This window comes from Pistacia vera, unplaced genomic scaffold (genome assembly GCF_008641045.1).
Source record: "Pistacia vera cultivar Batoury unplaced genomic scaffold, PisVer_v2 Contig100, whole genome shotgun sequence".
Taxonomy (NCBI): Eukaryota; Viridiplantae; Streptophyta; class Magnoliopsida; order Sapindales; family Anacardiaceae; genus Pistacia; species Pistacia vera.
In genome coordinates, this window is record NW_022195028.1 from 769,007 (window position 1) to 841,095 (window position 72,089).

Consider the following 72,089-nt stretch of genomic DNA (forward strand, 5'->3'; position numbering starts at 1 on the left):
GTAGAGGTTTGCCCCTCTATTGTTCCATTTTACTTCATTTTAGTATGTGAGAAGTGGCCAATAGCAAATTACAGCGTGCAAACTTTAATTGAAGATGAGGTATCAAAGATAGGTTCATTCCATCTTATATTAGCTTATCAAAGTCGTTACAATCACTGTTTGTGTTAATAAGTTGGCTCCACCATTGCTTTTGTCAACGCCTTCATTCCCGTTACCATTATGAAAAACCTCCACAAGACCACAAAAGTTGTCATTCTTTGGCATTCATGGTGAAAGATCAGCTACCTCCATCCTTAAGACAACTTTCAACAATAGATTGTGAGAAATTGCAGTTTTTGTTTGGAAATACAAGAGGATAATTGTAGTGCCTCTGCATCTCTTCTTGAGGACTTGTATATCAAAGAATGTTCATCTCTCACGTGCTTATCACCAAGAGGCCAGTTACCCATCACGCTCACACATGTTGATATTCTGTTTTACTCAAAGCTAGAGTCGATAGCAGAGAGGTTCCATAGTAACATGTCTCTTGGGACAATAACTATCGCAGGATATGAACCTCTTGATTCTTTACCTGACGGCCAATGAACATTTCTCAAACCTTGTTTCCTTCCCAGAAGGAGGGCTTCCCAACACTAGTTTATATTTGTTTGTCTGAATGCAAGACACTTAGAGACCTGCCACAATCTCAACGGTCTCCAGGGTTTCTCAATTTGGAGTTGTCCAAGTATCTAATCGTTTCCAGTAGAAGGTTTCCCTACCAGCCTAAGATCTCTTTCAGTTACCAATAATCAAGAAATCTATAAGCCACTGAAGGAGTGGGGATTGCACAAGTTCACTTGCTCTGTAAGTCTGGATATAGGTGGATGTCCAGAGGCGGTGTCTTTTCTAGAGAATAAGATGGGAATGATGGTGCCCACCACTCTAACTTATCTGGCCATTTCAGAATTGCCTAAATTGGAAAACTTATCTTCCAAAGGCTTTCGTGATCCAACCTCTCTTGAATATCTGAGGATTCATGATTGCCCAAAGCTTACAACTTTTCCAGAGGATGGTCTGCCATCTTCACTTCTGGAATTATACGTTAATAACTGTCCTCTTTTGAAAAAACAATGCAAAAAGTGTAAAGGTCGAGAATGGCCTAAGATAGCCGACATCCCTTATGTTAAAATAGATAGAAGATTCATCTATGATCCAGAGGAGGAAGAATGAGTTATATTTAATCTCAGAAGCTCTGTCAAATTTACAATTCAATACCGAAAATTTCAATCCTTAGTTTAATTATTGGTAACTCGTTCTCTACCTTCAATGAAAAGTATCAGTAATTTATCTGAGATTTTTATAATTACAGAGTTTGTTAATTATATGGAGGACTGAAATCTGAATGTAATCCATCAATACTGCAGTTGCAATGGTGAGTTTCCAAGATTTACACCAAATTCTTTGTCATAAATAGTGTGTTTCCTTATATGATATTCCCACATCATTCATCCCATAATCTCATTGTTTACATATGTCAATGTCACATAGATGATACTAACCTATAATTAATAAGATGGTGTGAAAAACTATTATTGTTTAATTAGGAGCCATTCTTTTAGCAATTGATTTTTTATAACTTATCCAAAAAAGGTTGAGAAATTTATGGTTGGAATGAGATTCTTCCTCTGTAGTTATGTGCCTTCTCAACCAAAGTTATGCCTCTCCTGGTTGAATTGTTGTTACAGGTTTAAGCTGTGGACCTCTATACCTTGGCTCTGCTTTTTCTTCACTTCATTGGTGGGATTCTCTTCATTCAGCTATAACTGCATTTCTTTTGTCAGATTCTTGGGGTCACCCTTTTTATTTGATTCTGTTTATGTATGCATTTAGCTTTTAGGCATGCATAGCTTTTTCAGTTCTTTTATGTTTTCATTGCAGCAGATTATACCAGTATTGATGGTTGATGAAGCAATTATCCTTCATGTATCAAGTCTGCAAGTGCAATGCTTTCAAGATCAATCATGCAAAGTTCAAAGTAAAAGAAGATGGTGATATTCTTCAGAGCACCCCTTCATTTGATTGTTGTCTTTGTACTGAATAAGGGTAGTTTTCTTTTTTCATCAATGAAGTGCTTCAAGATGAATTTTTTCATGTAATATTTAAAGATTTTACTTTGGAATCTTTCCAAGAGAACTGACAAGTCATTCACTTATGCTTTTTACAAAAGACAACCATGCTTAATATAAGAGAGTTTGAATTTGTAGTATGATTCAAAATTATGTCCGTTTAAAGTTGAATTAGTATCCTCATCTGATCTAAGTTCTAAAATTTTAAATTGTCACTATTGAAAAAGAAGTATACCTCAATGCAAAGGGTGTGTCGGAGTAGACATGACCTACAGTCTATGTTGAATCTAACCGTGATGTCTCAAGTCTAAGGATCAGTGGTACACTAGCATGATCCTACGATGTATCATTGACCATATCCATGTGATTCATTGTAATTGGTCATATTCGATAAACAGTTCACTAACCGTTTATCCATGTTAATGCCTTAGTGGCGTACCTCTTATAATCACCCACACTAATACCATCACATGATATCCAATGGAGACATTCAGCATGGCTACTATGCAATGTTATTGCCCAATTAACATTACTTGCGTAGAGAATTCTTTAATGATTTGATCTTCTGAAGATCTGTATCATTTGGACATTTCACACGCAATATTAAATATAATATAATATAAATGAAGTAGAAAATCAACATGTGAAATAAGAACACTTTCTTTTATTCATAATACATTTATAAGATATAATGTCTTGAAACCGACAACACGATTAGTTCCTAGGGCATATACTAACAATACCCCCATTCGAAATTCGTTCGATAAGCACAAAGGGGTGTTCGAAATCGTGTTCGAACTCGAACGAACACAGAATGGCTGTTCGAGTTTGTTCGATTAACCAAACAAGCAGTTCGTGATCGTTCAATTAATCGTTCGAATAACTTGTAAATATCTGTTCGAATAACTTAGGGTTGTGCGAGTTCGTTCGATTAACTCGTTCGAATAACTTGTAGATATTTGTTTGAATAACTCGTTCGAATAACTTAGGGTTGTTCGAGTTCGTTCGATTAACCAAATTAGGGTTGTGATTGAATTGGATTTGGATTTTGGGCTAGGCAAGGGAAAATGTGGAATTGGGTTTGGATTTTTGTTTTAAAATTTGGGTTGGACCAGCTTAGTTTGTTGGTTATTGGGTTTTATATATATATATATAATGTGTAATTATGTATATATAAAATTATTATCATACATATATTAATCATAAATTAAATATGTTTAATATGTTATTAAATTATCAAAATTATAGGTTATCATATATATATTATTATTACTGTTTACATATATATTTTGTATCAACACCCATAAATTTATAGTGGTACGAGGGTCTATTGTAATATATGATCAATACAAATATGTGATTAATTTAGGTTTAATTAAGCTATTATGTTATTAAATTTATCATGCTATATATCACTTGATTATACAATATGTTATGTTCATAAATTTGTCATACTACATTTAATTAAGCTATTATATTATTAATTTTTTCATGTTATTTATCACTTGATTATACAATATGTTGTGTTCATCAATTTATCATACTATATTTAACTAAGCTATTATGTTATTAAATTTATCATGCTATATATCACTTGATTATACAATATGTTATGCTCATCAATTTACCATACTATATTTATTATTTATTAATTAAAATGCTATCTCATAATATTTAATTATTGATTACATTTGGAAAAATATGAAGCTATTATGTTATTAGATTTGCTATGTTATATATCAGTTGATTATACAATCTATTATGTTATTAAATTTATCATGATATGTATCATAGTAATTTATTATTATTTTTAATTAAAATGCTATATACTTATATATTTAATTATTGATGACATTTAAAAAAAAAAATTCCAAATATATTATATATATAAGAAAAACAAAAGCATCATAATATTTTATTATTGATTACCATTAAAAAAAATTCATCCAAACTAAGCCAAATATAATATAAAAATATATAAAATTAATATATAATAATGTATACCATTTTTTCGAACATAAACGAATGAATAATCGAACAAATTGTTTGCGAACGAATGAATCAGTCGAACGCAATATGTTCGCGAACATAATCGAACGAACATCGAACTGTTTGCGAACAGTTTATTATCGAGTTGAATCAAACAGTTATCGAACGAACATCGAGCTGTTCGCAAACAGTTTGATTCGTTTGCATCCTTATTTGTGACGAGAGGATCAAAACTCACACAGGTTTAAGTTACAATTTGACCCTTCTGACGAGGATTCCTACACGATATCATAACCAATTAACCATATCATTCCAAGGAGATATCACGGCATGGAACTCATTCAATATAAGAAACTCTATGTGAGCATTAACTTTTTTTTTTTTTTTTTTAAGAAATTGTAAACTTTATTAAAGAAAATTAATGAATGAATAAGGTACAGTAGATTAAATATGGACAAAGAGATAAAAAAAAAAAACCAAGGGGAAATAAATCTATAAGAAAATACAGATAAGTCTTGTCTATGTTAATCTTACCTTTCCTATTCTTGCAAGTTCTTTTATATCACAATTGTTATACGAACAACTAACATGACCTGATACATACAAAAGAACGAAAGCAATAACTTATTAAGAGAGTGATAGTAACACAAAAAGTGACGAAATTCGACTATAATATTTTCTCGTAGAACAGTATGCTACATGTACAAAGTTGGATCCCAACTTTGGACTCTTGACTTTTAACTTATGTGGTTGTCGCAGTGGCCGAATCACATTAAATATAGAATGATAGGGATGAGTATGTTACTTTCTTATAATCACTATACTGTTGACATATAAGTAGCTACGTCAGTTTGGATCCTGACATTCAAAGTGTAGCATTAGTTTTCAAAAAAAAAGTCATTCCTTTAAAACTCTCTCACTGTAAATCTTGTGTTGTACCTATATTTGTTAGATCAAACACAAATTTCGAAAGAGTTGTTAGAGTAGGTGCCCTAGAGCCAATCAATTATTGTAAAATTAACTCTGTAATAAATATTTATTTATCAATAAAAGGCATATTCTTCTATATCATGTATGTAATGATATATGTCCTTAGGATGATAGAACCATGACGAGGGTGTCAAGTGTTTCAAATCTTGATAGTGAGAACCCTATGATTACATATGGTGGCCATTCTGGAAACGTCCGTAGTCCCAGTATTATTCTGACCAAGGACACAGATAATATGGTAAGATTATCATAGTGTTGAACGACCCTGTAGAAAGGCAGTGACTGATCTCACTTGTCAAGGTTGTTTGTTGATAACCTGGTGCAACGTATGGGTGCTTGCTAGAGGCAAGTTCACTAGGCAGACCCACCAGATGATTCCATATGAATGGTAACTCCAGTATCTATGGAATAAATCCTCTCACGGATGGTGGTCCATGTTATCCTTAGACTTGAGATCACCGGAGCGCCTTGTGCACCAATTGGTGTAGTTTGACACTAGCCTAACATAATTCTATTCAGAGCTATCAATACGGTAGTGATTGGCTACATTGAGAAGTGTATCGAGACTATGGTAGATCGACAAAGGATTCATCACTCTTGGGTACGGGAGAAGTTACCTCACCAGGTTTTTCAGTAAATGGCACTATTCAGAGCTATCAATACGGTAGTGATTGGCTACATTGAGAAGTGTATCGAGACTATGGTGGATTGACAAATAATTCATCACTCTTGGGTACGGGAGAAGTTATCTCACTGGGTAATTCAGTAAATGGCAATGACACTAAATATTTGGTCACAGTGGGATTGAGTTGTTGCTCAATCCAATTTATTATTCCGGTCATTGGTCTAGTAACTGAATACAAAGATATCAAAGATAACTGAGGTTGGCACTATTTATGTACCTCAGTCTAGATGAGATAACTAATGATGAAAGGATTGGATTGCACGGTAACCATATCATTGACACGTAGTTGTTTCGCTGAATCTGAATCTATCGGGTGGCCATGATGCCTTGCTAGGGGCCAAATCTTGGTCTGTGAGTAGTGAGATGATTAATTGGTGTTGATCGCAATACTACGCACCGCCAATATGATAAGGAGCCTACGGGTCACACACTTAGAAGATAATTTAAGAATCGTTCTTTTTTTTTTTTTTTGTGAAAGGAGTATTTTCGTCTTTTAGAACGAAAGGATATTTTGGTAATCTCATAGTGCAATTAAATTTGCTAAGGTTGTTGCTTGTATTTAATTTTAATATTAAAATTAAAATTAGTGAGATTATATTTATATTTAAATATATGTGCGCATATATTTAAATGGATTATTATTAATAGTTAAATATTAATATATATTAATTGATTTTAATTATATTAATAATCAATTAAAATTAAAATACCATAAAGGGTGTTTTTGGTTGCAAGGATAGATTAACTTAAGAGTCCATGGCTATTCCTATTGGGATTAGGGTTTTTAATTAAGTGACACTATATAAGTGAAACTTAATTAAAATATAAATGACAATTTTTTCATTCATTCATTGAAGAGAAAACCCTAGCCACCTTTTCTTCTCTCTCTCTCTCTCTCATGTTTTCATAGTGAGTGAATCAAAGAATTTTTTATTCACTTAATTCTTGAAGCCTTCTATTAGTTCTAGCAAAACTTTAGTAGGTTTTGCGGATTATCTTCGTGTGGACGAAGTTTGTACGATTCTCTTCTTGAATCGGCATACGAAATCAAAGTATTAAAGGAGCCTCCAAACGTTAGTAATGTGTTCTTAATCATTGTATGAATTATTTACTATGATTTATATTGTACAGATTTTTTCTATTTATTAACATGTAAGCAATTTGATCTATACCCAGATCTTGACGGAGAAAGTGATTGTTTTTTTTATTTTTTTTTTAATTTGTATTTTTCCGCTGCCTTTTCGAGATCAATCACTTATAAGAGTGAGCAACAAATGCTGGATGATAATTGAGGCATACAACCAGTACAAGAATCTGACAAAAGTTTATCAAAATGGTCAGTAAGTGTTTAGAGGTATCCGCAACTTTTGCTCTGAAGATGTCCAAGGTCCCATAAAGAATCAAGTGTTTGTATGCAGATAACAAATTTTGACGCAAACAAGACAAAGTTTTCTTCAACTGACAAAATCAAATCTCACAGAGTAAGAAACATTACGCATCTTACCTGACAATTGGAATTGAGAAAAATTTCATCATCTTCACGACAAAATAAACCAATAGCCCGTACATCAACAAGGCTTCCCAAGTCCCTGATTATTTATATCACTTGATGCCGAAGATTTGGCAGGGAATTGTTTACTTATGTTAAACAACTATTCATATAAACGATTTAATGATTAAGAGTATTATATCGGATATTCTTCTTCATGAGAACTTTCAATTTATGGTTTAACAACAGATTAATAAAGTAAGCTTTCAGTTCCAGATATTATGAAGAGTAATTGTGCCAAGTCAATAATAATTCATTCCAAATGATCCCATATAAGCTATCAGATATTTCTTTTAATGTGTGGTCGATGACTATAAGGAGAAGTGGGAAAAAAATGTTTAGTAGAATCATATTCGAACTCATGGACAAACAAGACTAGTCTTGATGATTTAATGGTGTTCTTGGTGTCTTCAAAATTAAATTTTTATCCTTTTGACAAGTATTGCAAGGTGATATCATAACCACATCATTCGGAACCCGAAGTAAATTTAGAAATGAATAAGGTAAATTTTTCTATGTTCAATCAGCCCGTAGAAACTTACTTGTAGTACAATGATGATGAAGTTGAATAGTGAACACAAACATGCATGCGGCTGAAGACAGAATTCATATACATCTTACCTGAGAGATAGGTGAAAAAACTCTCAAACCTCCGGGCTTTTGGAGGAAGATCCTGAGCTAAATTCTTCCTTACATGAAAACGACAGCCATGTTGGTCTATTAACAATCAAATCCGAGGAAATTTAACTCGTCAAACATCCCAAGTTTGAATTTTAAAAAAAAATGACCCTGAAAAAAGTTTGCATTTTTTTTTTAACTTTAAAAATTTGATGTGGCACACATAAGTATAACTAAACATGCAAAAAGGGGCTAGCGTGAAAAGATTGAAATGTATATGAGTAATAGTCAAATTAATGGAAATCTGTTTAAATTTTGAAAATTAAAAAAGACCCCCCTCACATTCAAAATCGCTTAATCGAGGAGTCCACCCAAAAAATGACCGACGAAAACACCCCATCTCTCTGCAATTTCTGACGATTAAAGTTCTGATTTCTGGCCAATATTTGATCTTAAATATTCGTATTGCTGTTAGTTACACAAAAATCATGGTTGATATTAACAAAGAGGAGGAAAATCCAACCCCACTCCAAATCCTAGAGTCCGGCGGCAGTGGTTGTTCAAATGTTGTCGAAGAAGACGCTCCAGTGGACCATCCGATGAGTGAAGGTGGTCCAATGGCAGAGGACACAATGGTGGCACAAGAATAGAATGGAAAATCCAAAAATGGTTCTGAAGAGGAGGACGCCAGCGAGAATTCAGGCAAGAAGGAGGATGTCGATGAACAAAAGGTACATTTTTTACCATTTGATGAAAAAATTTATTGGTTTGTTTGAATTTGGGGGATATGTAGTTGGTTTTGATTGTTATGGTGGTTGTGACATTTTGTCGAGCAGTTGGTGGGCATTGGGGGAAGGCGAGGGAGGTTGTAGGGAAGTTGTTTGTACGAGGTTAGTGGGTTGGGGATGGTAAGAAGGGGCGGAATAAAGGGGTTCGCGCATGCTGCCTGTGGCCAACCCTGCAATATGCAAGGCAGCCCCCATCCGCCCCCTATTCCACCCCCTCCTACCATCCTCAGCCATCTCTAGTCATCGAACCTACCACAACAGCCTCTGGAGGGCCTGCATTGGCTTCCCTGGTCCTTTCGAAGCCAAAAACACCCCCTCCCCAATGCCCTCGAAGCCCATATCCCCCAAATTGGCAGCCTATTGGTTTTTTTGGTTTCTTATTTTGTTGATATTTAGTTTATATCGATTGTGCAGATTTTCCAAAGCGTAACTTATAAAGACTATAAGTTGGAGGTTGTAATCGATAAGATACCATACTTCCTTACAAGGGTAAAGGTTAGGTTGAGTTGGAAAGTGTTTACGAGAATAAAGGATATTTTAGGTGAACAAAAGAGGGGTATAGACTGATTCAAAGATAGTTTTTTTAATCATTTTGTGGACATAGAAGACAATTGGAATAAGACAGTATGGGGGCAGATAGCACATTATATTTGCTACACTCAGTTAAAAGCAAAAAGCAAAATAAAAAAAATAAATGAATGTGGTTTGTGGTGTATGAGAAGCCACTAGGTTTTGGGATGATGGAATTTGCCTTGATGACAAGCCTAAGATGTGGGGCATTTCCAGAAGCGGAAGAGCAAGAGAGAGTAAAAAAGAGTAGGGTAGCCTAAAACTTTGTTAGAAAGGTTTTGGTAGGGCAGGCATCTATTACGGGACATGATTTAGAGCAGAGGTTAGGAGAAGATGGGTATACCTCTTCGAAGAAATTTAAGATGTGCCTAGTATGGTTTGTGCATTCCATCCTAATGGCTTGTGACTCAACAAAAACCATTAATGTGGATTGGGTGCGATTTACAAACAACCTGAAGTTCTTTAATGCTTATCTATGGGAAAGGTTATCATTTCAACTAATCATTGAGTCCCTACGTGGAAAAGACATGGCGTTAAAGCACTGCCAATATGTTGAGAAGGACATACCAAGCACTTACAATTTGTTTGGCTTCCGATAGGCAACGTAGGTAAATATTAATAGCTTTTTGTTATATTTTCTGTATTATATATGTTTTAATTATGATATGGATTATTTTTTTACAATGTAGGTTTAGATGTATGAGACTGTCCCTGTCCTGGCTAAGGCGGGTAGGGGGGGCAGAAGAAGACTTTGGATGAGCTACCGCAATTTCCTAGGATGTTGCGGTAGCACACCGAGAAGTGTACCCATTGGGACTATGAAAAAATATAAATGGAAAATCAAGAGAATCGAGTAAGATTAAAGAATTAATCTTTTGAATATGCACTTGCTTTTAAATATGGCTTAAATTTGATTGATTTTTTTTTCTTATCGCAAAGAGTCGTCCGTCCCTTCCTCACCCCTACTAGGGGTGAATTGGGAGAGGAGTATGTTACATCATTTGCACACTAGACGGTGTAACAGATGAGGGGATAGATCGCCTAATGTGGGACCTAGAAGGGGTCAAGCATGTGAGTGCAGTTGCAAGGCCACTACTTGAGCATGTGTTTGAGGTCGAGGAGGATGAAGCTCTAGTCGGCAAGAGGGAGGAGGAGGAAGAGGATGAAAAGGTTTGTACATCTCCACCCAATTAGCAAACTGGTATAACAAGTGCTAATTTGTTAAGGCGTCAGCATCGAGAGAATGAGAGGTTTGAGAAGATGGAAGACTGGATGAAAAGGGTGGAGGAGAAAGTTGATAGGGTGGCAGAGAAAGTTGATAGGGTAGAGGAGGAAGTTGATGGGGTATTGAAAATGGTTGAAGTGCAACCTTAGCATAGAAGAGAGAGCCAAAAGAGTAAGCACGTAAAATCTCCTTACACGAGAGTAATGTATGGAAAGAAGAGGAGAATGAAGAAAAAAATGAGGAAGTTCGTGACAGTGGAGAAGCAAAAATGGATGAGGGTGAGGAGGAAGGCGGAAGAAGTAGGGAAGTGAAAATGGAGGAGGGTGAGGAAGGCAGAGAAAGTGGGGAAGTGAAAACGGATAAGTTAAAGGTCGATTTGTATAAGCCAATAGATGAGGAGAAGAAAAAACTATTCTATGCCTATTACAATGAGAAAGAAAGTGATGGTTGTGTGAAGTGCAAAACCGGGGATTATCCCCGAGAGTGGTTTGGAAAGATGTTGATAATAGGCAGGTGACTCGACGACTCGGTAAGTTATTTTCCCTTATTTTTTCTTATGTTTTCCATGAGGCATTGTATACTGAATTGCCTAAGCGATCTCTTAAAACAAAACAAATTGCCTAAGGAAAAATCGTTCTACGGTGTTTGAATAGACACTTATCATGTTGTTTTATTTGATGCAACATATTGATGAGGTGTTGGCACTTATGAGGTTGCGACAAAGCAGTAATGGTGATATTTTGTATCTACACTATGTCATTATTGATATGGCCTTTGGCCAAAGCCTGGTAAGTACATACGACACGTTGATGAGAAAGGCCAATGGTGGAGATGCAACAAGGGGAGGCAAGCAAAAAAGAATGGCCATAGAGGACTTCGACGGTGTCTTTGTTGATTTTTGGTTTGATGAGAGGATGATGCAATATGTACGGGAGAAAGGCCCAAATATGGTAACAGTTGGCCAAACGTGAAAAAAGTATACTGCATCAAAAACACCAATGATATGCATTGTATAACCGTCATTTGGCTACTAGAGGAGGGTTTGCTGCAGATCCTTGATTGCAACCCGAGTATTTGTCAGGAGAGGTAGTTGGACACGGAGATGTAGTCGCTGTGTAAATTGTTCCCGCGACTGTTACTAGACAATGGGATGTTTCAGCACTTGGGTGATGAACTACAAATGGGAAAGTGGCCACACAAGTGTATTCCCGTCCCGAAAAATGACGCAATGTAAATTTTGTATAAAACTTACATAATACAATTGTTTTATAAGCTGATTCTAATGCTAATGTCTTCCTCCTGTTATAGTACTAATTACGGGGCATATGCAGAGTTTAACATGACCAACACCCTAATGGACAGCTTGAATGATGATACAATGAGCAACTTTCAGGAGCACTTGGTTGTTGAGTGCTTCCATGGGCATATGGATCCCTTTTGACTGACCAAAACCCATTCCAAGTCATTGTTGATGCTGTCATCAAAAGGTATGGAAGTTGGACTTAGAGTTTAATAGTTTATGTGAAATGAATTTCTTATTGGCTTGTCTTGAATAATTGGATTGTTTTGAATTGGATTAGCTGGAGTTGTTAGGCGTCAGGCTGTTGATAATTAGGTTGTGGTGTTATGTATGCTTTATTGCCAAGACCAAGGCTAGATAATGTTGGAAGGTGTGTTGTAGAAGAAGATGAAGAAGCTGCTACTGCTGAAGGTGTGCTGCATAATTTTGGAGGATGAGGAAGTGGCTGAAGACAATGATGAAGGAGGATAGAGGCTGCCGATGCTGCTATTATTTTAGGTGTATATAGGACATTTATTTCTTGTTTATAATGTTGTATTTTTGTTTAATTGACACATTTTAGATTTATAGAAGAGCAATTCAATATTTCTTTCCCTCTTTTGACTTTGAGTTTATTTAATAATCTTGTCAAATGGAATTTGTATGTGTTGATGCAAATAGGTTGTCAAATTAAGGAGAAAATATGGAATTAATGTGTTCATGCAATTAGGTTGTCAAATTGAAGAGAAAAGATGAAATTAATATGTGTTGCCCATGATTGCTTAAGTGACATTGGATATCGCTTAAGCGATCAAAGGTTATCCTTACTAGATCGCTTAAGCGATACCTGGAATCGCTTAACCAATCGTACACTTGGGATGATCTTAATTCTGCCTTTGATTAGATCACTTAAGTGACGAATGGTATCACTTAAGCGACCAATACTAGACATACTGGATCGCTTAAGCGAGACCTAGAATCGCTTAAGCGATCATGCACTTAGGATGATCTTAATTCTGCCTTTGACTAGATCGCTTAAGCGATACCATACATCGCTTAAGCGACCAAGGTTAAACATACTGGATCGCTTAAGCGAGACCTGGAATTGCTTAAGCGATCATGCACTTGGGATGATCTTGATTCTACCTTTGATTAGATCACTTAATCGATACCATGTATCACTTAAGTAACCAAGGCTAAACATGCTGGATCGCTTAAGCGAGACATGGAATCGCTTAAGCGATTGTGCACTTGTGATGATCTTGATTCTGCTTTTGACTATATCGCTTAAGCGACGTATCGCTTAAGCAATACCATACGTCGCTTAAGTGACCAAAGCTAAATATACTGGATCGCTTAAGCGATACCAGGAATCGCTTAAGTGATCGTGCACTTGGGGATGATTTTGACCATAATTGGCCTCGGTCGCTTAAGCGATGAATGCTTATATACACTGGATCACTTAAGCGATAACTGCATCGCTTCAACGATCCGTTTTTTTTTTTTTTTTTTTTTTTTTTGAATATTTGACAACCCCATATTAAGTAATGTTAATGTTAACTTCGAACGTTCACAACATCACAAGATTATTAGCGTTAATGTTAAGCGACATCGGTTATTAACACATATTAAGGCCAATTAAGAAGGATTATTTGCAACCTAATTCTATCAACACATATTAAGCCATGTAAGAAGATTATTAACATTAAATTAAACCTCGGGCGTTCACAACATCAAAATATAACAACTACGATATGTGACATACAACCGTATGATATATGGATGAATGTCATAGCACACTAGTGTGACACGTTAGTAGAAAAAGTACCTCATTTCACAAATATGGATGGTTATGATTGAATATAGAGCTAACCCACAATACGGAATATAATTTCTCACTCAAACGTGTACAATATCAAAAGATTGGGGAGATAAGAAGCAAATTGGCCTTGGTCGCTTAAACGACGTTGGCTATCACTTACGCGATCACGACTTATCTATACTAGATTGCTTAAATGATATCGGAAATCACTTAAGCGATGGTGTATTTGAGAATGATTATTCTAAGTATTAAAGTAAATTAGTCTTGATTACTTAAGCAATGTCATCTCTAACCTAAGCGATCATGTACAGATAAGTCATGATCGCTTAAGCGATATACGACATCGCTTAAGCAACCAAGGCAATTTTCTTTGTACTTCACTGTTCCTTCTCAAATTCAAGATTGCTTAAGGGGTGTCAGCTCTCGCTTAAGCGATCATGTACAAATAAGCCGTAATCGCTTAAGCGATGATGACGTCGCTTAAGCAACCAAGGCCATTTTGCTTCTTTTCACCTCAATCTTTTGATATTGTGCACGTTTGAGTGAGAAATTATATTTTGTATTATGGGTCAGTTTTATATTCAATCATAACCGTCCATATTTGTGAGATGAGGTACGTTTTTACTAACGTGTCACACTCGTGACTAATTCAATAAATTGATTGATTTGACACGACAATTATGTTGATAATATTTATTTTGTCTGTCTTACTTTTTTGGGCAGCAGTCAATGCCTTACAAATGTAATATGAGAAATTTTACTTAAACCTTTTTTAAATTAGATGAAAATGAAAAATAATTAATTTTATTTAATAAAATATAAAAGATGATTTATTCAAGGTAACAATTAAATTGAAAACATAAAAAATTGAAAACAACAAGTCTTCAACGGTCGGCCTTGACAACTCTCTCGATTCATTAATAGGTTTTCAACGTTGGCCTTGGCAACTCTCTCGAATTCATCATTTTTCTTGATGGCATAGTTGAAAATACAAGGACATAAAATCAGTTTAATGCACCACAAAAGATTGGCATACAGCTAAGAGAAACATAATAAGTTCATCAGATCACTTAAGTGATCTTCTGTCGCTTAAGCGATCTAGTGTTCACCAGATCGCTTAAACGACCAATTGTTGCTTAAGTGATCTGGTGTTCACCAGATTTGATCTGAGTAGAAGATTGCTTATGTCGCTTAAGGGATCTATTGTTGAGAGCTGCAGATATGAGCAAATCGCTTAAGCAACCGATGATCACTTAAGTGATCTGCTGTTCAAATCTACAGATAACAGTCGATTGCTTAAGCGATCTGCTCTTATTTATAGATCTTACGGCAGGTTGCTTGCTTCTGATAGATTCGAACCTAATTTTCTTGATCTGCATGTGATCGATTCTAGCAACAACTTTCCTCATGGCCAGGTTACTTGCAGATTAAGCATTTATTCATCCTCCGAGGAACCTCACAGGCTGATGGAATACGCTTAACTCTTTTTCTGTCTTCTTGAATGAGGGATGAATGATAATGTCAACTAAACTTGGCGACACCACCTACTGCTCTTCTAGAGGAACTAGATATATCATTTTTAAATAAGCCAGCATGTAGTGGTTTTCCATATAAAGAGGGGAGCAAAGTTCTGTGTAAATTCTTGAACCAAAATCCAGCTTGTGTTGGTGTTTCATTGTTGCTAATGCATGAGGACAAGGTAAACGTTGAATGTCAAACACTTTACAGTAGCAACTTTTACTAAGAAGGTTAACTAGTGCATCTGGACCATAGCCATGCATGGTGAACTCTTGAGCATTGAGAGGATAGGCAAACAGTGCATTTGACAATTTCATGGTTCTCGTAATAATTTTTCAACCAACGGAACAAAGGTTGTGGTAAAATTATCTGACTCTGCACAATGCTCATGGAACCACCATGACAATGTCCTCTGGATTGCATAGAAAAGGCAACAATTGAGAACTCTCTTTCTATTAACAACTTCAAATTTATGGGCTCGGCTATGTTCATGGTCATGACATCGAACCTTCTTCCAAGAAAGTAAGTTCTACTCCATCGCTTGAAACCAACGTCATGCTCAAGATACTTAGCAATTCTATCATCCTTGATTTAGATTTGCCGAAAGTGCTCCTTGAACTCATCAACTCGATAAGCTTTTGCTACCATGTAGTATGTCTGAAGGAGGCTAACACACTTAAACTTTTGTTTTATGTTCTCGCCAAGGTGCCTTATACAGAATCTGTGATGTGCTAGAGGGTAAATAATGGCAATCCTTTTCTTTATAGAGTTGTGCCTATTGGATATTATGCACAACTCATCACTGTCAAGCACTATTGTAAGTAATTGCTGAAAAAACCAAGTCCACGACTTGTCGTTCTATGAGTCAACCACACACCATGCAACAAGATATGCGTGATTCTCGTTATCTTGTGTAGTGGCCACCAACAATGTACCTCCATGTTTTCCCATCAAAAAGCAACCATCAACAGCCAACACCTTTCTCATGTTCATAAAACCCCTTATAGTAGCACCATAAGTAACAAAAAAATATTTAAACCTTATATTCTTGTCCCACTTCAAAGTCGTCTTGCTACCTTGGTTTGTCAACTCAAGCATATAATGGTACACTTCTAATACTGCGTACCTATGCTCTTTTGTGCATGTTGTCTCCCTTTCCAGCATTTCTAATAACTAATATCGCATCCCAACTCTGTGTGCACAAGTCTCTGAATGTCCTTAGGAGATAGACCTTTCCCTTCAACAAACTGACTTTTGACAAATTGTCCAATAACATCAGCGGAGGCTTGTCGATGCTCGCATGAAATATGTCTCAACCCATATGTGTGCTCATGGGTATATGTGCTAACAATAAATTTTTCGGACTCCGTCAACCTTCTACAATAAACCCGCCACTTGCACTTTCGGTCACGACATGCAACCGTCACTACCGATGAATTAGACTTTTTGATGATGAACTCAAAATTACCTCTCATCGCAACAAGTTTTAGCTTCCTCACCACTTCCTTCTTGTTGTCAAATAAATACCCTACGCGCAAGCTTGATCCATCAGTAAAAACATGAGGTGATTCACTAGTACCCACAATTGTCGCCTCTGAACCTATATAAAGGACCATAATGTTCTCTTCCTCACAAACTACACCTTCTGCATAATATGTATTTATAGGAATCTCTACATCTGCAGAAACATGTATGGGGTCCTCCTCGTCCACATTTTCATTCTGCCCCACATGACCAACCTCTTCTACAGTGTCCTTCTCACCACCCAAATCAACGCATACTCTTGATTTTTCAATAAAGAAATCAATGCCCTCGTAGTTAAAATTAAAACCAGCATTCTCCCCACCCAAATCACTGCTAACTCTTGAACCAACTTCCAAAGCTTTATCCACAACCGAAACCGTTAAAATCGGCCTCAAACCATTATTGCCCACATCAAGCATATATAACTTCACATCTTTATTAGACATTAATACAACAGGGGGTACCTTAAAATTTATAGGAACTCTGCTTAAAACATACTTCACAACTATATCACTACGTGAGCAACTCAACCCACATTTTCTAGTGATTTCATCAATCAACTCATTAAAACTAACTTCTGTACTCACAATAATTGCTTTAACTTGTTTGCTCTTACCAATCCACTTCCAACAACTTTCTTCCTCCACACACTCACCAAAATAATCAACATCCAAAATAACTTGTCACATGTCTAATAATAGCCAAGTACCTATAATGCAAGAAAACAAGAATTATTAATCGATATATTAAGGGTTGACAGATTTTAAAAAGCATCTACAAAGTCACTTAAGTGATGTGGTGTATCGCTTAAGAGATCTAGTATATCGCTTACTGGATAGCTTAAGCGATCTGGTATAAATAAGTCTGATCGCTTAAGCGATCTTCTACCATATATCAGACTTATAGCAGATCGCTTAAGCAATCTTTTGCCATATACCTAATCGCTTAAGCGATCTGTTACATTATACCAAACATACTAGCTCGCTTAAACAATCCATCAGATCTAGAACACATTTTTAGTCATCTCCATCTACAATCGATGCTACCACCTTAGCTGTCCACAATGCAAAAAAAATATTCAACAAATTTCACTCATTTCAACTTGCATTACATCAAACACAACCCAAAAACCTAAGCAACTAAATCAAAATCATAACCCAAACCCAAACCCAATCCATCATTAAGTTTTTGTAAATCAAAATATAAAATGCAAAGAAGAGATACACATACCTGGATGAAATGTCAGGAGGAGGAGGAGGAGGCGGATCTTTGACAGAGAAGATGTTAACGGTGGAGGAAGAAGAAAATGTTAATGGTGGAGGAAGAAGAAGATGTAGACGAAGAAGAAGATGTAGACAAAGAAGAAGATGAAGATGTAGTCGAAGAAGAAGATGAAGATGTAGATGAAGCTAAGAAGAAACAACAACTAGGGGAGGGATACGTTAATGGCGGGAGGAAGAAAAAGAAGGTGTTTGGGTTTGTTTGCAAGAATTTCAAGTTTTTGGGGACATAGTATAACTTTTAAAAGATTACACAATACTTTATTAATCCTAATTAACCACTAATCATGTTTAATTACCTTTACTCAATAATAAAGCTATTTAATTAATACTTTAAAACTTCATGGTTCTTTAATTGAATTTGAACTTAAACGTGGTCTTTTAATAAAATGCGCCCTATCGTAACACTAAAACATGAACTCATCCTGTTATAAATTTTAACTGTGAGACTTTGTTATTATATGAAAGCCCAATAAAAAATGATGTGAGTGAATTTTATCAATGGGCTTTTTGAGAAATGGGCTTTGAGCCCAATATTTCAGTAAACAAGAAGTCAAGATTCTTGTCGTCGTCTTCATCTCGATGCTGAGCTGCGCAAAGTCTTACAGAACCCAAAAACAAGAGAAACAACAATGGCGAAATGGTGGAAAATAGGATTGATAGTAGCCGTAATAGCAATTTTAAGGCAATTAAGCAAGCAATACGGATGGGACAAAGACGCCACCATCAAATTTCTGGGCGAGTGGTCCGATCAACTCGGCGTTTGGGCGATGCCAGCTTTTGTTGGACTTCACACTCTCACTATCGCCCTTTGTTTGCCTTACGCCGTCTTCTTTGAGGCAGCTGCTTCTCTTCTTTTCGGGTTCTTCCCAGCTGTGCTTTGTGTCTTCTCAGCTAAGCTTCTTGGAGCTTCTCTCTCATTCTGGATCGGCAGGTTCTTTTCTTTTACCTTTCTTGATTTTTAATGTTATTTTGTGTTTTTATTTTACCCATATTGGTTATTAGGAGATTGCAGGTGAATTTTTTTTGTTTAGATGTTTGATTTATTGTTTGAGAGTGTTTTGGCATTTTAGAAGATGGATTGATTTAATATACTTTAACAATATGTATGCAAAGTTCGGAACTTCGGATCACAACTTTGGATCAGTATCATATTTGCAGAAAAGTAACGCACTCAGTCAGTGCTATATTAAGAATAATTAATGTGGCGTTGTTACTTCAAGATTCAAGCTTTTTAAGTCTAGCATTACTCAATGAAAACTACTTGTGGCTTTGTGTAATTGCATGTGTTTGTTTGGTTTATTGTTGAAAAGTTCATGAGAATCCGAGGTCGTTGAAGTTGTCTTATTTTCTCGAGTTGGTTTTAATTGGTTTGCTTATGCACCTAAAGTGCAATTATATATCTTGTATTCATAAGTGAAAAGGTAGAGATTCTCTTTGATTTTAGGTAATAAAACCGTCTATAATGTATATGGCAGTAATTTTATTCCAAGTTTTAGATAAAACATTGACTTAGAGTATTATCAAGGGTTTGCTCATTTGTGGAGAATGTATGATGATGATGTTCTAGTCTGTCATTTGAGGGGATCCTAGGCCTTATTTATAAATATGTTTGTGTCAGTTGCATTTTTGTGGTGTATGTAAAAACTTTTTCTTGATTGAATCTAGAACTTAAGATCGTTTTTGTTAAGTCTATTAGGTGTTTTATCCATGAAAGAAGGATTTATGATCTTAGTACATGATAATCATATTGGGATTTATACTCAAATTTAACAGGATCATAGCATTACTCTGTGTTTCCTTTTGGATGCAGAATCCTTAGGAATTCATGCTGTATATTTGAAATTCTTCAGATATGGACCTTTATTACGGACTTTAAATGAACACCTAACTCTCAAATACGTAAATTGATTGAAGTATGGTAAACTTTGCCTTTTATTTTTTAATATTTTTTTAATCTATCAACGAGTTTTAGTTGAGACCAGTACATTAAGTTTTGTTTTTAAATATTGACATTAGCTGAAAATTATTAATATTCCAAAACAGAACTGTAGTTTAGTTATCTTTCTTTTTTGGATGAATTTTGAAAATTCTGCCTCTATATGGAATCTACTAAGCTTATCATTTGGTTATGTAGCTCCTGTTATTGAGAGGAGCTGCTCTTTTGGTGTCAATTACAAGAGATTTCCAAGATACCTCATTTTTCTTCATCTTTCATAACTGGATAGGGGCTCTGAGTTGAGGTGTTCTGATTTTGTGGTTTTTGGGGTGCTGTTTTCTCTCTCTTTTCAGTGTTCATATATACAAGATTTTTGTGATTTTTGTAGTGATTTATGTCTCTTACAGTGGACACCTGGTCCTCCTTTGTATCTTTTTTCTATACTTCAATATGCTAGTGTTTCCTATCAAAAAAATTGATAGGAGAGTTTTCGGATGATTTGGGAGAGTAGTGGAGTTTGCAGTTGATTGTTTAAATGGATTGAATGCATTTGTTTATTGTTTATTGTTTATTAAATATATTAATATGAAATAATATGTAAAAAAGTTGTGAGCATTGAGACTTTTTAAAGTCTCCATGCACAAACTGAAATGTCTTGTGCTGACAGCTTAATACTTTAACAATTTTGTGGTTTTTAGCCCTTCCAATTTATGACACAGTGTATGCTAGAGGTCCACAATTTAGCAATTATCTTCGAGCCTGTTATGTGTGGACCTAAAATGTAGACTTAATATCGACAGCTCAACTCCAAGAGGTGTGAGTTGATAAAAGTTAACAAAATTTTATTTTTTTATTTTTGTTAACTTGAATTTAATAAAAGACAAAATTTCATGAATTCATTTCTACTCTTGCCTCTTAGAGTTGAGGTATAGATTTAAAAAAAAATGGGGATTTCCACAAAAGAGAATACCTATATATATATTAGAAGTTCTCAGATTGAATCTTGGTTTCATTTGCACATAAAATATGTGGTTGCCACATATTAGGTTTTGGGTGTTACATAAAAAATTGGAAAATACCAATTGGTGTTTTTAAGGGTACCAAAACCAATGTCTGTGCAAGTGTTAGATGAAATATTTGACTCTTTTGTTCTCATCATGGTTCTTAAATAGACTTTAATGTAACCTTACTCCCAAATAAAATAAAATAAAAAAAAAAAAAATGGAAAATCTCAATAGAATGGATAGATTTGTAGCAACTCCTCTGACTCAAAAACAAATTATATCTGAACAATAGAGATATTTTTTTATTTTATTTGTAAGTCTAGCAATCAATAAGTCTAATTCATGCTGCATTTTACAGCATGTCGGCATTTGGAAACAAGTCGAATAATAAGTGTGCTGAAATACTAACTTTTAACTGTAAGAGTTCCAAAATTGTAAACTATTTATTAGAAAATGGATTTAATATTGAAATTTTGTGTGATACAAATTGAGGTTAAGATAAGGAGAATTGTCCAGAATTTAATTGTCTTGGTGGAATTATGCAATTTTTACTTTAGCATGATTGATAGTTTTCTTTTTCCTTCGTTTTCCTGAAACTGTGTTTTTGTATTGAATAATAAAATGCAAAGGTGTCACATACTTACAACCTGTTCTAGAGAGGACACCTTGAACCAGGAAACATAAATAAATTCACCATGACTTACAGAAATGGTTTGTTTCTCTAAAATATTAGAATTTCTATATCTTGAGCCAAAACACTTCCCTTAGGATTCTGCCTCTTTTGTTGCTCTCTCTGTGGTTTTTTAAATTTCTTTTGAGAACCCTTTTGACATCGTGGATTTGTTCAGGCTAATTTTCAGGAGTTCAACATCAGCAATGAATTGGGTTCAGAGTAACAAATACTTCCATATTCTTTTAAGAGGAGTTGAACGAGATGGTTGGAAATTTGTCCTTCTTGCTCGCTTCTCACCCATGCCCTCATATCTCATAAACTATGCCTTAGCTGCCACCAAAGTTGGTTTCGTGGTGGATTTTCTGCTCCCTACAGTTATTGGCTGTCTGCCAATGATCTTACAGAACACGTCTATTGGCAGCCTCGCCGGTGCTGCTGTTGCTTCAGCATCTGGCTCAAAAAAATCTCAGGTCTGGACTTACCTCTTTCCCCTACTCGGGATTGTATCAAGCATTGCAATTTCTTTGCGGATCAAAAAGTACTCTACCGATATCACAGTAACCGAACTCTCTAGTGAGTCAGGTCCTGACACTAAAAAAAATGTAGACTCTTCTCATTCCTCCAAAGGTGAAAAAGGAAAGGGTATGAAAATAAGTCAATAACAGATTTTATTAACGCAATTTTGTTTTTTCATTTAGCGTACTTTAGTTATCTTCATACGTCATGTTTTGGAACTTCAGAACCATCATATTTGCGATGTACTGCTAATATCTAAATTATACACTTCTTTGAGGTTCGAAATTGGCTTCTTTTGTGTTTCTTTTCTTGAACCACAGAGAGGTACTTTGAAGTCTTTTGTCAGGTTAATTAAGTTAACCAAGTTTGCTGAAGGAAAATGCTTAATGTTGGAAATTTTCAAACTAACCAAACAAAAATTCTAATTAACATTGGACCGCAAAGTCCGCAAAGTCTCAATGCTGATCTGCATTCCACTTTGCTTGACTTGTGAGTTTATGTCGTATGAGACACTGCATCTCTATTTCTTGGAGTGAGAAACCAATTGCATCCTTAAGTCTAAATTACTTTCGATCATATTATTGTTTATTCTAAATATAATCCTGACATTGCTTGTCACTATTTATATGCAAACATGGAGTGATACACTGTTTCCTTGACTATTAGTTTGTATATTTAGGTGTAAAATATTTTCTAATTTTCTGTTTGTTGTGGAACTCTAGAGAAATTAAGGTTCAAGGCAGGGAATTAGTTTAGAAAACAGAAGATAGAATAGATTTATTGAATTTAGCCTAATGAAACCAATAGGACGTCGTTTTAAGTTTTATTGGAACACAAATAGGAGTTATTTGGAATAATCCTCAAGAAACCATTCAAAAGGTTTGGAAAGGATGGTCTTGAGAATCTCATAGAAATGTCATTGTATCAAAAACTTATCTGTTATTATCTTTAAGACATTATCATAGGTGCTTTTCATGTAGATCTTAAGTTTATGCCCTATCTAAAGTGAAGAGGGAAACTCAATTTCTGTGATTTCTTTTATAAACCGTTTATTTTCTAAGATTATTAGATATCTTGATCCGATGAGATGAGTCGATGATAATTGTTCGTCGAGTAGCTGAGGATGATTTGTTATCATACAAGAACAAGATGAGTTCTTCTTTATTGTATTATCATTGATATTCTTTTATAATTAGCATTCATCAAATATAGAGTTTACCATATGCCTGTGACGCAACTGATATTATGAGAACGAGGGTCGGTTTATGAGTTAAATATATTTTGGTCTCTGAGGTTTGGTCTATTGATAGGTCCAGTAGAATCTGAAAGTAACACTTAGGTCCTTATTAGTTACCAACTATTTAATTTTTTGTAAAAGTCTAAAATGCCCTTAATCTTGTGTCATGTAAAAGTAATTATTAAAAAAAAACTATTGTTAACTGAAAATTTTGTCAAAATTTTAGAATAAGTCTATTAATTATGAGAAAATAAAAATTGAAAGATGAGGGTTATTTTAGACTTACATAAAAATTCTTCAAAAAACTGGCAAAGACCTAGGTGTTGTTTTCAATTTCTATTGGAATTTTTGGTGTTTCAAAGTAGGGTTAACCAAGAAGTTAACTTATTCGATTTCTAATATATTTGGAATCAAAATAATGAAGATACAAATTTTTTTTTTTCTTTTGACTTCTCATGGACACGTTAATTTCAAATTAAAAATTTGTAGATTAATTTCAAATCAAAACAAGAATAAAAGTAAAATCCTTAGATACATTGGAAGATAGGTTGTAGTGGGTTTAGAGATGGATATGTAGAATTTTCCTAAAATTTATTTTCAATTTAAGCATTCAAAAAATGGAAAAGGAAAGAAGCTTTTGGTGATCTTGAAAGGGAAGCTTCCAAGCATTAATTTATTAAGTTCCATTGTTGGGTCAAATTTGTGTAACAATTGACTATGAATCCCTGATTAACCTTCGATTCAAGTATAAAATTAAATGTGGTAAATTGTATTTGAAGGAAGCTAAATTGTGATATTCAACAAATTATGGGGGCCAATTTATTTTAATCAGATAAAAAATTTGCCTTTAGATTTTAGAAATAATACAAATCCATTGCCGTTGAGGAGTGATGAGTTAATAAATATTTATTTTAACAGTAGAAAGATATTTGTACTATACATTATATTGTCGTTTAGGCAGTCTCAAACAATAGGTCTCATTTGGATTTGGATGATGTATACTCTCCATCAAGTGCATGTATCTTGTCATCTCAAATGTTGAGGTCCAGGCTAATGCCAGTGAGTGTTTTACGCGTAGAAGAATACAGGTCATTGAAGTGGGTGAATTTTGTTTGATTCAATTTTGTCTTCATTGGGATTATTATGTCAAAAAGGAAGATTTGCTTTTTGAAATAAGGGCATTAAAATAATTGACATAATTAATAATTTATAGTTTGGCCAATGACCATGGTTTGGTTTTTCCAACATCTAACCACGCAAGTTAGGTTAAATCCAGGCCACTTTGTAGAAAAGACAATATTCGATGTAATTAAACGTTCATCTTATTTTTGTTTAAGTTGTGTTCATTTGACAATAATAGATCACATTAACGTGTATGATTGATATGTGTATTGTAATTCAACGTCTATCTCGAATCAGTCTCATAACATCTATGATTTGTAAACCATTAGCACATTAACACGTGTGATTTGCACGTTTGTCGTAATTAAACACTTATCTTAAATTACATTAATGTCAATAAATGTAGTTATACATTATATATATCGTGTTTAAAACAACCTAATTTGAAAACCTTAACACGTGTGATTTGATAATGAAACACTTATCTTAAATTACATTAATAACGATATATCATGTCAATAAGTGTAGTTGTACACTATATATATCATGTTTGAAACAACCTCATTTGAAAACCTTTCCGCTAGTTCATGTGGATGGAAGTAACATGATTATAATGTTGACGTCATGCATTTAAGGGGACACAATGGCAATCAAGTAATCAGATTCATTGAAAATTATTCTCAATTATTGGTCTATTGTTTCTATCCATCTAATTGAAACATAATAATAGTAATGTTAAGTTAATATTTTAAGTAAGTGATTGAAACATAATAATAATAATGTTAAGTTAATGTTTTAAGGAAGTGATTGAGGGATTTGATAAGGACTCTTGGGTATATTATTTAAGAGGTTTTGAGTTTGAGTCATTCTTCAGTTGTTAATAGGGGTGACCACTGAAACTCTTATCCGACTGATAGTTTCAGGGTATCGGGAGATTAGTTGAGATATGCGTAAGACACCCTCGGTCATAAAAAAAAAATGTTTTAGGGGAGTACTACAATACAATTAGATATGAATTTAAGGGTTTCAAATGGATGTAACTTTCAAATTTCAAGGATATATGTCCAAACCCTTATAAAATTGAATGTAGATCAAAACATTGGATGGGACAAAACCTCCATCCAATAATCATATATATAAACACCCATCTTAGATTTTTTAATAACAATATATAATATCATCAACTGTAATTTGTACGTGTCGTGATTTAACCCACCCACTATAAACCTTACTCAATTATTGTTATCACTGTTCCTGTGGATGGAAGCAACATTTGACAATAATATTGAAGTGATTTTAAACATGGTGTATTTTTTTATGTGTAAGGCTGAGAAATCTTTATATTATATAGACTTTATCTCAATCATGCAAAATATTTAAATTGATAATTTAAAACTTTATATCAAAATTTGTGTACAGAAGTGAAGGACCATTGATTTTCTTACATATTTAAATTAATATATGCTTTTGCTTTTTCTCTTTTTCTTGCCATTCTTTTCAGTATAATTTCCTTTTTCATGTGCATTTAAATTTACTCATTAAAAAAAAATCTAACAGTGTGCTCTATACTGATGATTAGATAAGTACGAACATTTTAGTATAACTAAACTCTTTTGTTTATTGTTAGTTTGGAATAATTTTTTTCAGAAATTTAATGAAAAAGTGTAGCAATTTAAAAATTACACTTGAAAACCCCAATAAACTGTTATTTATCATTGAATTTAACAGAAAAATTATAATGCTTCTAACAAATTTTCCAAATTTTAAAAAGATAAATTTTTTTTAGTAAATTTCCGATCCGGATACTATATGGTGAGAAAATTCATCCATTAAATTGTATAAAATAATTAAATTAGTAGAAGACAGTTAGTAGCCGAAAGATTGGACTTTGAGACATGAATTAATGAATATGATTAATATTAATTTTCAAAAATATTACAAAGGGTATCACTAGCGTTAACCCAATTAAGATTTCATCACGTGTGGTAGGACTAAACTAAATTAAAAGCTAAACTATTTGCAATTGGGTGATGTAATTTTTGGTGATCCCAAGGCATTATCAACAATCTCAGTCTTATCATCTTCATGTTCAGAAATTCTCTTTATGAAAATCAAACTTGGTGGATGTCTTGTGAGAAAAGTCCAAAGCCAATTGCTTTAGCTCCTTTGTTAGTGCCGGTGCCCCACAATAGAAAACTCCTGCATAAAATAATACACAAAACTTTAATAATTTGGTTCATTTTTCAACAATAATTTGGCAGAAAGGTAAATTGAACTTACCGATTCTAGAATCTGGGTGATGGAGTGCAATTTTCTTGTAAACTTGTCTCCAATTTGGCTTTGCAAAATGGGATTTAACTCTTGTTCCTGAGACCACATCCACACCATTCTTAGCATGTTGTAAAGATTGAAGCATTGCTATCAATGCTGATCTTGCATCTCCTTCTTCATACACACTTGTGCAATAGTTGTGTAATTCTATTACTTGCTTCTCATCCATCTCCGCCACTTCGTTCATTATCCCTTTGAACCACTCGAACGAACCCTGTTCACGCGTCACCCAATAGAAATATGCCTTTTGTGTTTTGAAGGATCCTTTGCCATTTGATGATCTCCCGCTTTCTATATCTGAACTGTAATCCGATTGCATATTTTTTATTATGTCCTTGACAATACTGATCATGGGTGTTGCTCCAATTCCTAATCCCACAAGTAGCACCACATCATACTGTTTATAGTCTTGTGCTGGTGCCCCATATGGACCATCTATCAAAATCTTGGGAAAGCTGCATTTCAATCAATTTAATAAAACATTATTTTAAATCATCGTGATTCATATTCTCGACAACAACAGGATATATATATATACCTTGGGTTGCTTCCTCCTTGCATAAAATCGGCTCTAAGAAGTCCACTTTTTCCGGCCGGTGGGGGCTGACAAACCTTAAATTATATAAACACAATACAATTAGTCAAATAATAATTAAAAGACTTTAAATCTGATTTAAACACAATAACTAACCTCGGAGAAAACAGTTCTGAGTTGTCGAGTCCAGTCACCAAGAGTTCGGATGTGAACACTTAGATAGTCATCTCCGGGGGCTGAAGTGATAGAAAATGGGTGCCTGTCAAAAAAGATATGGGTGCTTTAGTGTGATTCAGTTAACACACAATTAATTAGAAGTAAAATTACTCAATCTTAGACCCACCATTCAAAAGGAGAGACAGCTGCGCAATTGACAAACATGTATTGTCCACTCTTGTATTTGAAGCCTTGAGGTTTTGACATGTGCAATGCCAATACATTTCCAGGATAAACAGCAACCTTTAGAATTTTAACAGGCTTTATGCTTGATCTAAAAGCCCTAATCAACCTCTCACAACCATAAAGAAGAACCGGCACGGCGAGATACATCCATGTCTGTAATTATCATTAACAAAAACAGTTAAGATTAAGAGAGAATTTCGATTTTGAAAGAAAGAGCACAACATAGTTGAATTAACATTTACCGTTTTCTGATACCAAGTCTTGGTGAGGTAGAGATAAATTCCATGAACGACAAGAAGAGTGTAGACTATAACGAAGAGATGGTGTGAGTACCAAAACGCGTTGAAACCGGTGAGTTTTCTTAAGGGTTTAGGGAGGTTGAGCTTGTTGCGTCGAAACCAAGGGGTGGCGAGTGTAAAAGCGATAGCCATCAACACCACCATTATAATCCCTGTAATTCCTTCAACTCCCTTAACAAACCACCAATAACTTGTTGGTTGATCCCCAAAATATTTCTCCATGGGCTCATATTCCTCCTCTGAGGCATTTAGAAGCCTGGGAAAATCACAAGTCAAATGAGCTCCACCATGAAGAATAACTCCAATTGCAATCCCCACAGCAATCACCTGAACAAATTAAACCAAAGGGCACATCAATAATTTGCAAAATCAACCCTAAACAATGTCGAAAATGTTGCTTGTGTTACAATTTATTACCTTATGGAAATTCAAATTGTCATCAAAGGGCACTACAAGGCCTAATTTGGTCTTGTTTCTAAGCCAAGTTATGGTGTTGCGGCAAACTGGTAGTAAAATCAAAGCCATGTTGAATTTAAGAGTTTCTGCTCCTCCCTTAGCAATGCAAACACAATACCCCATCACATCGTACGCGGCTCTGTGTCGATATTGAATGAACTTATACGCGAATAATCCCGAAGCAATTCCGAGCCACAACATCATAATCCAGATTCTTTGCCAATTATCAATGAGAAAATACTTCATTTTCTCATAATTTCTGGTCACAATGTTGCTCTCTTGTGTAGGCTGCAACTTCTGGCTCAGTAATTGACTCAGAATTCTACTATCTCCAACTCTCACAGATTGATTTGGTGCTTGCAATAGCAGGGTTTCCAGGTTATGAACCTGTTCAAACATTAATTAATTACATAATTAAACATCGGAAAATTAAAAATTAATGAGTCAAATTTGTGAATTAATTACCATAATGTATCCAGCATTATCAGGGTCTAATTCTTCCATAATCAAAGCTGCATATTCCTCTGCTTGCTTCTGAATGTTTGATAGCTTGTTTGCAGAAGCACTAAGAGTTATAATCTACAAAAAAACAAAACCAAATTCAACTTGTTAATTAATAAGAAAAAAGTCAACAATTTCTAAACTTGTTATTGGTGAATGTGAACGAATTGATTTGACCAGGTATGAATTCACCAACCTCTTTGACTTCTTCTTCTGTGATTCTTCCATCATGATCTTTATCAACCCTATAATCACCAATAATTGTGTAATTAGTAAAAAGTGCATATAATTAAGAAAACAAACATCAATCTTAATCCCAAAAAAAAAGAAAGAAAGAAAATTACATGTCAAAGAAAGTCTGCAGCCTGGAATCAAAACTCTCATCAGAAATTTGATCCCAAAATAGTTTGAGTTGTGCCTTTGTAATCGAATCTCCAGTTATATTATGCTTCCTCGCCAGCGCCATAAATAATTCTCCCGCAAACTCCTTCGAGTTCATACCTGCAATAAAAATCGATAGTTAAGTGATTAATTACATCGATCATCATCATAAATTTTAACTTCTCGGCGATCAGTAGTAGTAAAATTATGTCACCTATACATTCGCCGAACATGGAGCTCTGAAGCATGCCGTTTGTGGAGGCTGTGAGGTCGTTGAATCGCTTCTCGACAGAAGACCATCCATTTCCAGAAGCTCCAGTTTTGGCAGTGATAAACTTGAGGCCTTTCAAGGCGTGCGCAGCAGCTGATTTTGTGCGATCAAACCGCCTGCTCGATCGTTTAGTAAACGAAGCAAGGCGTTTCAGCTCCTGCGAAACCTGTCTAATATGTGACGAAGTGTTGCGGAACAAGGAAGAACGAACGGAAGAGGATTTGTTCTCCAACGTCTTTTTGGCCAACAAAGACAGCTCCGGATCGTCATGCAGAGCTTCTCCGCCTCCGGCATGGTGCACGCTATGCACTGCAACCGAATCGTCGCGAATGTCGAGAGTAATCTCAACGTAGTTATCATCATCAGCAGGATTACTGGTGGAAGCTCCTGGATTTGAACCGTTTATTATCTCTGGAGAGAGATTGAACCTCGCGCTTTTCTTGGATGCCCTTTTGTTGTTATGAATAGCGGCCCCAAGAGGGCCACTGAAGGCGGTTCTGTCACTGGAAATGCTCTCGGTATCGGAATTGTTATCTGAATACGCGCCTTTCCCGTCTTCAGTTCTCATTCTGAAGAAGATAAAGCTGGCTAAAAAGTCGATTCACTTTAGAACTGAACGAGATGAAGACGGTGAACAAGTTTATATAGAAATGGGAAAGAGAAAGGGATCGAAGAAGAAGATTTTGGAAGTGTTAGGCTTTTATCTAATCAGTTTAAATGATGAATTTCTGATGGAGGGTGTTCTTATATAAGAGAGAAGTTTGTATGAAAACGCGAAAAGGAAGAAGGTTGGAGGAAAAGCATGCCGGTCAAATTGACCTTTTAGACCAGAGAATGGTATTTTTATTTATTTATTTATTTTGTATGTAGGTATTTTATTTTGTATGTATACGAAATGATTAAAATATAATGAATACCAAATGGTAAGAAATTTGTGTATGATTTTCTTCTTTGTGTTCATTGACTTTGGAACCTTCTGATCAAATCAAATTAAGGGTTTAGATTCAACGGCTTTAGCTTTGGCATTTTATTCAACTAAATATATAATCCTCAATTTAGCCTCAATAATTTGTAAATATCGTACTATTTCATATCCTATTGATAGTCATTACCCTTTGGATTTTGATTCAACTTTAAAGCGTTGTTACTTTGATCGTCTAAAGACTGTGAATAACATTTTTAACATTGACTTCGTACACAATATATATATTTAAATGAAATTCATTTTTTTTCATATTCTATGTCTATAAATAAAAAAAAAAAAAAAAATCTTGTACTGAATTTTACCTTGATGGATTATTGTTACACCGAAGTAGAGGTTAAATTGACAATATTGTTTACAATTACTTATAAAAAAAAATCAACTATTCAAAATCAGTATTGCAATACATACAAACTATGTATGTTTGACGTCTAATTTCCTTAAGTTTATTTAATTTATTTTCTAAATTTGAAGTGATCTGATTTTCTTAAAACATATAAATTTGTTTAAAAAGTTTATACATACATTAACATTGATTTGATTTAATGGGATGATGTAATTATTAGAAATTAATTCACATAAATTTTGATTTTTTAATAAAATGATTCCCGCTAGTGTGAACAAGATTCCACACTATGTGAAAATAATATTTATGTATTGTAATTGATCAGAAGTCAGACGAAAAAATTGATTAGAAAGTCTTTCTAAAAAAAAAGGTTTTATAACTAGAGAAGAAGCTTTGGCTTCTATCAATCATCTATTTAAAATGAAAAAGAAAAACGTGCTTAAATAATATAAAGGAGAAACTTTTAGGCAAAATTTAACTAAAATAAAAAATAGAGTATTAATAATTTCCCGTGCACGTTAAAAACTAGTATAATATTTTAGCTCATCATATTCAATGGTAGTGGTACAAGTGTCCATTTTATAACCTCAAATAGAAAATTAAATATGATAAAAATATAAAGATTCTATCTCTAACTGAAAAAGATGCAATGGATACCTAACTAATGAAAAGAATATGAGCATGCTGCCAAATAAATAAATTAATGAAACCAAGATGATCTTATCATCTAGAATGAATGCCCAAAAAGCCGTCGACATAACATATGAATATGATAGAGTTTGTAAAGTTGGGGAAAACATCTATCTTCATTATTTGGTCAAGAATTTTAGTTTGAAGTCATTTTAATGGGATAAATCATTCACATTATACAACTATTTTATGACACAAATACGAATTGAAATTAGGTTAGGTTGAGTTGAAAAGCACTGAAATTTTGGTGTCACTTCTTTCAAATCCGTTAATTCTCTTCACGAACACCGATGTTGTAGAGTCAAATTTTTATCTTGATTATTGTGCATAGCTAGTGCTCTTCTCTGTCGTTAACAGCATAAATTGTGTCACAAGATTCCGATCCTTATGAGTTTTCTTAAGAGTCTATTTTACAGCTCCACGCTATGAAAATGATTACCTCGTATATGTACCAAATTTAATTTTTTTATCTTATTGAATAACTTTTTTTGGTTTAATAATAATTGAATTTATATTATATCAGAATTAAAAATCTAATTTGATCCTCCTCCTCAATCTCTCTATATACGTGAGGACCATCAAATTGCATTGGAGAGGGTAAAAATGTAAAATCAACAAATAAGGGAGTCGAAATAATTTAAGAAATAAAATTGTAATTATTTCCANAGGTTTTATAACTAGAGAAGAAGCTTTGGCTTCTATCAATCATCTATTTAAAATGAAAAAGAAAAACGTGCTTAAACAATACAAAGGAGAAACTTTTAGGCAAAATTTAACTAAAATAAAAAATAGAGTACTAATAATTTCCCGTGCACGTTAAAAACTAGTATAATATTTTAGCTCATCATATTCAATGGTAGTGGTACAAGTGTCCATTTTATAACCTCAAATAGAAAATTAAATATGATAAAAATATAAAGATTCTATCTCTAACTGAAAAAGATGCAATGGATACCTAACTAATGAAAAGAATATGAGCATGCTGCCAAATAAATAAATTAATGAAACCAAGATGATCTTATCATCTAGAATGAATGCCCAAAAAGCCGTCGACATAACATATGAATATGATAGAGTTTGTAAAGTTGGGGAAAACATCTATCTTCATTATTTGGTCAAGAATTTTAGTTTGAAGTCATTTTAATGGGATAAATCATTCACATTATACAACTATTTTATGACACAAATACGAATTGAAATTAGGTTAGGTTGAGTTGAAAAGCACTGAAATTTTGGTGTCACTTCTTTCAAATCCGTTAATTCTCTTCACGAACACCGATGTTGTAGAGTCAAATTTTTATCTTGATTATTGTGCATAGCTAGTGCTCTTCTCTGTCGTTAACAGCATAAATTGTGTCACAAGATTCCGATCCTTATGAGTTTTCTTAAGAGTCTATTTTACAGCTCCACGCTATGAAAATGATTACCTCGTATATGTACCAAATTTAATTTTTTTATCTTATTGAATAACTTTTTTTGGTTTAATAATAATTGAATTTATATGATATCAGAATTAAAAATCTAATTTGATCCTCCACCTCAATCTCTCTATATACGTGAGGACCATCAAATTGCATTGGAGAGGGTAAAAATGTAAAATCAACAAATAAGGGAGTCGAAATAATTTAAGAAATAAAATTGTAATTATTTCCATCTTACTTACATTAATATTAGTTTAATATAAGGTCCCAACCTCATGTAATATTGGGTCCTTTTCATCCTTAATTATAATTATAATTAATTAACCTACACTTACTACAACAATCTATCGTTAATAACCTTAATCTTGACACTGAAATTACTTGGAAATTTTATAGTTTGGAGTTTAACCCTTTGGAAGTTTTCAAGCTTTCACTAGTAACAAGAAAATTTGATCAATAATTAATTAATTGTAAATACTATGTTATTTTGGGATAGAATTAATCTAGAATGTTGTCTATTGTTTATTTTCTTTTGTGAAATGAGAAAATAAATAATTTGTATATATGACATAGTATTCGATCAATTACGTATTAGTAAATGTTCAATTGAATAATGGTCCAAGGTTCTCGACAAAAACAATTTGTCTAAGTCGTTTCCATTCTTTTTGTCCAAATTACTTCTCTTTTGTTTAATTTATTTTTCTTTTCCTTTAAGTCAATTCCTTTTTTTCTTTTTGAGTTTCAAGAATATCTCTATCCTAAGTTTGAGATCCACATATCATAGATTTGGAATCCATATCTATGAACCAAAATGTTCCAATAATCAACTCTACAATTCATTTTTAGAATTTAGAGCCAAAATGTCATCTTGAATAACTTAGAATTAATAAGTCTTCCTAGAAAATCGTGTGTAAAGATGTATACATATTTAACCAATCAAGGAATGCAACGTAATTAAACTATGTACATTCAAAATAATACTCTGCACACTCTGATTTTGATTTTTCAAATACGAAAAAAATTAAAAGTAATTTTTTCTTTTAATTAAACATTAGTAAATTTATGATGATATATGAAGCAAAATTCTAATAAAATTTTCATTATAAAAATTTATTACTTGTTTTAATCGGTAAGATATATTTGGATATGTTGTATTGAAGCAAAATTCTGTATAATATTTTTACATTTTATTGAGTGTAATGTAAATAACATTATTGGAATAATAAAAATATATGGGCACATGTTGCATAGAAGATTTTATTGAAGAAAGAAGCAATAGAGCCGGCCATAATTGAAGGGGGAAATTGGTGACAAAGGGTTGACCCTGGAGGACGCGGCTTCACTTTCACCTTCCGTGAAACGGCGGAGTTTCAAAGTTTCAACGAAAGTGACAAAGTCAAACTTACAAACTAATAAGAGTTTGGGATATTTTATTTCTTTGACCATGACTCTTTTCTCTTCTTTTACTATTCTTTCCATACATGCATGCTCTCCTCACTTTTTTTTTTTTTTTTTTTATTCTTACCCACCATACTTCCTACTTGGCTATACATGTTCCAAAAAAGAATGCAGACATTATATATGTAATACAAAAATTCTTTAATCATAAAATTTGATATTCCTTTTATCGAGACAGTGGTTAAATATCGTTAGATTTACTCGTTGAGTTTAAATAATATTTTACAAATAAGACTGTAGGGGCAATTAATAAGCATGTTACTAATATTTTTAATATATGACATCATAATTAGAGAATTATTATCATCATTGTTATTAATTATCAAAACTTTTGAAATATTTACACCACATATGATTTGTTATTATTTATCAAAACTTTGAAATATTCACACCACACATGATTTTCAAAATCGGCTGTTCAATCTTAATAGAAATTTACTAGAAGACAAATTTGATATTTGGATGTTAGACAATTGGCTGAAATTTTTCCTTTTAGTATATTTTTACAAGTAGAAATACATATTCAGATAAAAAAAAAAAAAAACAAATGTTAGACAATTTCATCATATATATATATATATATATATATATAATCGAAGTAAGATTTATGAATTAGGAAATTCACCTAAAAATAAATTAATTTAGATCAAATTTCTTACATTAAAAACTCAAAAAAAATAAAAAAATAAAAAAATCTTTTAGGTAATTCCGCACATTAGGTCAAATTTTAAGAAGTCCAACGTCCATAACTGAGGATAACTATATTGACACTTATAATAGCAAATATTTTTGTAGGTCAGCAATAATTAATTATATGTATATGCAGTAAAACCTCTCTATAATCATAATAGTGTAACTAACTAATTTTATTACTATAAGGAAATTATAATTTAATAGAGGTATAATTACAAAAATTTCTTATTTTATAATTCATATTTTAGTAGTATAATATAAGGATTTTAATTCATGTTTTAATAGTATTAGGATTTTAATTCAGCGTTTTAATTGCCTTGTAACGCCCCACTTGAGGTACGTAGTTAAGCTTTGCTGTATTGCTTAAACGTTCATTGATTTAGCTTCAATTAAACTTATATGTTGTTATTTTCGGTTTGGTTGGCCCTTGGTTGAATGGATGTATTGGGTTGGTTGAGTGATTGCCTTGAAAATTATGAAGACTTGGCGAAATGTTGTGTTACAGGCTTCGTCGGGGCGAAGAAGAATCTTCGCCGCAGCGAAGAGGTGCTGCAGCCACGGAGTAGCTGCTGGAGTGTTTCGCCACGGCGACGAAATTGTCTTCGTCGCGGCGACAGGTCGGCTAAAAAGTTGTAGATATTTTTCCTTAAGGGCAATTTGACCATTCTACCCCTAATTAGTAGGAAAAGTGGGGAGTAAAATGTAAGAAAATTTCATGAAAAATATGTTAGTATAGGGGTGTGTTTGTAAGGAATCAAAGGATATGGATGAAATTTTCAAGAAAGAGTAAGGGCAAAATGGGAATGCTTGTGTATAAGTTGAGCTAAAAAGAGTTAAGTGTAGAGAATCCTTCATTTCATCCATTTCCACCGCCTCTTCCATTCTTTACTTCTTCTCAAATTTCCTTCAATCTTCCAAGAATTTCTAAGGACTTTTTGAGTAGTTTTTAGTAGAGTTTTAATCTAAAGCATCCTAAGGTAAGGATTCTTGCTTTAGATGAGAGTTTTATTATGTTTTGGTTAAAGTCTTATGTTGTGGTTGTCATTTAAAGTTGTAGAGAGAAATCAAGCTACCAAAGGAAAGGAGAAGTATTAGAGAAGCTATTTCCTCTCAAGGTAAGTAAATCCTAACTAAGTTGAGATTTGAACATTTAATTGAGTAGAGATTGTGTATGTATATGTATGTTTTATATTTGTTGAGATGGATGTAGAAGTGTTGAGATTGCTTGATGTTGGGTTGAGTTTGATTGAAGTGGAATGAAGTTTTGACCAAACTTATAGAAGTGTTTCCCTTTGACAGGGAAATTAGAGAGTATAATGGAGCCTTTCTCCCATTTTGGATGATTAAAGAAAAGAGAAAAGTTATAGTTAAAGTAGAGCTTTATATGCACATGAGTTGTATGATGAAATGCTCAAGAGAAGCATGAGTAAGAGTAGAAAGCCTTAATTTTTGCTACATAGCATAATTGCATCTCATAAGTGCATTAATGAGCATGAGTCACCTATGTGCAGTAATCATGCATTAGAAAAAGAGAGTAGAGAAATTGAGTTTAAACTACTCTAAGAGTAGAGAGAAAGAGAGAATGAGTACTAGAGAATAAAGAGAAAGTAGTGCTAGACAAGAGAATAGAGTATGTTGTGCGATGGAGAACCCGTAAGTAATGGGTAGAGTATTCCCGCATGTATGCCGCATTGAGAGAGCGGCATGAGTATGAGAGATAAGTGGTGTAGCCTGTGAGTGTGCATGCGGATGAGGGCTATACCCGAGTTTACCCGAGAGAGAGTTTATGTACTCACATGGCCAAGGGTTCCGAATCCATGCATAATCGAGTCCAATCGGCTAGAATGAGTAAAAGTCATGGAGAGTGGGAGTGAGTCCCAGTCGTGCCTCCGGTCAGATGGGGCCGTGACTTATTAGAGAGAGAGTTAATAGAAAAGAGGTTTAAGAAAGAGAAACAGAGAGAGTGAAACCGAAAGAGAAAGCAAAGAGAGTAATGGGAATTGGAAGGAAAGAATTGAGGGGAAAGAGTTACGAGGATAGATGAGTAGAGGATTTACTTGCTGAGCCTTGTTTTGTGCTCACCCTGTTGTTTCCTATGTTTTTGCAGGATCTAGGTGAGGACACGGTCGGATGGATGTCGGCAAGCGAGGGGAAATGACTACACTGTCCACCTTATTGTTCATAGTTTTGTATATGACATGAGTTTTGTACAAAGAATGTCTATGTTTAATAAAAGAAAAATTTGGGCCCAACTTTTTATACTATTTTACGTGTATTTTACTATGCATATTTTATGAGAATACGAGTAGAAAGCAGTCATTACATGCCTACTTTTGAAACGTATAAAACATCATGTTTTGGAACCAACAAAGATAAGTGTATTTGACGGAATTGTAAATGAAGTTGTTGCATGGACAATTGATGTGAAACCACAAACAATTGCCAATTCTTTTAAACATTTCAAAATTAAGACCACTGATGTCAATGAATTGCAAGTTACAAATGAAGTGGATGAGGAGAATCAAAGAGTCATTGTAGAATTGAATGTCAAATTTGACAACTTCACTACACTAATCGAATGGATATTAACGTCTTCCTCAATTATCCAAGTGAGCAACAAGTCATGCATGCTTTAACTAAAGAATAAATCATTGTTATAATTAGACAAGAAGAGAAAAGAAATAATCATGAGGATGATAGTACGGAAATACAAAAAGTTTCGTGTCAAGAAGCTCGAAACATATTTGAGAAGCTAGAAATATTTTGGTTTTAATAAGAAGATGTCTATGCTAGCGAGTAATGTACCTGCAAGTTAAAAGGTGTGATAAAAACTATAAAATATAAATAATTGTCCCAAACAACTTTAGATAAATATTTTATTTTATCTTAAACTTTTGATGTAACATAATATATATGTTTTTCCAATATACAAATAATTATTATTATGCAGAGACAACTTTCCTTAAACGGAATTTAGAAAAATTATAACTTAGTACAATATGAAATTTATTCTTATTTATGCCTAAGGTTTTACTATAATAAGATAATGTTAACAATATTTCTATGCATGTGTTTGGAATATTCTTTATAAGTATATGTCCAAAACATTTGTTATATATAACAGATTTAATTAACACGTTTCTTTTCTTTGTATATTAATTCATTAATATATTATTTAACCCACCATTGGGATTTATGATCAATTCAAAAGCTTGACTAAAATTTAATAAGTAAGAAGATTTTGTTTAATGAAGATTATATATTGTTTGATCAAGATTAATAAATAATGTGATATAAATATCTAGCTGCGTTTGTTTTGTTTTTTTTTTTCCTATCAAATTCCTATTCTATCCAAAATACATATTTGTTTCCTTATTCTCAAAATTCAATCATATTATATTCAACTCAAAATATTTAGATTTTTTTAAGTCCCTAGATTTGTTAATTTAACTAAACACCCCCACCTGACCACATCCAGCCGATTGTACGCCATTCCGACAACTTTCGGCCACCATTCGGTGATGGTGACCGACTGCCAACATTTAATGGGTGGGTGGATGTGTTTTTGTTAATTTTAAAACTTTTGTTGTAGGGGGTGTTTAACTAAATTTATAAAGATAGAAGATTAAAAAATAATTTTACCAAACATATTTTCAAATTCAAATCCTATTATCGTAATAATAACTCAACTTAACTTTTTCAAAAATATTACTCGAAATAATAAAACAAACTCAGCCTAAATATTTTATATTGTTGTTAATTTTAAAACTTTTGTTGTAGGGGGTGTTTAACTAAATTAATAAAGATAGGAGATTAAAAATTAATTTTACCAAACACATTTTTAAATTCAAATCTTATTCTCGTAATAATAACTCAATTTAACTTTTTCAAAAATATTACTCGAAATAATAAAACAAACTCAGCCTAAATATTTTATATTGTTGTTAATTTTAAAACTTTTGTTGTAAGGGGGTGTTTAACTAAATTAATAAAGATAGGAGATTAAAAAATAATTTTACTAAACATATTTTCAAATTCAAATCCTATTCTCGTAATAATAACTCAACTTAACTTTTTCAAAAATATTACTCGAAATAATAAAACAAACTCAGCCTAAATGTTTTATATTAAGATTTTTAATTAAATTTATATATTTCAATTCGACAGTTTCAGATAATTGTTGAAATTATCGAGATAAATAATTTTTTAGATAATTACATTTTAATCCATATACTATTGGTTTTATTTCAAACACTAACATTTTGGTCCATTAACTTAAGAGAGATTGTTGGTTGACCGTTGATTTGGAAACACAAATATTATTTGTATTATTTGTATAATGCATTTATCGTTATTTTTAGAGAGATATTTTCGTTATTTCAATATAATTTCCAAATCAATTACCGGTCAATTCACAAAAATACAAAGTTTTGTTAAAGTAAATGACCAAAATACTATTATTTGAGTTCTTTACATAAAGAGACCGAAACCATAGGGACAAATTAGTAATTGTACCGACTTATTTTCTTAACATTAATTCTTAATAATGGCATTAAAATGGATTTAAATCATCCAAAAGTTTGATAGATTAATTTTCTTTTCATCTATCAAACATATAATACAACATAATTATTATTTTAAACATCGCTGTCATTGGGAAAAAATATGTTTAAAAAATGAATCTACTATGCATACACATAGTAGATTGCACCTCTCCCTTTGTGGGCGGATGATAAACCCTTTAGTCACTGGGGTTAGTTGTAACCAAGAAGGTCTTGTGTTCAAGTTGTGCGAGAGATATCTACCATATTTGTGCAATTACTTTAGTCCATTGGGTGTTTCCTGATCCTGAGGTATCCAAACCCAAAAGAGCTTATATTAAGCTTGTAGGGTGTTTTATAGTCTTGAGGATTAGACAGACTTTAATGTGGGCATGAATACCTCTTATACCTAAAAGAAAATAGGAGATTGCTCTTGTTAATGCTTATGTTTTGCATCTAAGATTCATCTAAAAATTGACCAACAGTTTGGTCCTTATAATAGCCCAATTAATTTGAGTCCACAACTATAGCTCAAAAACTTTCCAGAATTTCTTTTATATTATGAAAGATTATATTTAACTTTCATTTTTTTTTTAATTCTCATTAGACCCCATTTTTAAGTACATTCCATTATTAAAATTACTAAAATTACTAAAATTATCATATTTAATTCTTGACAAAGATATAAGGGATTAGATTGGATAGTTTATGGTGTACAAGTTTAAATTTCAGTATCAAGTTAATGAAATTTAAATAATTAAGTATTAACTCAAATTTAAATATTAAATATTTATTTATTAAGTAAAATTAGCATTTATTGATTTTCATAAATTAAATTAGTAAATACCAATATTTTATTTAATATGTAAATATATAACAATTCAAATTAGCTACTAAAATTATGAAGATTTTAGTTAAAACAATGAATTCAGTGTTTATTTTATTTTATCAAGAAGTTCATACTTTTGATTATATGAATTGATGTATAAATTAATTTCATTTGTCCATGAGAGATTGTTAAAACTCATACGTCCAACAATTTAAAAAAATTATTAAATACCCTCTAAAATTATCAAAAATCCTCCTAAAATATAATTAACCCCTTCATAATAAAAAATCCTCTTAAAATACATTAAACCCTTTATAAAAGGTGTAAACAATTTTTGCCACCAAGGTTTGCCTTAATGACACTTTCGCACCCAAAAAGTTTCAAAATACCACTTTCCCACTCAAAGTTTATATTTCGTTAATACTCAAAGGCCAAAGCCGATTTCGGCAGTGAAAATTCTCTCCGTCATCACCATTTGAACCTCCGATCTCTTCTCTACAAAACTCTTTTCACTCCGGCACTTGATTTCTCTCCAATTGTCGGCCAACGTAAAGTTAGGGTTTTCTGCTCTTAGTTGATTTTCGATTGATCTAACGGCGAATATTTAATCGGTCACCACTTTTCGATCCATCGACCTCTACTCTATAAAAACCCTATTACCTTGGCTCCGGGTAACCTACTCTGACACCTGATTTCTCTCTAATTGCCGGCCACTACAAAGCTAGAGTTTCTTATTCTTAGTTGATTTCTAGCTGATTTCGATAGCGAATATTCAATTGGTCACCACCATTCGATCTATTGGCCTTTACTCTACAAAAACCCTTTTACCTTAACTCTTGGTAACTAGTCGAACGCCGGCTGAAAAAGTGAAATTGTATTTTAGGTGTTAACGAAATATAAACTTTGGGTGAGAAAATGGTATTTTAAAACTTTTTTGAGTAGAAAAGTGTCATTAAGACAAACCTTAGGTGGGAAAAAAGTTGTTTACTCTTATAAAACTATGAAAACCGAGAGGGTATTTGACAGTTTTTGAAAATTGCTAGGACAAACTTAGGATGAAATGAACTCCTGCTTGTAAATTTAAATTTGTAAACTCCAATAAACGTAAGTATATAGTCCCATAAATGAAACAGGCCAATGTTAATTATAAACTGCACCTATATTTAAATGCATATGCTTTATGTAGAGAAAGTAATTGAAAAGAACAAATTAATCAAATCAAATAATGCACTACATTATCTTAATTTTGATTAACTATGAACTATAAACTATAGAGAATATTTATCTCTATCCAATGAATTTAAGTCCTTTCAGGGCATGAAATGCAGCTGATTTTGTATGATCAAAACGCCTTGATGCAGAAGGCCTTTTCGTGAGCGAAGCTAGCTGGCGTTTCAGCTCTTCAGATACCTTCTTCATATGCCAAGAACTGTTTCCAAACAAAGGGAAACCAATCGAGCTAGAACGTGGAGGTGGAGGAGGAAATCTTACTCTCTCAAGATTCTTGAGCGGATTCGAACAAAAAATTAAAAACAATGACGAATTTGAGAGAAAAAGTAGTTGAGCTAAATTGAGAATCTTTTTCATTAACTGATTTTAATTAGTACAAAGGAGATTGTTTTTATATAAAGCCGTTGAATACAAAAACGCACCGTATTGGCCTAAGTTTCTATTTCTTACACTTTAACCCAACCTACTATACTACTCAGCTTTTGGCTAATATTTCCCCTTAAACAAAACATCTTCTGATCTCAGCTTTTGCCTAATATTTCTCCTTAAACAGAACACCTCTTGACCTTTTGAAGTCTCTTCATTGCCTTAGCTTTTGCTTGACATTTTCCCTCAAAAAGAGTAGCTCTTCTTTTACTTTACCATTTCTTCCTTTACAATTAAGACCAGTACTCCATTTTACTCCATATATACAGCAATCATACACAACAATTCCATTTCTGCAGACCTCAACTGAACATAGCAATAACATACACAACAGCTTCATTCAACAATTCCATTTCTGCAGACCTCAATTGATCATAGCAGTAGCACACAACTGCTCCATTTGGCAAAAATAGTACAGTAACAATACTTAGCAGCTCAACTTACAAACACAGCAAAATCAGTACAGTAACAATACTTAGCAGCTCAACTTACAAACACAACTCAGCAGCTTCCGAAAAATAATCAAAAGCTCAACTTACGAACACAGCACAGAAGGAACTTAACTTCATTACTACAAAACTTTAGCTAGAACCTGCACTCACAAGTATCTGTTTAATCAGACAAAGAAGATGTAACATTTAGTTTCTCTTTCAAGTAATTAAACTGGTTTCCAGGTAGAGCTTTGGTTAGGATGTCTGTCACTTGGTGCTCAGAAGCCACATATTGTACACTTAATCTTTTCTTTGCTATAAGATCCCTCATATAATGCACATCAATTTGAATGTGCCTAGTTCTAGCATGAAAAACAGGGTTTGAAGACAATGCTCTAGCACTCATGTTGTCACACCAAATGACAAGACAACCATTCATAGCAATGCCAATTTCTTCAAACAAGTTTCTGATCCACACAAGTTCTGTAGATGCCTGACTCAAGGACTTATATTTTGCTTCTGTAAATGACAAAGAAACTACCTTTTGTTTCTTTGAACTCCACTGAACTAGATTTCCTCCAACAAACACAGCAAAACCACTTGTGGACCTTCTATCATTTATATCACCAACCCAATCTGCATCAGCATATGCTTCCAACATAAAATGCTCATTTTTAGTGAATAAAAGACCATGATTCAGAGTTCCTTTTACATATCTAAGAACTCTCTTGCATGCTGTCCAATGACCGACAGTAGGGTGTTGAAGAAATTGACTGAGTTTGTTCACAACAAAGGCGAGATCAGGTTTGGATAGTGTAAGGTATTGCAGCTCTCCAATGATGCTTCGCTATAATGATGGTTGATCAAATGAATCACTGTCTTCTTTGCCCAGCTTAGTTCTAGTAGCCATAAGAGTAGCACAAGGCTTAGAATAATTTGACATAGCTCTTATCAAGAGATCTTGAGCATACTTGCTTTGTGTAATAGTAATCCCTTGTCATTTCTCTTAACCTCAAACCCAAGAAAATAGTTGACAAGACCAAGAGTTTTTTAGGCAAATTGAGTATTCAAGTCTGTCATCACTTGATCAACCAAGTGAGAATTGTTCCTTGTAACTAAGATATCATCTACATACACCAGTAGATAAATTACACATGACTTATTTTTGTAAAACAATAGACTTACATCAGAGATTGAATTCTAGAAACCCCAGCTTAACAAAGCATTTTTCAGCTTCTCAAACCAAGCTCTTAGAGCTTGTTTGAGCCCATACAAGGCCTTATGCAACTGGCAAACGTACCTTGTTTGAGAAAAATAAAAAAAAAACCTTCTGGTGGCATCATAAATACCTTTTCTGTCAACTCTCCATTGAGGAATGCATTATTCACATCTAGTTGCTGCACTTGCCACTGATTATACATAGCTAGAGACAAGATAACTCTGATGGTTGCTACCTTAACTACTGGTGAAAAAGTCTCAAAGTAGTCAAGGCCAGGGGTTTGTTGAAACCCCTTGGCTACTAACCAAGCTTTTTACTTAGAGAGAGAGCCATCTGAGTTCAGTTTAGTTTTGAATACCCACTTGCTGGCAACTACATTCATATCATAACATCAACATAAGGGACTAGTTCCTAGGTTTGATTCTTTAAAAGAGCTTGATATTCAGCCTCTATAGTTGCCTTCCACTCTAGAGTATTTAAACCTTCAATGACAGATGGTGGTTCAGGTAGAATAGTGTGTATGGAAAGAAGAGCTTGAGGTATAGTGGTTGAGACACAACCTTTAGATCCTTTAGATCTATTTATCATTGGATGGATATTCTTAGTCCTACCAGGAGCTGTGGCAGGATACTTAGGAGAAACTATGGGAAGGACCACTTCAAGTTGAATTCCAGAATTTGGTTGTGTTGAAGTGGACACTTCAGAGACATCTTCAAGAGAAGGCAAGTTGGTATTGATACTGTAATTTCCAGGAATGACATTAGCGGGGTCTACTTGTGGATAAGATAAATGGCATTCCTGAGTAGAATCTATAGTGGGATTTACTGGATTTATGGTTGTGTTCACGAAGGGTTTAGAAGCTAAAACTGAAGACTTAGATGATAGTGAAAGTTGTGGCAATGTCTAGGACTTAGGAATCTCACAAAAGTTAGGTGAGAGGTTAGAAGATAAGTCAAGTTGAAAACCAGATTTGAATGGAAAATCTGTCTCATTAAACTGTACTTGTTTAACAATATACATCCTGCCAAAAGAATTCATGCATCTATAGCCTTTAGATCAAGGCTATAACCTAAGAAAACACATTTTTCTTTGTGGAAAGACAATTTATCCTTCTGCTAAGGTTTGAGATATGGATAACAACCAAATCCGAACACTTTAAGGTCAGTATAAGTTGGTGAAAGTTTAAATAGAGTTTCAAAGGGATATACAAACTCAATAGTAGCTGAAGGAAGCCTATTCAGTAAATATACAACTGTGCTAAAGGCTGACCAACAGAATTTTAGAGGCATAGTCGCATTAGCTAGAAGAGATAAGCCAAATTCAGTAATGGCTCTATGTATTCTTTCTACTCTACCATTCTACCGGCGAAGGTATGGGCAAGGATGCCTAAACATAACTCCATGTTTCTCCAAATAACCAGTAAAGGTTTGTAAGCATTTCAGTTTCGCATCCAATTGCTTTTCCACAAAACAGTGAAATTGAGTAAAGACACCAAGAACTTTAGATTTAAGCTTTAGAAGATAGATCCAAGTGTATCTACTAAAATAATCCACATATATCACATAATATCTATACCCTTCAATGGACACAATAGGGGCAGGGCCCCACATATTAGAATAGACTATCTCTAAAGGTTTTTGAGCTCTTGAAGTAGAAATAGGAAACTTGCATTGCCGTAGTTTACCAAGTTGACAGGATTCACATAATAAATTTTTATTTCTAGCAATAGTCTTTCTTATATGCAACTTTTCAAGTACATTATTTAAAATCTTAATACTAGGATGGCCTAATCTAGCATGCCATAGAAAAAACATTGCTAGATGGAACAACAACCAATGATTTATAAGCCAAAGTACACTCAAAATCAGAGCCTAGAACATTATCTGAGGAGTGCTCTTTATTAGCTGTAGGTGAACTAATTGCATGAAAATTAGGAGCTGAACTAGAGCTAGAAATATGAAATGCAGACTTTGTTTGAGAACCAACAACAGAGAGATCAATTGTTGGCAAGGTACGTTGATAGAGACCATCTTTTACTGTCCTTTGAAGAAGAACAACCTTGCTGTGTTTATACTTTATCAAACAATGGTCAGCATGAAACTCAACTATCACATGGTTATCTTTAGTGATTTGAGATATGCTCAATAGATTTTTAGCAATGTGTGGAACACACAGAATATTGTGAAGCTATAAAATTCTATTAGAATCAGCAAAAGACAATAATAGCATACCTTTGTGAGTGATAGGAATGGACTGACCATTGCCAACTTGTACTTGAGATCCTCTTTGATAACTAGACTTCATCACCATATTAGCAGCATCTGCCATCATATGATTTGATGCGCCAGAGTCCATATAGCAGGACTGATCTGTGAGAGTTTGTGGTGTAACAACATCTTGAGAAATGGCACCTGATGATATAGGTGTAGAGGCGGTAGGCATCAAGGCCGAGGTATTAGTGGAGGTCATGTTGGCATTATGAGTTGGTAAAAAATGCTCAGGTAGGTGTGGTTGAGAATTTGGATTAATGTAGTTTGGTGAAGGATTTTTAGACACACCCACAGCCGAAAAATCATGGAATCCCTCATAAGAACTAGAAGGATGCTTTGGTGGTAGAAAGTTTGCTGCAAAGAGAGCTTCAGCTTGAGTAGCAGGTTCACGTGAAATCCTTGAGTATGATTGACCATTATTAATTGAAGATGGAAGGGGTGCTGGTTGAACTTGAGAAGAGTTGTAATTGTTGTAATTTTAGTTTACGAACCTCTGATAATCATGGTCAAATCGATGATAGCGTTGTAGGGCTAAGTGACCAGTCTTGCCACACACTTGACAAACCAACCTATGCCTTAAATACCATTTGCCTCGACCTTTGCCTCTCATTCCATTATTGTTAAGTTGAAAACCACTAGGAGCAGAATACTGAGTAGTGGCAGGGTGGGGAAATGCAGTAGTGCACATAGCTACATTAGAAAGTTATTGAGGATATACTTTATGATGTTGATAATTCATCATGCCTGGCTGAACCATAGGTGAAGAACTGGGATTCTAAAATGCAACTAGCTGAACCATAGATGAAGGGCTAAGATTTTGAAATATGACTCCTCTAGAACTAGTATTTTGAAATTATGATACAACAGGAATTTGAAATTGTGGCACAACAGTGGTGTTAGTCGAGACTTGTTGTTTTGCAGCTAGTAGTGCAGAGGTCATCTCATGAAAATTTGATAAAGTACCATTTTGTTTCTCAATTCTTATCTCATGTTTGTGAAGAAGCAACCGAGCTTCCTGAAGAGTGGCAGTACTGTTGTTGACTACAAGATTAGCCACCATAGCATCAAACTCTAGACCTAAACCATCCAGGATGTATAATAGTAGTTCCTTATCTCCAATTTGAACTCCACTAGCTACCAACTCATCCCCTAATTCTTTCATCCTCAGAATATACTCATTAATACTCATAGACTCCTTAGCATTTTGCAATAAATTTCTCAAATGTAGTGTTTTAGCCTTTGAGAAAGATTGAAAATGCAATTCCAAATTTCATACGCACTTGTGCATTTAGCAACATGCTTAAACATAGATTCGGAAATAGATGAAATTAACTAGCTCACTAGAAATTTATCTGTCTTTTTCTAGTCAAAATACTTAGGGTTAGGTTTCTTGATTAGTTGCTTAGACTCTAGCATTTGCTCAGTTAAAAACATGGAAGGACACACATTCACACCTATAACGAAACCACCGAGCTTATACGAAGTTAACGTAGGTAGAACTTGAGATCTCTAGTAGTTGTAATTAATTTCTCTCACCTAGCTTGACTGAAAGAGTTGGAAGAGAAGAATGAGCAACTGAACTCATTGTGTTTGCATTGTCACCTTGCTCCTTAACTACCTTTGAACTAGAATTCAAGGATCCAAAACTCAAATTAGCCATGGACGTATGTCGATGGCTCTGATACCATGAAGATTCTTGAGCAGATTGGAAAGAAAAATTAAAAACAATGAAGAATTTGAGAAAAAAAGTAGTTGAGCTAAATTAAGAATCTTTTTCATTAACTGATTTTAGTACAAAGGAGACTGCGTTTATATAAAACCGTTGAATACAAAAATGCACCGTATTGGCCTAACTTTCTATTTCTTACGCTTTAACTCAACCTACTATACTACTTAGCTTTTGCCTAATATTTCCCCTTAAATAAAACATATTCTGATCTTAGCTTTTGCCTAATATTCTCCAAAGCCTTCTTCACCTGAACATAATTCCCCATCTTGATGAAGTGATTCCCCTTGAATGCTATAAATGGCGTCAAAGTCATCAAAGATATCAAAAGTAACCTCAACCTATGCTTCATTACTATCATATTCACCAATACTGTTGCTTATTGTCGTCTCCAAAGAAAGATTGAAACTGGCGGTCCTTTTATAGATCAAAGAATTGTTGACCAAATGTCAATGAGGGCATTATTGTAATTAGGCACAAATGTAATTATCATGTGGTGCTGTTTTACTTTGTCTAAGATTTTTTTGTATAAAATAGATTATGTATCTTCCTCTCTCCCTTAATGAAAGCACATACGAAATAGCTTGCTTTACTTGTTTTTCTTTGATTTTTCTTTTACTTTGACTTGGTATCAGAGTGCTGACTAACGTCAATGGCGACTGATTCTGGTTCCACACACTCACTTAACAGCATAGAAGAACTTCTATGAGAGTCAATTGATCGATCCACCTCACATTTGCTCAAAGAATCTGTGATTCGTTCAACCCCAGCTCTGCCTTCGAGCTTGCAAGTTATAAGCCCAAAGCTCACAAGAAACAACTATCGCTTTTGGAGCTCTCAGGTTCTTTTTGCTGTAGGATCACATGAATTGGAGGATCATCTTCTTGGTAAAATTCCCTATCCCTCTCCTTTCCTTTTGTAGAACTTAGATATTGAAAATGAGTTAGGGCAAATTAGAGGTGAACTCAAGTTAAGTGATGATTCTGTTAGTAATAAAGTGAATCCTGCTTATATTCTATGGAAGCGCATGGATAAATTTCTTGTAAGTTGGCTATTAGCTTTCATCTCCGAAAGTATGTTTGGAGTAGTGTCGAAATGAAGGTTTTCTACTTAAATTTGGAATGCTTTACACCTTGAATTTCTCAATGATTCCAAGGCTAGAGCTTTACATCTTAAGAACTTGTTACAGACCACTCAAAAATGTAATATGAGCATTTGTGATTATATCAAAAGAATGAAGGAAATTGCAGAAAGTTTGTCTGCCAGTGGATTGATTGTGTCAGATGAGGACTTGTTGCAATATGTATTAGATGGTCGAGGATCTGAATATGATGCAGTGATTGTCAATTTAACTTATAGACTTGAGTCCAAAGTTGATACAGTATCATTGTAGGAAGCTCAATTATTATTACAAAAATATGAGCTTAGATTGGAAAAATTCAACTGATCTGTATAATAGTTCCACAAATGTGGCATCACTCCACAATATTGAAGTTCTTATTGATGTCACTAATACCAACACTTCTTCCACTTCACACTTCAATACCAAAAAATCTCCAAACTCACTGCAAATATCTACACACAATTCCATTCTCATTCCTTCACTGGTATCATTGGGAAATCCACATTATCAACAAAATTATGCAACACCAATCACTGCTACTTATAATGTTGGGGTAGAAAACCATTCTCAATTGAACTATAATGCTTCCATGTTCACTCAAAGACCTCCATTTCAACAATATGGCAAAGGTAGAGGCAGAAATTTTGGGAGAAATAGACTAATTTGTCAGCTTTGTAATAAGGCAGGACACTCCACTGTGCAGTGCTATCATAGGTTCAATACAACCTATAATGGTACATTTAATAGTGCCTATTCCAGCTCACAACCACCACAATTTGCCTATCCACAACAACAACTTCCTTTTCAGCCACATTTGGTCCATACGTACTCCCACAATTTTCTACCTCAATAGCATTCTGTGACCTCTCAATCTTAGCAATTGGACAATCACAATCATTTGGACAGTCTCCTGTACCTATTGGCTCTTTCCCGCAGAACCTGCAGCAATCAAACTTTGCTCATTAGAATCCTGATAATCCTAGAACTTCATTGTTAAGTGTTCTCAATCAACAGTTGGCAAGAGGTAGTCAAGCCTTTGTTGCTAGCTCAGACACCTCACTTCCTGGTTCTAGACCTGGTTGCTCTGTGTATAATCAGCAAGCTCAACATCAGGAAATTCCACATTCTGCTCTTGCCACATCCTGCACTCATACTGACCTTGTGTCGTACATGGATTCAGGTGCAACAGAACATGTAACTGCTAAATTGCACCACATGAGTCTTAGTAAGAGTTATGATGGTGCAAATCAACTTCAAGTGGGGAATGATGAGTTTCTTAACATATCTCATATTGGTTGTACTCCCTTATCTGGTGTTCTTCATTCCAAATGTTTACTTCTTAAAAATATCCTATGTGTGCCCATAATCACAAAAAATTTGCTGAGTATTTCTAAGTTTACTAAGGATAATGATGTAGTGGTGGAGTTTAATGCTGATTGTTGTATTGTTAATGACAAGTTAACCAAGGAAACATTGCTGCAAGGGGAACTTAAAAGAGGCTTGTACCAGTTGAACATCTCACCCAAGTCTACTGTGTCTTGTTCATCCAATTTTTCCATGCCTTGTTCTGGTGTTTTTTGTTCAAATTTGTCTAGCAAAAATAAGTCTAATTCTGAAATATCTCAGTTTGATGTGTCATGTTCTGAGTCCCGTAATCATGTGTCAAATACGTTTAGCAAAAACAAATCCAGTTCTGATGAATCATGTCTTGAGTTCTGTAGTCATAAGAGCTGTAACCATGGTGTATCCTGTTCTAAGTTCAATTCAGATCGTCCTAATAATGTAGAGTCGAAGTGCATTGTTACTGATACTAGTAATCCTGGTGTTCAAGGTCTTATAAAGTGTAACAATTTCTTCTACAATAAAGACTTCAATTTGATTCAAACAAATTCTGATCTCTCTCCTAATTTGGCTAGTTTTGATTGCAAAAATGATGACTCTAATTCTGGAATCTACTGTTTTCTTGCTGATACCATTACTAATACATATATGACATGGCACAAGAGACTAGGGCATCTAAATTCCCTTGTTTTGCATAAAATACTTGCCACTTTACCTAAAAATGCCATTAATCAGTCTCAATCTAAATCTACTTCTGCTTTTGAATTTTGTGATGCTTGTCAAATGGGAAAATTGCATCTTACTAGCTTTCCCTCATTTTCCTTTATATCCACTACACCTCTAGAGTTAGTACACAATGATGTGTGGGGTCCTACACCCTTACCTTTAGCTGAGGGCTTTAGATATTATGTGACATTCTTAGACGACTTTAGTCAATACGCTTGGTTGTTTCCTCTTCGAACAAAGGCAGAAGTAAAATAAGTTTTTATTAAATTTCATCATCTTGCCGAAAGGCAATTTGGTCACAAACTCAAGTGCTTGCAATCTGACCAAGGAGGAGAGTACATTGCATTATAACCTTATCTTACTGAATTAGGTATTTGTTTTAGACACTCTTGTGCCTACATTCATCAACAAAATGAGAGATGTGAAAGGAAACACAGGCATATAGTAGAAACAGAGTTAACCCTTCTTGCTCATGCTTCTATGCCCTTACGTTTTTTGTGGCTAGCCTTTGAGACTGCTGTTTTCCTTATTAATAAGATGCCCACTGCTACAATTGGTTACATGTCACCTTATCAAAAGTTATTCAATCATGTACTTGTTTATGACACCTTAAAAGTCTTTGGTTGCACATGTTTTCCTTTCCTTCACATGTATATTTCTAATAAGTTTGATTTTCATTCTGTCAAGTATGCCTTTGTTGGGTATAGCCTTGTTCACAAGGGTTATAGGTGTTTAAAACCAGATGGTAAACTCATTATCACTCCAAGTGTCAAATTCAATGAGTTTGAGTTTCCTTTTGCTCAAGGCTCATTTTGTTCTACATTCACATCAAATAATTTACAAGAGTCTCACATAGAAACTCCTTCTTCCTTTCCCTTTATAGCCGTTCACCCTACTTTCTTTGGTCAAGCTCTTGGTTTCTCAACAAGAGTCAGCTTTGAAAACAAGTCCACTAATAATGATGCAACAAGAGGAAATCACTTTAACTCCGCTTCTGCATTACAATCTACTCCCTTCTCTTTAGAACATCCCAAGAGTCAACCAAATCCTCAAACTGAAAATCTCTCTTCACCTTTGCCTGAGAGTCAGTCAAACACTCACACTACAAACACTGAAAGTCTTTCTTCACCTTTGAGTCAAACTGAAAACACAACCTCACAATCTGCAAACACAACTTCACCTTTGAGTCAAACTACAAACTCAGCCTCAAACACAGCTTTACCTATTAGCTCTTCCTCAACTAAATCTCTCCAAATTTCCTCTCTGCCCATTATACTATCAAACATTGTACCTCCATCTTGCTCACTTGAAATAGATCTTGCATTGTCAAAATTCTCTAAAGACTCACATTCCACTTAGTCAGCAGCACCAAATACTCATCATATGTTGAGAAGAGTAAAAGTTGCTGCCATAACTTCTACTTAAGCCTACACTGATGTTGATCACCCTACTACCTGTATTACTACATAAAATGTACATTCTGCCCCTACGATTGCTTCTACACAACACCAAATTGACTCAAAATCAGCATTAGTATTTTGCAATATATCTTCTGCTCCCACAATTTCTTCTGTTTCGATTCATGCATTTTAAACATGGAAAAGGTGTAGAAATGATGGACAAGATGATGGATGCAAGGTAGAACACAAACATAACACATAAGCCCAAAAATTTTCAAGGTAAGGATAAAATATTACCTACTCCTTTGCTATTCAACACTTGAATCTTCTTTCTTGGAGTCTTAGTTCTTCAAGTGAACTTGAAGAACCTCAAAATGTGATCCACACAAGTCAAGGAAAAGAGAGCTGAGAGAGTGAGAGAGCAAATGAGAGAGTGATTTTGTTTCAATTCTATGAAAATGGTATAACACTTGGTTTATATATCATGGACACAAAGTGTAATTTTAATTTGTCTTGGGAAGTCCCCAAACAATTTAAAATTAATCTTGGAAAAGTGCATTTATGTCAAGTCCTTGGTTTTATGGTTAATTCATAATTAGCCCAAATTTTAATCCTATTAAATATTATAACTCTTTAGAATAAAACCAATACACTTTTGTCCCCATTATTGAATCCGATTCAATAATAATATTTAATAAATCCTCATTACCCTTGGTAAGTGCTAGCTATCCATGGATAATCATTTCTCACCAATACATTAATTCAGATGCAACTGTTTACGTTCAAACATCATTAATTTGATTAATGATATGTATTACTCTCTCTCCTTGATCTTGGTTTTATGTGTGACCATTTTGGTTCACTGTGATCTAGCCGTGGGCCCAATATAAGATTCTGATATGTTTCGTTATAACTCCTTATAATCAAAACTCCTACTGATTATGGTAGACGTCTAGCAATATTCCATAACCCCTAAACCATAATGAAGTGTAAACTCCAATGAATCTATTCTGATCATATGTACCGTGTAGTAAAATCCCATTGTTATCTAATCCCGATTAAGAATGGTTTATGGTATGTTAAAACCCTTAACTTAATCTTTAATCGAATTGTCAATCGATACAATGAAACTCGTCAACACAAAACTACTTTTCATCTGACATTTATTATACGCTGGCCAGAGATTCCCATTTTCCAATGTTTATTGACATTTGTTTGAGAACTCAAGATTGGAATATTTTGAGTTAATGAATCCCATCTTGACATCACTTGTCCTCGCACATGAATAACATATGACCAAACCGGCTTATTACTCAAGACATGACTAGTCTCATGCTTATACACCATATGAACCATATGCATCCTATGTTGATTCCAACCGTGATGTCTCAGGTCTAAGGATCAGTGGTACACTAGTACGATCCTACGATGCATCATTGACTACGTCCATGTGATTCATCGTAATCGGTCGTATTTGATAAACAGTTCACTAACCGTTTATCCATGCTAGTGTCTTAGTGATATACCTCTTTTAATCATCCACACTAATACCATCACATGATATTCAATAGAGACATTCAGCATGCTTACTATGCAATGTTATTGCCCAATTAACATTACTTGCGTAGGAAATTCTTCGATGATTTGATCTTCTGAAGATCTGTGTCATTTGAACATTTCACATGCAATATTAAATATAATATAAATGAAGCAGTAAATCAACATGTGAAATAAGAACACTTTATTTTATTCATAATACATTTACAAGATATAATGTCCTGAAACTGACAACACGATTGGTTCTTAGGGCATACACTAATAGCTTCTTCACAGCACCAGGTTGAAGCAGAACTAGCATTAGTATTTGATGCCTTAGCCAGTCCCGCTTGGAAAACAGCCATGAAAACTAAGTTTGATGCATTGGTTCATAACAATACTTGGACACTTGTTCCCTTGTCTCCTAATATGAATGTGGTAGGAAACAAATGGGTGTTTCAGACCAAGTTTAATGTTGATGGTACACTACAAAAGTACAAGGCAAGGTTGGTTGCCAAGGGTTTTCAACAAACCCCTGGTTTTGACTACTTTGAAACCTTTAGTGCCATTGTTAAACCATCCATAATCAGTATAATTCTGACTTTGGAACAAATGGTTGGGATGTTCAACAAGTTGATGTGAACAACACATTTCTGAATGGGACCTTAAATGAAGAAGTATATCTGTAGCATCCGATTGGGTTTGAAGATTCTTCTCAGCCTACATATGTATGCAAGTTGCAAAAGGCTCTATATGGTCTTAAACAAGCCCCAAGGGCTTGGTTCGACAAGTTGAAAACAACCTTACTTGGCAAAGAATTTCTGAACTCTATTTTCGATTCTAGTCTTTTTATACTTAAGCAAGGTTATTGTCTCACTTATGTGTTGGTGTATCTAGAAGATATTCTCCTAACAGGGTCTAATCCAACCTACATTACTCAGCTGATGCAAGAGCTCAATGATTAATTTGCTCTCAAAACACTCGGCTCACTGCATTATTTTCTTGGATTGGAGGCTACAAGAACCAGCAAAGGTATCCATTTGAAGCAAGCTAAGTATGCTTCTGACCTATTAACTAAGACCAGAATGTTAGATACCAATACTCGTTTTACACCTATGGCTGTGGGTACAAAATTGGCTTCAAATGACAATGAACTTTTTGAGAATCCTAGCCTTTATCGTAGCACAATTGGAGCACTTCAGTACCTCACTCTTACCAGGCTTGACCTCAGCTTTCCTGTTAACAAACTCAGTCAATTTCTTTTAGTTTCCACTAATCTACAATGGCTGGCTTGCAAAAGGATTCTGAGGTATGTTAAAGGCACATAGCATCATGGGTTACATTTCAAGCTTGCAGGAAGTTTGTGCATTGAATGCTATGCTGATGCTAATTGGGGAAGTAATTTGGAAGATAGAACATCCACTAGTGGCTATTGTGTGTACATGGCTCCAAATTTAATTCAATGGAGCTCAATAAAGCAAAAAGTAGTTGCTTTATCTTCCACTAAAGCTGAGTATAGGGCTTTAGCTCAAACTAGAATAGAGGTTGCTTGGTTGCAGAGTTTATTTGCTGAGTTGGGCATACCTATAACTTCTAAATATGTCGTTTGGTGCGACAATGTCAGTGCCACCGCCTTGGTATCTAATCCCGTGTTCCATGCATGGACCAAGCAAATAGAAATAGATGCCCATTACATTAGAGAACAGGTGTTGGCTAACAAGGTGGCTATACAATTTGTGCCATCTAAATTACAAATTGCAAATCTGCTGACAAAGGCCTTGTTTGCTTCTCATTTTGCAGAGTTAAGGGAAAAGCTTAATGTAATAAGCAAAGAAGCAATGCATCAGTAATTGCAGAGGTGTTTTTGTGAAGTGAATTACTGATGTATCTGAAGTAAATTGCATTTTAGTGTTGAGAAGTTTTGCTGCTGTGATGTTTTAGTAATTACAAAGGTGTTTTATGAAGTGGATTACTACTGTATTTGAAGTAAATTGCACTTTAGTGTTGAGAAGTGGTGTGGTTGTGATGTTTTAGTATTTGAAAAAGGTTGTTGTGTACTTCAGTTTATGGCTAATGCTTTGGTCGTACCTACATGTTGCTGTGATGCTTTAGTGATCTGTTAAGGATTGAAAAAGTGGTGCTGTTATGTACTTCAGTTTATGGTTGTGCTTTGTCATACCTACATGCGGCTGTGATGCTTTAGTGATGCTTTAGTATTGAAAAATGTGGCTGTTATGTACTTTAGTTTATGGCTAGTGCTTTGGCAATCTACAACATATTTTTTAGGTGCTTCAGTCTAGGCTGCAGCAAATTGATGCTTCAATCTTCAAGTTCAGTTCAGAAGCTTTCAAAGATAACAAGAATTACCCAATTCTTTTCTAGTAAGCTTGGTTTTAGGAGAATGTTCAGTGAAAGAATCAAGTGAGATCTTCATTCAAATTAGATGTATGCACTTGGCTTGAGGGGGAATGTTGACCAAAAGTCAAAAAGGACATTATTGTAATTGGCACAAATGTATTATCATGTGGTGCTGTTTTACTTTGTCTAAGATTCTTTGTATAAATAGAATTTGTATCTTCTTCTCCACTTAATGAAGCACTATTACCAACTTGCTTTACTGTTTTTTCTTTGATTTTTCTTCTACTTTGACTAGAATGAATTATGTTAATTGGGGGCAAGAAACTTGAAAATGAAGAATACTTTTATTCAATGAGTGAATGAAGTCTGTTACATTGTTGCTTATATACAAAGAAATAATACATAACTGTTTAACAAATTTCTTCTAACTAACTTACGCTCAGCATAACTAATTTCTAACTAACTAGTTTTTCTTCTATTACCAACTTGATCCTTAACACTCCCCCTCAAGTTGGCATCTTATGTATACTTTCAAGCACAACTTGACAAAGTTTTTCATGTTGTAGCCTTCCCAATCCTTTCGTCATCACATCTGCCAATTGTTCTCCAGTTGGTATATATTTGCAATGATCAACCACCTTGAATTTTCTCTCTTTAAAATGACAATCTATCTCTATGTGTTTTGTTCTCTCATGATAAATGGATTTGCCGCAATCTGCAATGCTGACTTATTATCACAGTAAGCAATGCCGGTACTTTGGCTTCATCATCAAGCTCTTTAAGCAAGCCTGTTAACCAAACTAACTCTGCAACACCTACACCATCGCTTATATCTGCTTCTGCAGATGATCTTGCCACAGTATTTTGTTTCTTTGATTTCTAAGACAGAAGAGAATCTCCCATCTTGATGCAGTATCCTATACTGATTTTCTACTGACAGCGCAAGCTGCCCAATCTGAGTCACAAAAGGCAATTAACTCTTTTGTACTTTTTGCGGACATGAACAACCCAAGTGCTGGTTCCCTTTTCACATATCTTATAACCCTCAATGCTGCTTCCAGATGTGATTGTTTAGGAGTCTGCATGTGCTGACTTAAGTCTGGACAGCGAATGAATGTCTGGCCTGGTCATGGTTAGATATAACAACCTTCCCACCATCCTCCTAATACACTAGGATCTACACACACTCATCCTTTTCAACTGGTGGGAACTTTTGATCATGCTCATTGAAGTTAGTTTTAGATGTTATTCAAGAGGAGTGTCAGCAGGTTTTCAGCAGCAGCATCCAGCCTCCGATGAGTCCAATGCATATTTTCTCGGTTCAAAACATTCCTTCAGAGGACCTAGCAACTTCAATTCCAAGAAAAAATTGAAGATGACCAGATCTTTGATTTTGAAATTACCTGCAATATGAACTTCAACGATCTATCATCTTAGTGCAGCTCCCTGTTATCAAGATGTCATCTACATAGACAAGCATGATACTATATTGCTTCCTTCTCGTTTGGTGAATAAAGAGTAATCATATTTACTCTGTGATAACCTTTTTTGATCAGGCTTCAGTGAGTTTGTGATTCCATTGTCTACTTGCTTGCTTCAATCCATACAAGGATTTGAGCAGTCTGCAGACTGTGTTCCCCCCTGAGTGCCAAATCCTTGAGGTAAAGACATGTAAACTTCTTCATGAAGATCCCCTTGCAGGAAGGCATTAAACACATTAAGTTGAAAGAGTGGCCAAGCATGAATGAAGCTAACGCAAGGACTGATCTGACAGTGACCATCTTCGCCACTGGGAGAATGTTTCTGTGTAGTCGTACCAGCTTGTTGATTATAGCCCTTGGCCACAAGCCGACCTTTGTATCTTTCTAAGTACCATCAGAATTGTACTTGACTTTGTACACCCACTGCAGCCAATCGGCTGCTTTCTTGCAAGAGAGAAACAATTTGCCAGGTTTTATGGTCTCTAATGCAGTGATTTCGGTTTGCATTGCAGCAATCCAGTTAGGATCCTGAGAAGCTTCAGCAAATGAAACAGGTTCCTTGATCCGAGAATGAAGAAAGAAAACCCTGTAAGATGAAGAAAGATGATCATAAGAGACAACATCTGAAATGGGTAATGAGCTGAAGGTGTATGTAATCCTACAACCAAATTGGAGGTCTATGTGATCTGGCAAAACTCTGATGTTTTAAAGGAATGCAGGAGGAAATGCTGGAGCTGAATATGTTGGAGATGTGGAATTAATGAAGGAGCAGCAGACAAGATCAGTAGTGGACCAGGACTGAAATGGTCACCTGGTAATGGTGGATCAGAATGGCAGTATTGACAGGAGCAGGATAAGATTCATCAGAAAAAATGGCATTGAAAGGATCACTTGAAATAGGGAATATAAGAATGTTTCTGGAATTGAAATGAAAAATGTCTTCATAAATTGACATCTCGGTTGACAAAGAAACTGAAATCTTGTAAGTTCAGCAACTTGTATCCCTTTGTGTGAAGAGTATCCCATAAAGACTGATGGGATGGCCTTGAAACCAATTTTATCTCTGAGCTTAGATTGGATGCATTGCCAAGCAGCCAAACACCTTGAAGTGATCAATTGAAGGAGGAGAACCAAAAAGAACTTGATGAGGGGAACTATCCTGGAGCACATCAGTTGGAAGTCTATTGATGATATAGCAGGTTGTGAGTATACATTCTCCCCAATACTTGATTGGAATAGAGGCCTGAATCTCAAGGCTCTAGCAACACTAAGTAAGTGCCTATGCTTCCTCTCTACTACCCCATTCTGCTGGGAGTATAAACGCAGTTTTCTGGTGATAATCCCAAGGGAAGTAAAGAAGCTGAACATTGAGAGTTGAGAAACTCTAAGCCATTATCTGTTCGAACATTTTTGACAAGGCTGAAAATGAGTCTGGATAAGATAAGAAAACTCTTAATATGAAGTATGACTTCATGCTTGTTTGCCATAAGAAAACCCAGGTACCCGAATAATCATCAACCACTGTGGGAAGTATTTGTAGTGATTATGTGTAGGAGTATGATATGGTCCCCACACATCCATATGCAACAAATGAAAACATGCAGGAGCCCTTGTATGCTAATAGGAAAGGTTTCTCACATGTTTGGCAAGAGGACAGATATCACAATGGTACTCAGCACTATCAGAATTAAAACTTCTTATTCCAGAAAAATATTTCAGTTTCGCATTGGCATATGACCAAGTCGTTTATGCCAAAGCTGGTTTACAGATGCTAAACACGAAACATGTAAAGTTTTATTCAAAGTTCAAGTAAAACATTGGCCTTGTTGCATGAGAAGGCATGAAGAAGTAGAGCCCTCTGATTCTTTACCAATGCCCAGGATTTTCCCATTTGAGAGGCCCTGAAATATGCAGAAATCAGGATAAAAACTGACAAAGCAAGATAAGTCCTCGGTGAGCTTTGAGATAGAAATCAAATTTACTTGAAATCTGGCACAAATAACACATTATTCAATTTCTGATCTGGACAATATTACAAGATCCAGTATGTGTTACGATTGAATGATGTCCATTGGGAAGTCTGACTGTGAAGGAGAATCTGTCCCCATTAACTTGTTCAAATGTTTAGAGAAGCTGTCATATGGTGACTGGCTCCTGTGCTAATATCCAGCAGACTCCATGATTTAAGGATGAAAAATAAGAGTGAATCCCTGCCATATTAACGTGTGCATCATTTGAGCTAATGTAGTTCCTTTTGGAGCAATTTCATATCTCTCATACTGTTCTTTGGAAAAGATTGAGGTGCGCTGCTGGGGTTTTATTTTGAATAGCTGTGGACTACTGTGATCAGGTAATCATTAGTGGTAACATTGTTTGCTGATGATTGGGCAGGATTCTTTCTTCTGGTGAACTTAAAATCAGCAGGATATCCAATGATCCTATAGCAATTATTCCTTTTGTGTCCTTTCATATGGCAGTGTTCACAGGTTATATTCCAATTCTTTTTGGGTTTGACCATTGTTGGTTGGATGAAGAATAAAAAACTGTTGGTTCAGAAGAGGATTCTACAGCACCAGCATTGGATAAACTTCTTTGGCTTTCCTCAGTGACGAGCATAGAGTAGGCTTGGTTGATAGATGGTAAAGGTTGCATCATGAGGATTTGGCTTCTAGCATGCAGATAAGTCTCATTTAATCCCATCAAGAATTGCAGTAACTTTTGATTCTGCATGTGATCTACGTAAACCTTTGACATAGACCCTCACAGGAAAAAAGCTGGACAATAGACGAGTATTCATCCCATAGCATTCTTAGTTAGAGTAATAAGTGGAGATGGACGAAGTTCCCTGCATTAAAGTGACTATTTCTCTATGTAATTGAAAAACTCTAGATCCATTCACTTTATCAAACCTTTCTTTCAAATCTTTCCATACTAGATGTGCACTAGATGCATAAACGATGCCACTTAAGAGTTCTTTGGTAACATTCATGATCCAAGAGAGACCTATAGCATTACATCTATCCCATTGATTGTGCAAGCTAACTGGAAAGCTATCTTTTGTGCAAGTTCCATCAATAAATCCAATCTTATTTTTAGCTAACAATGCAATTCTCATAGATCTACTCCATAATGATAATTACAACACCACTTAATTGAAAAGAGAACAACAGCACCTGGAGTATCGAAAGGATGTAGGTAAAGCTGATGACTAAATCATTGATGAACTCGATTGATCATTCCATTATTTGCAGAAGACTGCATCTCTCCATCTGCACTGACAGTTGCCATTTTGGAAGAATGAAGATGATAGCTTCTTGATCAGGAAATGAGATCAGATAATAACAAATCCGAGGAGATGTTGACGAAGCTGATTGAAACTGATGAAACTGATGACAGATCGAGAAACTGAAATTGACGAAAAGAAGCTGACGAAACTGATGAATCAGTAAAACTGTGAATTACTGATGAACAGAGTGAAGTTCTCTGTGAATTTTAGAATATTCAAACCCTGGAATTCTTGCTCTGATACCATGTTAATTTGGGGGCAAGAAACGTGAAAATGAAGAATACTTTTATTCAATGAGTGAATGAAGTCTGTTACATTGTTGCTTATATACAAAGAAATAATACATAACTGTTTAACAAATTTCTTCTAACTAACTTACAGCTCAGCATAACTAATTACTAACTAACTGAGTTTTCTTCTATATACCAACTTGATCCTTAACAAATTAATTCTTGAAATTTGCCGGAGAAGAAGAAATTTTATAATGAGTTTGAGTGTTGGATATGATAGTACTGTAGATGGTTAATTATGTATATAAAAGTGAAGAACTTTGTATGTGATCTCGAAGAGAAGAAGCTTCAAGGAAAGAGATGGAGGTGGTCAAACACGAGAGAAGGTTGTGAAAATAAACTTCAGAATCATATGATCATTAGATCAAACGGTTCTCACTCGGTTTGATAAAAAAACTAGGTTCCATGATGGTGATACTTAACGTGTGACAAATGAGAAGTCATAAGAGTAATGTAATTAAGTGTTGAATTTCAGAAATATTTACTATTGAAGAAGCTTTTATGTACTCTTTGTTTAGTCTTTAAAATGAAATTACATGCACGTTAAAACCAATTACAATATTTTTGCTAATCATCTTCAAAAGTAACCATGCATGTATGTGATGTGTCAACATTCCAGCCACAAATAGATGTATAAATTTAAGAATATTTGATGAATATTCTAACTCTTAAAAGCTTATAACCAATATAATATTAGCTTTAATTGGTGCTAGTTAAAAACTTGATGATGACGGCATGATGATCTTATCTAATGTTATATAAAGTCTAGAATGTACAGCCTGCCCAAAAAGCTATCAACGTAATGAATGAAATGAGAAAAAATAGGGAATTTATATATGAAGTAGTTAGAGAGTTGGGAACAGCTTCTGTATTTGGTCAAGTCTAATAGTTTGAAGTCATTTTAAATTGGGAGATTGGGTACAATAATCTTTCAAACTATACAGCTAATTAGTAGGAAGGCATAGCAACTTTCGGTCTAGAAATTTGGGTAAATATTGTCAGAAATTCTTGATAGTATATTAGAAAAATAATCTAAAAGAACTACGCAAAACTACAGGATAAACAAAATATTAATGTGAAACTCTTTGGTAGTTTAAGCTTTAAGGTAAGTATAACTTAATGTGATATCAAATTTCAAGTTCAAATTTTCATATTTCAATAATTAAAAAAAAAAAAATTTAATTTTATATAAGGGATCTATTCGTTTAAATATTAACGTTGAGCTACTCTCAAACTTTAGGTTAGATTCTTCTAAAAATTATAAACTTTTAGGTTATATCCCTTCGAAAATTATTACATGGATTGAAAATTATAAAGAATGTACGTATATACAGATGAAACAAGTATTATAATAGATAAACTGAAATGATATATATTTTGGAAAGAGAGTCTCTAAAAGGCATTGACAGTCTGTTGAGATTGATTTCCAAAAATAACGAAGCAAAGAGGTGGCGAGGATTGAAGGCAACCTGGTAAGAAAGAAGAAGAGAGAAAGGGTTGAACTCGAACTTAATTAGAGTTAAGAGGACGCGGCTTCACCTTCCATGAGACGGAGGGCTTTCAAAGTTTTACTGGTAAACAACTTTTTCTCATCCAAATAATGACTTACTGACACTTTTCTATCCACAGACTTTTAAAATACCATTTTATTATCTAAATTTATATTCCATGTCGATTTCGGCATTGTTACGATCCCACACCACCAACATTTTTTTTTCTGGTCATCACTCACTAGAACCCCACAAACCCTATTCCCACCAACCCTGCTAATCGTCAACAATCGAGTGATTAGGGTTTACGCAGCCGCTCCTCCCAAGTCAAATTCCAATCAATCCCAACCACCAAAATCTAACATTCCACCACTTAAAGACTCATCGGCCTCCCCTCTTCAAAAGCCCCAACAGTCTGGATTGAGTTTACTCTCTATTCGTTATTAGAATATAAATTTGGGTAGTGAAGTGGTATTTTAAAAATCTTTGGATGGGAAAGTGTCATTAAATCATTATTTGGGTAGAAAAAAGTCGTTAACTATTAGCTAAAATGACAAAGTCATACTTTATTATAAAATAAATATTAAACTTGACTAATTATTTTTATATTATTATATTTTTTTGTTTGACCAATTACTCTTTTCTCTTATACTAGTCCTTCCATTCATGCATTATTTGTAACTTTGTAATTCCACCTACCTTTCTCTTAATTAATTTCCAGATTTGGCCAAGATGGAAGTAATTAATTTCAAATATATATTATTGTTACAATTATTTAATAGAATTGATTGTAGGTAAGAATCAGCTATGTAATTTCAAATCTATATTATTGTAATAAGATTATATTCCAAGTGTTGAATATATATAGATCTAACACATTTGTATAAGATATTAAATGTCTAAATATAAATGTAAAGCAGATTGAATCCAATTAATTGATATTTTCTGTCGGCAAATTGAATAAAAGTTTTAAAGTAAGAAGATTACAGAAATAAGTTTTTATAGTAAAGGACAAAGGTCACTTGAACTATATTATTATTATGATTTATGATATAGAAGTCTAAATATATATTTTAATATTGTTTAAAGGTTTGTGATTTGCATGATGTATGTAACAAGATTTATATTTGAATCTAGGAGTCTAGACAATTGTTTATACCAAAATCATTGGCTCAATCAATCAAAGTATATATTCATAGCGAATCATTGGCTCAATCAATCGAAGTATATATTCATAGCGAATCATTGGCTCTACCTATTAATATTTTGTCATGGACAATAAATTAATACCCAAAACTCATAACATCATTATACTAATCATAAAATATATATTCACAACTTAATTATATTCAAAGCAATGTTAATTTAATGACCAAACACACCAAAAATATATATTACTTTTTATCTAAACTTTTCTTTTTAAATTCCCACCTCTATTAATCAGTGGTAATAGATATAGAATGACCATTTTTTTTTTTTTTTTTTTTTACAATTTTAGATTACGAAAAATCATACCTACATATTTTTGTTGCATTAATTAATTACTAAACTTTAGCTTGGTTATATCACCTTAGTATACATACGTATGATTTATGGGTGTGCAGGGTTAATCGAAGAGTTTGGTAGAGATTTGATCTTGATAGAACTTGTTATTCTCTCTAATATATTTATTGAATCAAATAAAAAAAAAAAAAAAAAAGAAATAAAACAATTGACTACACATTCATAGTAAAGAATAAAGATACAGTTCCAATTGTGATATCTTTCTGTAAATTAAGCAAGCTCCATCAATCAATCAGGATTGCGATTTGGTGATTGGTGAAGTTAAGCCAAGAAGTCTTTTTGTGAATGAAGCCAAAGCGAAACCAACTGTGTTGGAGGTGGAGGAGGGCCTCTTCTCCAAAGCCTTATTCACCATCAAACACAATTCTGGATCTTCATGAGCTGCTTCTCCTTCGACACTATGAATGGCAACAGATGAATCCTCAAAAATGTCAAGAATGACCTCAACGTACGCTTCATTATCGTCATTTTTCTCTGAACAAAGATTGAACCCGGCGCTCATTTTGCCAATAAAATTATAAATTTTCAAGAAAAAGGAGGAGATTTTGTACTTTTGGGTACGATAGTGGGCATGGCTATGCATGTATATATAAAGAGTAGAAGTTAGTATATGAACACGAAGAAAGAAGGTGGTTGAAGAAAAGGGGTGGGGTGGTGGTCAAATTTAAGAGAAGAAAAAATAAAATTTTATTTACGGCATATGATGCTTAAATCAAACGGTCCTCACACGGAGATAATTAATTAATATTTGCGTGTCGTGACTAATCAAAAGTCATAGCTAAAGTTGTCTAGAAAGTCTTTATTAGTAGTAAAGAGAGGTTGAATTTAATTATTACTTAAAAGTTTTTATTGGGTAACAGCTTCCTTAAACTCGTTAAAGTGAAAAACTGATGAATTAATGAAGGTACCTTACTCTCCATGCACGTTGAAAACAACTATAACATTTGTGTATATCATATTCGAAAGTGTTAAGTGCAGGTACGTGGCAAGATAATAATCTGATATGAAAGATGTCAATGGTTACCAAACCAAAATAACATACGGTTCCTGCTAAATGCTATATTTATCTGATATGAACATCTAGAATCTACAGCCTGCCTGAAAAGCTAAATTAAAGCACAGATAGACCATTATATTAATGTTTTTTCAAGAATTAATGGCAAATTTTATAGTTTTTATTATATTACAGTTGATTGAGATTCTGTTTTTCTAATCTTCGTTTATACTAAATGGTTTCCTTAAGCATGTATTTGTTATTATTGTGGGATAAGATTCTTTATGCCCTCTCAGTGTTCTTCTCTCTCTCCCTTTTTTTTTTATACACCTCTAAAAGCTTATGAAAGAGATGTCAATGGTTACCTAATCAGAATAATATTATAGGATTGCTGCTAAAAACACTTTGATGATGTTATGATGATCTTATCTACTATTAACATCTAGAATCTACAGCCTGCCTAAAGAGCTATGGACATAAAATAATGAAATGAGACCAGTAAAAATTAGACAACTATTAGCTGTAAAGTTAAGGAAAATTAAAGGTGGAAAATAGTTCCCACATTTGGTCAAGTCTCATTTGTTTGAACTCGGATAAATGGGAGAGAGAAATCTTTCACACTTTACAGCTTAATTAAACAACTATCCACATAACAAATGAAATGATCAGTAAAAATTATACAAATAATGGCCGGAAAGTTATGAAAAGGTGAAAAACAGTTCCCGAATTTGGTCAAGTCTTATTGGTTTGAAGTCAAATAAATGGGAGTTAAATATTTCACACTTCAGAGCTAATTAATGGTATAAGGTAGCAACTTTCTGCCCACAGAATTTGGGAGAAATGGTAATCTGTGAAATGGGTTGTCGGTGTGTCTATCTCTATAAACTTTCCATATAATTATTTGTTTGAAGTAGTCAATCGCATCATAATTCATGAACGAGAAACATAATGGGTGCGTTTGGTTTATTATTTTGGATAAGATTTTAGAGATAGTATTGGATAGTTGGATATGGTTATTATTACGAGGTAAAATTAAAAAATTTACAAAAAAATCTCCTAAGTTTACTAATTTAACTAAATATCCCAATATATAAATTTGTTGTAAAATGACAAAAACATCCCCACCCACCCATAGTGCTAGATTCCGGCCACCACCGCTGGAATCTAGCGTTACGACTCAGATCGGTCGGATCTGGCCGGACGTGATGGATATGGCCGAAAAAGGCTAGATCTGGCCGTCAACGGTTGGAAAAGGCCAGATTTGGCCGTCGTTGTCGGTCAACGACGGCCATTTCTTTAGCTGTCGCTGATGGCCAGATCTAACCTTTTCCGGCCAAATTCACTGTGGATCTGGCCGGAAAAGGCCAGATCGGCAACTTTCCTGCCAGTTCCGGTGGTTTGAAGGCCGTTGTGACAGATTCCAGCTACCACCGACGGTGGTTGCCGGAATCTGTTAACTATGGGTGAGTGGGGGTGTTTTTGTTAATTTTTAAACTTTTTTTTCCTAGGGGTATTTATGAAATTAATAAACTTAAGGGGTCTAAAAGTAATTAAAAAAATATAATGGCATTTCCCAAATAATTAAACAAACAAATATTTTGGGAATAAGATTGAGAATATGGATAGGAAAAACAAACCAAACGCATCCAATTACTATTTGTTTAAAAAGTGTCAATAAGGAGATATTGATGAACCACGGAAAAAAAAAAAAAAAAAAAAAGTCTAATATATGATTTATGTTATGCAAGGATGTTAAGTGAGTTACCATTTGACTAAAATTAAGTAGATCAAATGCCTCAAGTTCAAATCTCAATATTTCAACTAAATAAAACCCGTACTAAACCGGGCTTGGGATAATGATGGAATGAAATTTGAAACCCCAAAAAGCGAAAGAAGCTGTGAAACCAGTTGTCAGCTAATTAAAATCGGAAATGGCCCAATTAGCGGAATTGGAAGCCTTTGCAAAATTTGCTTCTGATTTTGTAAAGCTACTTAGAATCAATTGGCAAGGGATCAACCATTACGTCAGTTGCTTAAAAAATTCCAATCAGTCTTTCACGATTGAAGAACATACAATGACTACTTATACTGGAAACGATTGTTTATTTTAGTTCATTAGAAATTGTAAAGGTAAGAAAATCTCTCTTTGAGTTACGAGTAAATATTATGTGAAACCTCTACTACTAACTCGTATTTTTTGGCCGAATGATAACTTAATAGTAAAATTGTTACATATGAATACACTTTTTCCAGGTAAATTAAAACACTGTTTAAATAGAATTGAACTTACTAAGACAACACACATTTATCATAAGATTAGTAGCTTAAACTTTTAGATTAAACGATGACTTAATAGAAGAATTGTTTTTTTTTTTTTTTTTTTTTTACCCCGATAATTGTATAAGAGAAAGAATAAAGAATTATAGGCTAGAAAGGGAGTACCACTTTAGACACACAACCTTGGGCATTTCCAAGTACCATGGCTAAGCAAAGGCTAAGAGGAGCCAAAAGAAACTTAAGCCAACTCCATAGCCTTCGGTTCAAAGATAATGCTAGAGTTAGAAAAGTGGTGGAGGATTGGGGCCTTCCTGAGCAATGTATTAATGTGGGCAGACATAATATTTGAGCATTTGTTTATGAGGGTGATAGAAGGGTCAGCATATGGATAGGGCTGGGTGCAGATGTTATGTTTTGTGGAGTTTGCAGTTTGCTTTTATGTTGTCCAGGACAGTGGAGGAGTATGGAATGGGTGCTTTAGACCGGTAGTGCATTTTCTTTTATGCAAGTTCCAGTCCATGAGCTTCTTCTATGTAGCAGCCTTTTATCATGGCTTTATGGATGAGAGGCGCAGCTGGTGAAGGCAACTTGGCAGAGCCTGCAAATGCAAGGTGGTTATGGAGTATGGGCTGGTGCTTGGAACTGCTACAATGAGTGGGCAGGCGGCATTTGGCAGTATAAATCTGACTCTGCTTCAACTTAAGGAACAGGTGGGGAGGTTCATCAGCGAAAATTGGCATTTTCCCTGTTCAATGTCTCTGCTGGAGGGGTGGGCGAAAGGGCATAGCTGGGTTCTTTTGGTAGATGAGTGGAAAGAGTGCAGGTGGTGTGACTGGGTGTTTGTAGCCGAGAGGCTTTATTGCTGCTGTTTAGCATTGAAACATGTGTTGAGTGAACTGGCTGCCTGTTACTTTTTTGCATAAGTGTTTTATTTCCTTATGCAGGTTGTTTGTTCTTGGCAACGTATCCAGGACGAACTGCAAGTCGTTATCGAGGGATTTTGTATGTATTGGGGATTTATGAGTAGCTGGGGTTTTTATTTTGCTGCTGATAAAGGAAAAGTCTGCAGGTTCTTAAGTGTATTTAGTGGTAGGATCTGTAGTTTTTGTTCTTTTGTTCTGAAGCTTGTGTGGGCAGCGGTGTATAGAGATGTTAATAGGGTGATTTTGCTGCCTATGTATAGGGTCTGTATGTGCTGATCCCAAGGACCTTTCTTTTTGGTTCCTTGAGGCTGTTGCTGGTTGATGGTTAAGGAGGGTTTATCCTTTTTGTTTTGTTTTCTTTTGCTTGCTGCAGTTCTTGGGCATGTCCAAGGGCCGGCTTAGGGGTGGTTTTCCTTTTGTAGGTTTTATTTATTATTCTTTATAATATTACCATTTACACACCACCCCCCCACACACTAAAAACCCAAAAACACAAGGAATACAGAACCTACTACCTACACAAAAAGGAGCCTGCAAAGGCAAAAAAAAAAAAAAAAAAAAAAAAAAAAAAAAAAAAAAAAAAAATAATTCAAGGCTCTAGCTTCTTGGCCCACGAAAAAGCTAGCAAAAAATCTATGCAACTACAAAGCCCATACCAGCACCAACCAATAACTATCTGCACAAAAAAATACAGCACCGGAAAGACTAAGAGCCGAAGAGATAGCCCAAGGACGCAGCGCCTTTCAAGCCAACCACAGACCAACCTGAGGGGGAAAAGCAAAACTGCAGTTGCAAAAGCTGCTGAATTTTCTTGGTTGTTATGTACATATATCTTTCGAATTTGATGGTAGATGATTGTGAACAATAGATTGTAAATTGTAGATATTTTTTAGGAGTCATCATAGAAGAGTCTATTTAATTTTAGGTTTATTTCAATAATATAATTAATTAGAATAGTGGAATATATGTTTAATGACAGTTATAATTAGTATTAGGTTTGTTATGCCTGAAAAAGTAGGGCTGACGCGAGACTCAGTCAGCATAAAAAAGTCAGAGCTTAAGTATGTCCGCAGCCAGTCAGAGGCAGCCACGTCACACAATGACAGGGGCGGCATGCTCCTGTCAGGGCAGTGGGTGCGCGTCAGACTAACCAGGAGCTAGAGTGATTCCACGTGTCTAATCACTGCATCAAATCGCGTAAATCGCTCTTGAAGGTGGGCAATGAGACATAAAGAAGGATTTGCACGGATAATCTTACCAACTCGCAGATTTAGTAATGATAACCTTAATCTATCCCACTATAAATTGAGAGCTCCTCTCTCATTTAAGGGATTAGCTAATCTCTCTAAAGAAAAAATAGCATTCTATCTCTTGTATAATCATTTGTAAGTCAGGTCGCGTTCACATTAATACAAAATCAGTGGACATAGGATTTGCTTCCTTAGCATCCGAACCACTTTAAACGTTGTTCCCTATTTTTTTTTTACTCATTCTTTCACCCGCATGTGTCTCCTGGGCCAACTCAGCATTTCACACGTGTATTTGGTTGGTGTCAAAATAAAGCATCAACAGTTTGGCGCTAGAAAGACGGCCTGATTTAGTATTCGTCCTTCATCAGGAGAATCTCTTAACTTACTGGTCCTACAACAGCAAATGGCTCGCCGACTTGAACCTGAGCGAACCAATCAGGGTGCTGAGGAGATCCCCCGAGTACAAGAGGACACCTCTCCTGAGGTACCTTCGGTTCTGCAAAATGTCGTAGGGGATATTCCTTCAAGTTCGCAACTTGACCCTGCCATCAGAAGCTACCCAGAGAGGTTCGACAATACTCTCCAGACGGTCAACCGAAGGTTGGACCATTTGGACCAGGGTGTGCCACCCGAATCAGTGGGGGCAGTGCAACCGCCAAAAATGCCTGCAGTCGCGTGAAAGCGGGGCAAAGGGCGATAGCCCATGCTGCGAGCACTGCAGCACGTTGAAGGAAGGGTAAGCAAGTGGTGAAAAATGGGCCTAAGGGCTCCAAAGGGCCGACGAACACCGATCACGTCCCGAGTAGAATACCCGTGACGTTAAGACTCGGTGAAAAGTCACAGCCCGAGCTGTCCCATGCCGCGTCGCATGAAAACCCCCATAAAAGTGTTGGGCGGGGCGATTCCTATCACCGCCATAGAAGCAATCCTGATCATAGTCGTGCAGGAGGTTCCCACACTCCGCGGGGTGGTTCATACCATGTGAAAATTCCCTGTACCATTCATCGCCATCACACGGCTCTAGCCAGTATGTGTCGAGAGCGGTCGAAACTACCGGCCGAGGCGAAGTGGAATCCGACCTCTGGACTTTCCTTAATCGTAATCGCGAGGGTCGGACTCGCATGGGTGAAAGTAATCCCCAAATAGCTCCGCTGCCCCAGATTGAGGAGCTGCAGCGAGCTCTAGACCAGCTTAGAGCTCAATAAAATGAGCAAGGGCAGGTTGCATCAGTGTCTCCCTTTTCTCCGGCAGTATTAGCCGCCCTTATCCCGTCAAGATTTAGAATGCCTGACATGCGGGCGTTCGATGGAAATTCTGATCCGCAGGATCACTTGTATGAATTCAATGACCTGATGGAGCTTCACCAGGTTTCAGATTTGGCAAAGTGCCATTGTTTGGCAGTAACTCTAACCTTTCATGGCAAACAATGGTTTAGGTCGCTCCCAATGGGATTGATCAGCTCGTGGCCTCAGATGAGCACGACGTTCCTAAGACACTTCCAAGCAAACTGAAAGTTCTCAATGCCTTTGAGCTACCTCAGCAATATAAGGCAAGAGAGGGATGAATCCTTCCAATCATACATCGATCGATTCCACAGAGAACTTAATAAGGTAGCTCACACTCCCAAAGAGTCTGTTCGGACTCTCATCATAGCGAGAGTTCGCCCATAGATCGACTTGTGGAAAGAGTTACAGGCTGAGGATGATATTTCCCTCACCTGCTTTTACAACCTTGTGGAGAAATACCTCTGTATTGAAAGTTCTGTGGCGGCATTCCACCGCCGCAACCCTGACGCTTCAGGTAGTGTGCCTGGTCAGGAGGAAAGTAGGTGAGTCGATCACAGATGGGCTACTGACGATCAACGAAAAGGAAAGAAACCGCGCTATGAGCCCAAAAAATCTTTTGCTATAATTCCTCATCGCGATCGTGACAGGAATCAATATACGCCTTTGAATGCGTCTGTATCAGCTATTCTTGGCAAGTCGAAAGAAGCCAGCCTGCTCAGAGAGCTTGAGCCCATGAAAAATCCCCCATCAGCCAGAAATAGTAAAAAATACTGTCGCTTTCATCAGGATAACGGGCATCACACCGATGAGTGCCGAACTCTCAAACAAGCAATTGAAGACCTCATGAAGCAGGGGCATTTCAAGGAATATATTGATGACTCCACTCCCGCACAA

The 72,089-nt window shown here is 34.8% G+C and overlaps 2 protein-coding genes across 2 annotated transcripts; one reads left to right on the forward strand and one right to left on the reverse strand.

The window, feature by feature from the left end:
- The first annotated feature begins 18,554 nt into the window (after window positions 1-18,554).
- On the forward strand, window positions 18,555-22,220 carry LOC116127968 (TVP38/TMEM64 family membrane protein slr0305-like). The gene is made up of 2 exons (XM_031413667.1): window positions 18,555-18,876; window positions 21,734-22,220. The coding sequence occupies exons 1-2, from the start codon at window positions 18,575-18,577 to the stop codon at window positions 22,218-22,220; spliced, it is 789 nt and encodes a 262-aa protein (XP_031269527.1). The 5' UTR covers window positions 18,555-18,574.
- Window positions 22,221-26,406: 4,186 nt separating this feature from the next.
- Window positions 26,407-30,340, reverse strand: LOC116123823 (respiratory burst oxidase homolog protein D-like). Its single transcript, XM_031409591.1, has 11 exons — window positions 29,553-30,340; window positions 29,302-29,458; window positions 29,154-29,202; window positions 28,922-29,035; window positions 28,418-28,843; window positions 27,944-28,327; window positions 27,643-27,854; window positions 27,456-27,558; window positions 27,303-27,376; window positions 26,714-27,219; window positions 26,407-26,632 (listed from the first exon to the last, which is right to left on the reverse strand). The coding sequence occupies exons 1-11, from the start codon at window positions 30,175-30,177 to the stop codon at window positions 26,523-26,525; spliced, it is 2,760 nt and encodes a 919-aa protein (XP_031265451.1). The 5' UTR covers window positions 30,178-30,340; the 3' UTR covers window positions 26,407-26,522.
- Between the last annotated feature and the right edge of the window lie 41,749 nt (window positions 30,341-72,089).

Bases quoted from the DNA above. Each gene is read 5' to 3' on its own strand.
- LOC116127968 (XM_031413667.1), top strand. From the start codon at position 18,575: ATGGCGAAATGGTGGAAAATAGGATTGATAGTAGCCGTAATAGCAATT. The intron at 18,877-21,733 runs GTTCTTTTCTTT...GGATTTGTTCAG, and splicing joins CTCTCATTCTGGATCGGCAG to GCTAATTTTCAGGAGTTCAA.
- LOC116123823 (XM_031409591.1), bottom strand. From the start codon at position 30,177: ATGAGAACTGAAGACGGGAAAGGCGCGTATTCAGATAACAATTCCGAT. The intron at 29,203-29,301 runs GTAATTTTCTTT...TGGTGATTATAG, and splicing joins CTGCAGACTTTCTTTGACAT to GGTTGATAAAGATCATGATG. The intron at 27,855-27,943 runs GTAAATGTTAAT...TGATAATTACAG, and splicing joins AGACTTGGTATCAGAAAACG to ACATGGATGTATCTCGCCGT.